Genomic DNA, 72,089 nt, shown 5'->3' on the forward strand with positions numbered 1-72,089 from the left:
GACAGCCACACATAGTCATTCACTCCTAGGTCCGGACCTGGCGACCGTCTCTTATCAGCCATGCATTTGTATTTACCTCCCATATTTTTCAAGTTAGCTTGCACCTTCTGCCATACTGAATGAAAGAGATGACGAAAACCGTTCCTCTTCGGGAACCCCAGAAGACCCCCCCTCTTTGAAAGTACAGAATTGGGGATGAAAACCATATGCACCAAGAAAAGGTGACTTGCCAGTGGATTCCTGACGGCGATTATTTATGGCAAACTCAGCTAACGGTAAATATGACGACCACAACTCTTGGTTTTCAGACACAAAACATCTTAGATATGTCTCCAGGTTTTGGTTGGTACGCTCAGTCTGTCCATTCGACTGAGGATGGAAAGCTGAGGAAAAGGACAAGTGAACCCCTAAACGGGAACAAAAAGCTTTCCAAAATTTAGAAATAAACTGGGTTCCCCGGTCCGAAACAACATCGGAGGGGACCCCGTGAAGCTTCACGATCTCACTGACGAATACCTGAGCAAGAGTTTTAGCATTAGGTAGTGCGGGTAACGCAATAAAGTGTGCCATTTTGCTAAACCTGTCCACTACTACCAAAATCACTGTTTTACCCGCAGACAAAGGTAAGTCAGTGATAAAATCCATAGACAGATGTGTCCATGGTCTATTGGGAATGACGAGTGGTAATAGAGACCCTGCAGGACGTGTATGTGAAACTTTTGCGCGCGCACAGGTAGAACAAGAAGACACAAAATCCAATACATCCTGACGCAACCTTGGCCACCAAAAACGACGAGACAATAGCTCTAAGGTTGCTTTACTACCCGGGTGCCCAGCAAGTGCCGAATTATGATGTTCCTTTAATAATTCGAGACGTAGGTTCAACGGTACAAACAACTTCTCTGAAGGGCAAGAGACCGGGGCGTCCCCCTGGGCCTCTAACACCTTCCCCTCCAAGGCAGAGTGTACCGCAGAGACAACTACTCCTCTTTGTAGAATGGGTACCGGATCACTCACATTACCCCCTCCAGGGAAACAACGAGATAGTGCATCAGCCTTGGTATTCTTTACCCCAGGACGATAGGTAATCACAAAGTTAAACCTGGTAAAAAATAGCGACCACCTAGCCTGTCTAGGGGTGAGACGCTTAGCTGATTCGAGGTACAGCAGATTTTTGTGGTCCGTAAACACAGTGACGGGGTGGACTGCCCCCTCTAAAAAGTGACGCCACTCCTCAAACGCAAGTTTAATAGCTAACAGTTCCCTATTGCCAATATCGTAGTTCTGTTCCGCTGCAGATAGTTTTTTAGAAAAGAAAGCACAAGGACGCCATTTGCCAGGAGACGGACCCTGAGACAGCACAGCCCCCACTCCCACCTCTGATGCATCGACTTCAACAATAAAAGGCTGAGAGACATCAGGTTGGACTAGTACAGGTGCTGAGGTAAACCTCTCTTTTAGAGAGGAAAAAGCAACTTTAGCGGCGTCAGACCATTTAGAAAAATCAGTCCCCTTCCTAGTCATGTCAGTAAGGGGTTTTACGATCACCGAATAATTTTTAATGAATTTCCTATAGAAATTCGCAAAGCCCAAGAACCGTTGTAGTGCTTTGAGGTTCTCAGGAAGATCCCAATCCAAAATTGCCTGGACCTTCCTAGGATCCATACGGAAACCTGACAGCAGATAAATAATAACCTAGGAATTGTATCTCCTGAACGGCAAAAACACATTTTTCAATTTTAGCATATAATTCATTCGTCCGTAGGACCTGTAGTACTTGTCTGACATGCTCCTCATGTGTTTTCAGATCAGACGAATAAATTAAGATATCATCTAGGTATATTACCACAAACCTGCCGATTAGATGACTAAAAATGTCATTAACGAAATGTTGAAAGACGGCAGGAGCATTGGTCAGGCCGAAAGGCATAACTAGATTTTCATAATGCCCCTCAGGGGTGTTAAAAGCTGTCTTCCACTCATCCCCCCTCCTTGATACGAATCAGATTGTAGGCCCCCCTAAGATCGAGTTTGGAGAACCACCTAGCACCCGCAATCTGGTTAAACAGGTCAGGAATGAGAGGAAGAGGGTATGGGTCTCGGATGGTTATCCGATTTAATTCACGAAAATCTAGGCAAGGACGCAGGCCCCCATCTTTCTTTTTAACAAAGAAAAACCCTGCAGCCACGGGTGAAGAAGAGGGTCTGATGTGTCCCTTAGCCAAACTCTCGGAGATATAATCCTTCATGGCTTGTCTCTCTGGACCTGAAAGATTATATAACCTGGTCTTGGGTAATTTTGCGCCGGGAATGAGGTTAACCGGGCAATCATAAGGACGATGAGGTGGTAACTTCTGACAACCCTTTTCAGAAAAAACGTCCTCAAAGTCCGAAACAAATGTAGGTAGGGTAGTTATGGAGGCGACTAAGCAATTGCTATTTAAGCAATTTTCTCTGCACGGCTCACTCCACTCCAATATCTCCCTGGCCTGCCAATCCACCACTGGATTGTGCGCTACCAACCAGGGTAGGCCCAGCACCACCGGAGTGGGAAGCCCCTCCAGAACATAACATGAAAGCATCTCGTTATGGTGGTCCCCTACCCGAAGGTGTAAATTATGAACGATGTGGGTGAGGTTTCTCTGAGACAGAGGAGCAGAATCTATAGCAAATATGGGAATAGGTCTCTGTAACGTACAGAGAGACAAACCCATAGTGCGGGCAAAATGGGCATCTATCAAATTTACCCCTGCTCCACTGTCTAGAAAGAAAGAAACAGTCTCTGTCTTATCACCAAAAACAATAACCGCTGGCAACAAAAATTGCGATGTACGTATGGAGGAAACGTATACCCCCCGGCTGACATCCTCCACACAGCCTGGGGTTAGTAGTTTTCCGACGGTTTTTTTGTTTCTGAGGAAAGAAGGACAGACGTTAATGAAATGACCCCTCTCCCCACAAAAAAAACAACCCCCACGCCTACGGCGAACCTCAGGAGGACGGACCTGACGAGTAGTTCCTCCTAGCTGCATAGGCTCGTCTATGTCCGTACAGACTAACTGCTGCTTGGGAGGGGTTATCAATGGCTCCGGTTTTTTCAACCTGTCCCTAAGGCGTCTATCTATACGGATAGAAAGGGACATAACTGCATCAAGGGAAAAGGGGGTCTCATACAATGCAAGCGCATCCTTAACCCTTTCGGATAACCCAGAGCAGAACTGACTCCTGAGAGCCGGGTCGTTCCATTGGGTATCCGTAGCCCACCTACGGAAGTCAGAGCAATACTCCTCTACCGGCCGCTCTCCTTGTAGGAGTCTCCGTAATTTTGATTCAGCCAGTGCGACTCGGTCAGGGTCGTCATATATGAGACCCAAGGCCCCGAAAAACTCATCCACTGACCGAAGAGCCTGGGAATCAGGTAAAGAGAACGCCCAGGACTGCGGGTCCCCCTGCAGCAGGGAAATAACAACACCCACCCGCTGTTCTTCATTACCAGAGGAGTAAGGACGCAGTTTAAAGTATAGTTTACAGGCCTCACGGAACGTCAAAAACTTGTCCCTTCCCCCAGAAAATCTGTCAGGGAGAGGGACCTTGGGTTCCGCAACAACCTGGTTACCAGTAGCAACCGCTGGGCTTGCGGTCTGTTGTAATTGCTGCTGTTGCTGGAGGACCGACGCCTTCAATCCTGCCACCTCCAAAGACAGGCCATGAAATTGTTCGGACAGAGCAGCAATTGGATCCATACTGGATTCTAAGTAGGTAAAAAAAAAAATTTTTTTTTTTTTACCTACACAAAAATAATGGCCAGATATAATGTAATGACCGGCAACACACACAGGGAGGAAAACAGGGAAAGCCCTGCACAAGGGAGAGGGAAAGGTGGTGACCCCTAACTCACCTTGCAGCTGGTACCTGCCTGCCCTGTCGTCCCTAGACGGGTTCCTCACCCGTGCGGCGATCACGTGCCTAAACCCTGGCTTTCCCTGAAATGAGCCCTAGATAATGAACGGGCCGGTGGGATCGCTAGTCCTCACCACTGCACTAAGAGGGAAACACCAGGGAGAGGACAGACAAACACAGACAAACACAAACACCCAGGTGGACGGCAACAATTGTCCACAAAGGTCCAACAGGGATCCGGAGGGTAGCGTTCTAAGGCAACACTCAGAGAACGCAGCAACACAGCTCCAGTGGGTCAGAATAGATGTCCAGGCAGGAAGCTCTATATCTGGCAACCAGAGAAGTGTGAGAGGGGAATATAAGGAGGATTGGGAGTGCTGGACAAGGAACAGCTGAGAGAAGGAGCTACGGATCCCTGAGTGAGCCAAAAGGGTTTGTAAAGCAAACCCAGAAAGCTACAATAAGGAAACTTCCCTATCTGACATAGAGCGTGCAGCCAACCGCTGCGACCTCCTGACCCCGGGTACAACGGAGTCAGGCGTGGCTCTTGACACCCTCGTGACACCGTCCATTCATTCCAAAGTCAAGAGGTGGACGTTCAGGCAAAATATTGGAGTCAACAAGTTGGCTCATTACAAGGTCTATCAGTTCTAGCGCAACAAACACGGCAGTAGAGGTGGCTTGTATGCTTCGTAATAGTGAGATCACAGATGTCCATGCAAGCAATGTGCATTACACAAGTCTGGAATGGTGGCTAGAAAAAAGGGAAGAACCTCAACTTCAATATCGTCATAAGTGTAGGCTTGAGTTTGCAAAAAAAAAAGTACGAACAGTGGATGGTAGAAGATTGGAAACGGGTGATTTAGAGCGATGAGATGAAAGTCAATAGACTGAGCTCTGATGGGTGCAAATGGTTCTGGAAGAGACCAGGGAAAAGGAGGCTAATGGATTGAGAAATTAAAGGAACTGTTCAGTGGAGGAAGCCAAAGGTGTTTGATACTTAACCAGCTATATGTCAGTATCCCACAAGACGAGTTACTTCGTACACTCGAGTACTATGGGTATAAAAAGTACGACATATTGTTCCAACAGGACAACGACCCAAAGCATACATCAAGATTGGCGAAGAAATGGGTCAATGACAATGAAGAAGAGGGGCTAGATTGGCTCCACAGTCCAGACCTCAACCCAATCGAAGACTTATGGGTAGAGTTGAAGAAAAATCTGTATTCGTACCCAAGTGAGTTGACCAGTATGCACCAACATTGGGAATGTGTAGAAGAGATCTGGGAACAGATTACGGTCGAGACATGCCCCGAAGGATTCAGGCAGTGTTGAAAGCCAGAAGTGGATTTACAAAATAATTTAAATTGAAGGGGTTTTCCCATCTCAGACAATGGGGGCATATCATTAGGATATGCCCCTATTATCTGATAGGTGTGGGTTCCACCTCTGGGACCCACACCTACATCGAGAACGGACCCCTGAAAGTTGTGGAGGGCGCACTGCGCATGCGCATCCGCATCCGCTCTCCATTCCTTTCTATTGGCCGAGCTATTTCTGTTGGCCCTATAGAAATGAATAGGAGCGGTGGCCGCACAAGCGCAGTGCGCTCCCACTCACTTCTATGGGGAGAGCGCTTGAAGTAGGCCCGACCCTGGAAAACCCGCTCAGTTCTCGGTGTAGGTGCGGATCCCAGAGGTGAGACCTGCACCTATCAGACAATGGGTCATATCCTAGCGAAATGCCCCCATTGTCTGAGATGGGTATACGCCTTTAAAATTTTAGGAGCGAAACAGTAACAATTCAGTTACATGACAAGAATCTGAAAAACTAAATCATATACTAAATAGTTGCAAGTCCAATGTATGTATGAGATAGCCAAGATGATTGTCTATAACATGATGGCGTCTCACGTTCGAATCTGTAGTGGATGGTGAGATATGGAGCCTGAAAGTCAAAAGTTTAAAACTTTGTTACCCTTTTGCTCATCAGTGTATGGCGCATATTTCTTTATTTTAATAAGAAAAATATTTTGTGTCCTTTCAAAGGCTATGGACAACTTCGGGGCAATTTTTTTATTTTACTCATTTTGGGCTGAAAAATTTAAGATTACACTCGCCGGTAATCACTTTTCCATAAGCCCATGACAGCACTCTTGAGAGACCGCCTCTATCCAGGACAGGAATTTTGGTGGAGAGCTCTTAAGGAGGAGCATGGCCCCTAGACCACCAGTTAATCGCAAGAACTTGTCCTAAAACACACACTTAGGCCCCTTTCACACGGGCGAGTTTTCCACGCTGGTGCAATGCGTGAAGTGAACGCATTGCACCCGCACTGAATCCGGACCCATTCATTTCTATGGGGCTGAGCACATGAGCGGAGATTTTCACACATCAATTGTGCGTTGCGTGAAAATCGCAGCAAGCTCTATTTTGTGTGTTTTTCACGCAACGCAGGCCCCATGGAAGTGAATAGGACTGCGTGAAAATCGAAAGCATCCGCAAGCAAGTGCGGATGCGGTGCGATTTTCACGCACGGTTGCTAGGAGACAATCGGGATGGAGACCCGATCATTATTATTTTCTCTTATAACATGGTTATAAGGGAAAATAATAGCATTCTGAATACAGAATGCATAGTACAATAGGGCTGGAGGGGTAAAAAATATATAATAATAATAATTTAACTCACCTTAATCCACTTGATCGCACAGCCTGGCTTCTCTTCTCTTCTTCTTTGCTGTGTACAGGAAAAGGACCTTTGATGATGTCACTGCGATCATCACATGGTCCGTCACATGATCCATCACCATGGTAAAAGATCATATGATTTACCATGTGATGAGCGCAGTGACGTCATCAAAGGTCCTATTCCTCAAAGAAGAAGACAGAAGAGATGCCGGCTGCGTGAACAAGTGGATTAAGGTGAGTTAAATTAATTTATTTATTTTTTACCCCTCCAGCCCTATTGTACTATGCATTCTGTATTCAGAATGCTATTAGTTTCCCTTATAACCATGTTATAAGGGGAAATAATACAATCTACACAACCTTGAACCCAAACCTGAACTTCTGTGAAGAAGTTCGGGTCTGGGTACCACATTCAGTTTTTTATCACGCTCGTGCAAAACGCATTGCAGTCAAAACTGACTGCAATTGGGTACCTACTGGCGCGGGTTTGCCGCAACGCATCCGGACCTTATCTGGACACGCTTGTGTAAAAGAGGCCTTGCAGAAAAGATATTCTCTATTATTATATATATATATACACAGGTCCTTCTCAAAAAATTAGCATATTGTGATAAAGTTCATTATTTTCTGTAATGTACTGATAAACATTAGACTTTCATATATTTTAGATTCATTACACACGAACTGAAGTAGTTCAAGCCTTTTATTGTTTTAATATTGATGATTTTGGCATACAGCTCATGAAAACCCAAAATTCCTATCTCAAAAAATTAGCATATTTCATCCGACCAATAAAAGAAAAGTGTTTTTAATACAAAAAAAGTCAACCTTCAAATAATTATGTTCAGTTATGCACTCAATACTTGGTCGGGAATCCTTTTGCAGAAATGACTGCTTCAATGCGGCGTGGCATGGAGGCAATCAGCCTGTGGCACTGCTGAGGTGTTATGGAGGCCCAGGATGCTTCGATAGCGGCCTTAAGCTCATCCAGAGTGTTGGGTCTTGCGTCTCTCAACTTTCTCTTCCCAATATCCCACAGATTCTCTATGGGGTTCAGGTCAGGAGAGTTGGCAGGCCAATTGAGCACAGTAATACCATGGTCAGTAAACCATTTACCAGTGGTTTTGGCACTGTGAGCAGGTGCCAGGTCGTGCTGAAAAATGAAATCTTCATCTCCATAAAGCTTTTCAGCAGATGGAAGCATGAAGTGCTCCAAAATCTCCTGATAGCTAGCTGCATTGACCCTGCCCTTGATAAAACACAGTGGACCAACACCAGCAGCTGACATGGCACCCCAGACCATCACTGACTGTGGGTACTTGACACTGGACTTCAGGCATTTTGGCATTTCCCTCTCCCCAGTCTTCCTCCAGACTCTGGCACCTTGATTTCCGAATGACATGCAAAATTTGCTTCGATCCGAAAAAAGTACTTTGGACCACTGAGCAACAGTCCAGTGCTGCTTCTCTGTAGCCCAGGTCAGGCGCTTCTGCCGCTGTTTCTGGTTCAAAAGTGGCTGTAGCCCATTTCCTGCACACACCTGTACACGGTGGCTCTGGATGTTTCTACTCCAGACTCAGTCCACTGCTTCCGCAGGTCCCCCAAGGTCTGGAATCAGTCCTTCTCCACAATCTTCCTCAGGGTCCAGTCACCTCTTCTCGTTGTGCAGCGTTTTCTGCCACACTTTTTCCTTCCCACAGACTTCCCACTGAGGTGCCTTGATACAGCACTCTGGGAACAGCCTATTCCTTCAGACATTTCTTTCTGTGTCTTACCCTCTTGCTTGAGGGTGTCAATGATGGCCTTCTGGACAGCAGTCAGGTCGGCAGTCTTACCCATGATTGCGGTTTTGAGTACTGAACCAGGCTGGGAGTTTTTAAAAGCCTCAGGAATCTTTTGCAGGTGTTTAGAGTTAATTAGTTGATTCAGATGATTAGGTTAATAGCTCGTTTAGAGAACCTTTTCATGATATGCTAATTTTTTGAGATAGGAATTTTGGGTTTTCATGAGCTGTATGCCAAAATCATCAATATTAAAACAATAAAAGGCTTGAACTACTTCAGTTGGTGTGTAATGAATCTAAAATATATGAAAGTCTAATGTTTATCAGTACATTACAGAAAATAATGAACTTTATCACAATATGCTAATTTTTTTGAGAAGGACCTGTATATATATATATATATATATATATATATATATATATATTTATTTTTAAATATATATATATATATATATATATATATATATATAAAATTCTTTTTTCTTTTTTTTGTGTATACACAAAGACAAATACATATTTCATCTATATAGGGTGGGAATAAATCCCAGGTGCTGTCATGGGCTTATGGAAAAGTGATTACCGGTGAGTGTAATCTTAAATTTCCCTTACGCCCATGACAGCACCCTTGAGAGACGACTAGAATAGTAATCCTTTTAGGGGGGGGGACTACTGCCTGGAGGACTTTCCTACTGAAAGCTAGCTGCTCTCTAGAGCCTAGGTCTAGTTTGTAATGACAAAAAAAGGTACACGGCGACTGCCATGTGGCTGCTCTACAAATCTGTTCTAAGGTAGCATCAGCCCTCTCTGCCCAAGAAGTGGAAACCGATCTGGTGGAATGAGCACCAAAACCTTTCGGGGGAGTTTTCCCGGCTGAAGAATAGGCCAAAGTAATGGCGCTCACAATCCATCTGGAAAGAGATTTAGGAGAGGCTGAGAGACCCTTGTTTTTTCCACTGAATTGAATGAAAATCTTAGAGGTTTTCCTCCATTGACTAGTTACGTCCAAGTAATGGGATAGACATCTTTTTACATCTAAGCAATGGAGTTTCTTCTCTTTTTCATTATTTGGATTTTGGCACAGAGAAGGAAGGACAATGTCCTGTGTTCTATGGAACATAGAAACTACCTTCGGTAGAAAGAAAGGGTCTGGCTTAATAAGTACCCTGTCATCCAAGATGTTAGTATAAGGTTGGGATGTTAAAAAGGCTGAAATTTCCCCGACCCTTCATGTCTGAGGTGATTGCCACCAGGAAGGCAGTTTTGAAGGAAAGGAGTCTTATAGATAAGTCCTGTACTGGTTCAAAGGGAGGCTCCATGGGGCTAGTGAGGACTAAGTTGAGGTCCCAGGGAGGAACTGAGGGTCCGAGTATCGGTCTAACTCTGCTGATGGCTTTAAAAAAATCTCCTAACCTAGGGATGGTTAACGATCGGGTAATCAAAAAAGGCACTTAGGGCAGACACCTGTACCTTGAGAGTGCTAGGCCTCAAATTCCTTTCATGACCGGCTTGTAAGAAATCTAAGATCTTACACATAGGAGGAGGGTTTAAAGGATTCACCGGATCCTTGGCAAACTTTTGGAAGGTCTTCCAAATTCTGAGGTAAATCGAGGAGGTAACCTCCTTTCTGCATGATAGCAAGGTGGAAACTACTTTCTTGGAGAGGCCTCTACCTTCTAGGATTTTCCCCTCAAGAGCCATGCTGTTAGATGTAACTGTCTTACATTCGGATGGATGACAGGGCCTTGAAACAAAAGATCTTGCCTCTCCGGGAGAATCCAAGGGTTTGCTAGGGAGAGTTTCCTCAACCAGGTGAGCCAGGTTCTTCGGGGGCCAAAATGGAGCAATTAGGACCACTCTCGTTCGTTCTTGTCTTAATTTTTGGAGAAACCTTGGAAGGAGTCTTAGCGGAGGAAACGCGTAGAGACACTGATTCGGCCAATGGAGGGAGAAGGCATCTATCCCCGTTGGTGAATCTCTTGCCCTGAGGGAAAAGAAAAGTTTGCATTTTCTGTTCTCCCTGGTTGCAGACCCCAGGAGAGTTATTTTTTTGAAGACTTTCTGATTTAGACACCATTCCCCCTGGTCTAGTGTGTTTCTACTTAACCACTTCAGCCCCCCCTAGCTTAAACACCCTTAATGACCAGGCCACTTTTTACAATTCTGCACTACACTACACTACTTTCACCGTTTATTGCTCGGTCATGCAACTTACCACCCAAATGAATTTGACCTCCTTTTCTTCTCACTAATAGAGCTTTCATTTGGTGGTATTTCATTGCTGTTGACATTTTAACTTTTTTTGTTATTAATCAAAATTTTACGAAATTTTTGCAAAACAATGACATTTTTCACTTTCAGTTGTAACATTTTTCTAAAAAAACGACATCTATATAAAAATGTATTGTTCTACATGTCTTTGATTAAAAAAAATGTTTGGGTAAAAAAATATGGTTTGGGTAAAAGTTATAGCGTTTACAAACTATGGTACAAAAATGTGAATTTCCGCTTTTTGAAGCAGCTCTGACTTTCTGAGCACCTGTCATGTTTCCTGAGGTTCTACAATGCCCAGACAGTAGAAAAACCCCACAAATGACCCCATTTCGGAAAGTAGACACCCTAAGGTATTCGCTGATGGGCATAGTGACTTCATAGAACTTTTTATTTTTTGACACAAGTTAGCGGAAAATGATGAATTTTTTTATTTTGTTTCTTACAAAGTCTCATATTCCACTAACTTGTGACAAAATAAAAAAATCTAGGAACTCGCCATGCCCCTCGCGAAATACCTTGGGGTGTCTTCTTTCCAAAATGGGGTCACTTGTGGGGTAGTTATACTGCCCTGGCATTTTAGGGGCCCAAATGCGTGAGAAGTTGTTTGAAATCAAAATCTGTAAAAAATGCCCTGTGAAATCCGAAAGGTGCTCTTTGGAATGTGGGCCCATTTACCCACCTAGGCTGCAAAAAAGTGTCACACATCTGGTATCGCCAGACTCAGAAGTAGGGCAATGTGTTTTGGGGTGTCTTTTTACATATACTCATGCTGGGTGAGAGAAATAGCTCGGCAAAAGACAACTTTTCCAAAAAATTTTTATACAAAGTTGGCATTTGACCAAGATATTTATCTCACCCAGCATGGGTATATGTAAAATGACACCAAAACACATTCCCCCAACTTCTCCCGAGTACGGCGCTACCACATGTGTGACACTTTTTTGTAGCCTAGATGCGCAAAGGGGCCCAAATTCCTTTTAGGAGGGCATTTTTAGACCTTTGGATCCCAGACTTCTTCTCACGCTTTAGGGCCCCTAAAAAGCCAGGGCAGTATAAATACCCCACGTGACCCAATTTTGGAAAGAAGACACCCCAAGGTATTCAATGAGGGGCATGGAGAGTTCATAGAATTATTTTTTTTTGGCACAAGTTAGCGGAAATTGATTTTTTCTTTTTTTTTTTTCTCACAAAGTCTCCCTTTCCGCTAACTTGGGACAACAATGTAAATCTTTCATGGACTCAATATGCCCCTCACGGAATACCTTGGGGTGTCTTCTTTCCGAAATGGGGTCACATGTGGGGTATTTATACTGCCCTGGCATTTTAGGGGCCCTAAAGCGTGAGAAGAAGTCAGGACTATATGTCTAAAGAATTTTACGCATTTGGATTCCGTGAGGGGTATGGTGAGTTCATGTGAGATTTTATTTTTTGACACAAGTTAGTGGAATATGAGACTTTGTAAGAAAAAGAAAAAGAAAAATTTCCGCTAACTTGTGCCAAAAAAATGTCTAAATGGAGCCTTACAGGGGGGTGATCAGGGAGTCTATATGGGGTGATCACCACCCTGTCATTGATCACCCCCCTGTAAGGCTCCATTCAGACGTCAGTATGTGTTTTGCGGATCCGATTCATGGATGCGTGGATCCGTAAAACACATACGGACGTCTGAATGGAGCCTTACAGGGGGGTGATCAATGACAGGGGGGTGATCAGGGAGTGTATATGGGGTGATCACCCCCCTGTCAGGCTCCATTCATACGTCCGTATGTGTTTTGCAGATCCATGGATCGGATCCGCAAAACACATACGGACGTCTGAATGGAGCCTTACAGGGGGGTGGTCAATGACAGGGGGGGTGATCAGGGAGTCTATATGGGGTGATCAGGGGTTAATAAGTGACGGGGGGGGGGGTGTAGTGCAGTGTAGTGGTGTTACTTTACAGCGCTACCTGTGTCCTCTGGTTGTTGATCCAAACAAAAGGGACCACCAGAGGACCAGATAGCAGGTATATTAGACGCTGTTATCAAAACAGCGTCTAATATACCTGTTAGGGGTTAAAAAAAAAAAAACGCATCTACAGCCTGCCAGCGAACGATCGCCGCTGGCAGGCTGTAGATCCAGTCTCTTACCTTCCGATCCTGTGAACGCGCCGGATGCGTCCAGGAGGAATGAATCGACCACCTCCAGGACGCATCCGTGCGTTAGGCGGTCCTGGGGTGGTTAAGAAATCTGCTACCTTGTTTTCCGTCCCATTTAGATGTACCGCCGTGATGGATAGAAAGCAAGGAATTACAAGAGAAAAAATGTCTGCGGCCAACAGCATAAGAGTTTCTGATTTGATTCCACCTTGTCTGTTCAAATAGAAAACGACTGTGGCGTTGTCCGAATGTCTTTTTATAGCTTTCCCCTGAATTAAAGAAAGAAATTCCTTTAAGGCAAGAAGAACTGCTCTCATTTCGCTCATGTTTTAAGAGTCTTGACTCTCCTCCTTTTTTCATACGCCTTGTCGTAGGTTTCCCTGACAATAGGCCCCCCAGCCTAAAGGACTTGCATTGGTGGTAAGGGTTACAAAATTCTGTTGGTTCCAAGGGAGACCTTGGGGACAGATTTACAGGATTCAGCCACCAGCGTAAAGATTGAATTACCTGAGGGGTGAGTGTGAGTGGTGCATCTAGTGGAAAAAGGGCGCCCCGCCATTCTTTCAGGATTTGCCACTGGAGGGGTCTGGAGTGAAGCTGGTGGTCTAGGGGTCATGCTCCTCCTTAAGAGCTCTCCACAAAAATTCCTGTTTCGTGTCCTGGATAGAGGCGGTCTCTCAAGGGTACTGTCATGGACGTTCAGTTGATCTTTATAAAAAATGTTCAGCCGTTTTAAAGATACAAGGGTTAAAAAAAAACCTGTCTATTTGCAGACTGTTATTCCATCACTGATGGCTCATGTGAAGCCCTATCTCTGACCTCCTAAACACTCATTATAGCCAAACTCTTATCAAACTGATAATAATAGGGCTTAAATGAATGGAGATCAGAGACAAGGCTGATGGAAATGACAAGTACTCTGCAAACTGACTCATTTTTTAACCCATGTATCTTAAAAACAGCTGAACACTTTTCATAAAGACACATTGAAAAAAAAAAAATTTGTAAAATGCAATCGTAAAAAAAAAAAAACTGCCTTAGGGCTCATGCCCATGACCGTGCTGCGGGACCCAATGCACGGTCACTAGATGTGTGAACTCCGTTTGTGGACCCACTGACTTGAATAGGTCCGCGATCTGCAACATGCAGCCAAAGATAGGACATGTTAGATGGGACATGTCCTATCTTTGGCTACATCTTGTGGATCGCACACTCATTGAAATCATTGGGTCTAAACTGCATGCGGCCAGCGCCCGTGTTTTGTAGATCTGCAGTTTGCGGCCTGCCAAACAGGCATGGCCATCACACGGTTGTGTGAATGTGGCCTTAGGCTGAACTCACACATGCTATTTGTGTTGCAGATTTTCAATCCAAATGCAAGAGATAAAACCAGACTAAGGCGGATCAGCCTTTCCATTATTTATTTTTTTCCTTTCTTTTAAAGTGAACACGGCTAAACAGCAATACCAAACGCAACCTGTGGTGCTGTTTTTGGAAGAAAGTTGCCATGTTTTCCTAAGGGCTCATGCACATGAACGTATTTTCCTTCCGTGGCCGTTTTTATTTTATTTTTTTGCGGACCGCAAAATACATACGTTCGTGTGCATAAGCCCTAATCCTGGACATTCCCTGTAAGTAAGTAAAAACATCGACACCTTGAGCCTTCTTGATTTATTAGGGATCTGACATTAACTTCCGACATGACAACAATCACTTCTTGCTTACATGTTATATTGCTTGCTTGGCGAATCCACAGAAAGGTATCAACCCTAAACTGCTTGCTTCCGGTATTTACATGTGTCCAATTTCTAAAGCATCTCCTTATATAATTCTCATTACATTACTACAGCATAAGAAGGTAGCAACACGCTGGAGGTTTGGTAGATGAAACAACCGAATGGATAAATATACGGAATCAATCCAAATGATGAGATCACTAAATAAAATGATCTGCAGTACCTACTGGAGTCAGGGGTTAAAGCCTAACTGATCAGTGCTGCTCCTCCACCAGTCTCAGTACTGGGGTCATGGGAACAGAACATACGTACCCTCAAGGAACAAGTCCATGGAGCTCCTGTACAACCTATAGAAAAATAAATATATAATGGACAAAGCCATTTTTAAACTAACTAAATATTTCCGATACCGTAATTCCCTCATATAACACTAACAAAATTCATCTGGAACTGGGAATGTTTTGACCAATTGGGGACGAACACGTGAGAAGAAATAAAATTTCCCACAGCAGCCCTTCAAGGATTTATCAAGTTCTCAGTGGTGAGAGGAATGGGGTTGTCGTGATCGTCGAACACAGCTCAGAACACAGTCACTAGGCTGCTGACGGGGACAGCAGCCAGAGGAATCTAGTCTTTGGTTAAAGGGGTTGTGGAGTGCAGTAATACTGGTGACTTATCCTCAGGGTAGGTCATCAATATCAGATCTGACCCCCCTGCCAATCAGCTGTTGGAAGGGGTCTGGCGCTGCTGCTTCCTCTTTAAACTTTACCTGAGCGTCGACTGCTTTGCAGTGGTGGAGCAGTGTAATTACAACTGCTCCGTTCCATTCATGGCCACTACAAAGGCGCGCAGGTAAACTTTGAAGAGGAAGTAGCACTCCCACAAGCGCCGTGACCCCAAACAGCTAGTCGGCAGGGGGTGCTGGGAGTCAGCCCCCTGCCGATCTGATATTGATGACCTAGGTCATAAATATTACCTCACTGCTCAACCAAAGGTCAACCTTCACTTTAGGTACCAGATTTGTGCCAGTAAGTTTCTACACAGAGGCTTTAAGACCCTAAAGTGGGTTTCTGGACAAAAAACACAGATCCTTGGTGCTCCTGTACCAGCGCTGCCTGGTTCTCCACCGCTCTCTGCTTCCTCGTCCAGCAATGACGTTCCAACAAAGAGGCATGTGACTGCTACAGCCAATCACCAGCTGTATCTGGTCACCAATGAACCAGTGACTGGCTGCAGCGGTCACATGCCTCTGTATCAAGATGTCATCAAAGGACCAGAAAGCAGAGAACCAGGTGGTTTTAATGTAGAAGCAATGGCAGATCGATAAGGCGAGCATTGTGTTTTATTTTTCTAAACAGCAATAGTTTCAAACTTGTTTAGGGGCACAGACAACCCACACAACACATACTGCATATAAAGGGACTGCCTCTTTAGCAGTCTCCATGTATTGCAGCTAGTAAAATGGCAGCGTGCACTGTTGCGATTGAGCATATTAAAGAAGGAAAGTTTTCTTTTTGTGACACCCCAGGTAAAAAGCCAAAAATCTGGCTTTTGCATGCAATGAAGGTGCCCTCTCCAACATGGCACCTACTGTCCAAGCAGAAGATTCCTGCATTCTGGCTATAAACTCAGGTCCCAAGCCGCCGTTGCCCTGTCCTTCTTGTGAACATGTATAGGAAATAACAGTTATCCCTGCATAAGCACAATGAGTTGTTTCCTATACATGTTCCCAGGCAGGTCATGACAACCACTGCATGGGACCTGGGCATACAAGGTGGCTGCAGGAGCGGTCTACAAAAAGAAACCCATGGATCTCACAATAGGAAAGGACCCTTTAGGTTACACTCAAGTTTAGGTGGATGTCTCTTCTCTGGGAAAGACATTGGGTATACACAGAATTAAATGCACAAGACTACCTAAGGTTAGTAGTCCGTATTACTAGTTATACCGAACACGTTCTCTGTAAAATAATAAGCACTGGAATGTTTAAAAAAAAAAATCTTTTCAATACTTTGAGTATTATGTCTACATCTGCCATGTGCAAATTTAGTCTAAAACCCCAAAATCCCTGCTCCTAAACAGCATATATCTTCAGCTTATAATTGTGTGGAGGAATAGCAAGAAAGAGGCTTTAAAGGGTCATTAACTTTTCAAAAAAACTTTTGATATGTCAGAGAGAGAAGTCAGAGTCTGAGCCCTGAGACCCCCAACAGTCCCCCAGTCCCTAGAATGGGTGAAGAGAAGAGTGCACATATTGCGCACTCTCGCCGCTGCATGAGACAAGCTCCATAGAATTCTATGGGCCCATCTCAACTCCGTCCTCAGCGATGAGGAGAGAGAGCACAATATGTGCACCCCCCCATTCTAGGGATCGGTGGGTGTCTCAGTGCTCAGGCACCATCTAAACTTCTGATATGTTTCTATGACATATCAAAAGCTTTTTAAAAAGTTAGTGACCGTTTAAAGGATCAGGATGACAGAATTATCTTAAAAGGTGCAAAGTATATATCGGATATGAATAATAATCTATAAAATACTATGATGCGGAGCTGAGCCCACTGCAATACGGATTTAGACGGGTGGAAAATGTATTTTACTTACTAAGTTTGACAAAAATTATACCTAGATTTTTATTCTCCTAGTGTAACCAGCGGCATAACCCCCATCAATGTTCTCCACGGGGGTACGCTGGTGTAATACCCAAGAGGTCAAAAAGTCCATGGTGGAACACTGTAAAATCAGGTGGGGAGGGTAGCAGAGATGGGGGCAGATGACAAAATAGCCTTTGGACAAGCAGCCACGAAAAGGCAAAATAATAACCTTGTTCCAAACATATGAAGGAGACGGCAGCAAGACTCTCAAGATGTTACCTCCAAAAAGGCAGAGAAGATACAGAGGACTGTTTAGGGTTTAAACGTCAATTTAGTGGTTGGTAGATCCGTCCTTGTGAAAAATACAAGAGACTCACGATTGCCCTGATGTCTCAAGATAATAAATAGATTACACTGAAAGTCTGAGTAAACCTTGGGCCAAAATATGAACTTCATTTCATAATCTTTGACCTTTCAAGTCCACAATAAGCTGACCCAGAGCTGCCCCATAAATCAAGGTAAAAAGAAGTTCAGTGAGTAATAATGATGATGATTATCCTGCATAGACCTGTGGCTGCAGTGGTGGGGGCAGACGGTCGTCCTCCACGTTCTCAGAATCAATAGAGGCCAGAGCCTGGCTGTTAGTCTTTATGTATAACGGGTATTTTTCCACAATATCCTGGACTTCACGGGTTACATCTTCCGTCCAATCAATCAAGTCCTTCTCTAACTTCTTGGCTTCTGTCACAATGCGTTCTTGCCTCTCTGACAGCTGGGAGAGCAGTTCTAGGTTCCTGTGCATCTGTTTCACTCCTGGGCACGTATCCGCATCCCAGATATCAGAGTCTTGTTTTTTCGGAGACGCCTGGCCAGACATGTACCTGCTGAACTCTTCCTCGCTGAGGTTAAGAGACTGGGCATCCAGCTTCTCAATGAAGGCTATAGCGCAGCACTGTGGAGGAGACATAGAACTGTCATGAGGAGTGTGTACAACAGTATTTTCATTTTAAACAGAATTACTTTATTTCAGGTACGTCCACCTGGGGTGGCTTTTCCTGCAGATTTGCAGCAGAGTTCACTGTGCATTGTAAAGGGTGAAATCCAAAGTGGAAATTCGCAGCATAAATTCTATGGGTTTAAAATCAGCACTGAATGTCAATTTTTGCTGTGGATTTTTTTGCACAGCATGCGGATAAAATTTCTTAAAATTTATCCACTTTGCTAGTACTGTAAAACGCTGCATAATCACCTTTACATTCCGTGTGAATGTACCTTTAAATAGCTAAATCTGAAATGGAAAATAGTCCATTCAAGAGCTCTTGCCTTACCAATACTCCATGTCCCCATTTTGTTTAAAACATATGTTGTGGTGGATACACCACTCGTGGCATGTGCATTAGGTGGTCTCACATGTGCAGTTCTCTGTCTCTCTCTCTTTGGACCTACAATGCTCTTTGCCTGCTCTCTCCAGTATGTGCGCCTTCTGCTTCCGGCTCCGTCCACTGTTGTGTTTTTGGTGGCCACCAGGTGTTGGACCCCTGACATTCTGATACTGATGTCCTATCCAGAGGAAAGGTCATCAATACTGAATAATCTCTTTAAGGTATATTAACACGCACAATTTGGGTCAGATTTTGTTCAGTACCAGGAGTGGATAAAAAAAGAGAAGTCCTATCTGTACTTTACACTTTCTCTTCTTTTAGGATCTACAACCTGGATTTAAAAATTGCATCAAAGATTCCGATCAAAACCTGCATATGTGAATATACCCTAACAATACTGCACCTACAAAATACAGACACTCTAGACCGGGAATCAGCAACCTCCAGCACTCTAGCTGTTCGTAGACTACAACTCCCAGAATCCTCTTTTCACTTCAATGGGAGTTACAAGAACAGCCCAGCAAATGTGCATGCTGGGAGTTGTAGTTTCGCAGCGGCTGGAGTGCCGAAGGTTGCCAATCCCTGCTCTAGATTATAGCATATTTATGTGTTCAAGCGTGTTTGGCTCACAGAATCGGAAGCATAAAGAGGATCATATGACAAACAAAGGAACGGAAAGGGAAAGAAGGGAGGAAGGAAAGAAAGAAATAACATATATACATATTCCAGTAACACAAACCAAGATGACCACTCACCAAGTTAGTGAAATAGTACCCATCCTCACCAGTCATCAGTCGGCTTGGATTACAGAATCTGGTGATGTACTGGATGTTAGACTGCAGACGTGGCGGATTTGCTTTAAGTACAATGTAGATCAGTGTGGGGAGGAAGTCATCTGCAGACGCAGGTTCATTTTTCGTGGTCCTAATCGCATTAAAGATTTGTTTACTGCACCCAGTGATACATGCAAGCTTATCACGAGGAATCCGCTTTGAGTCCATTTCTATGATATCTACATAATAAGGAGACATGGGTGACATTAATTCCCAGAGTTACACAATTTCTACAGGTTTGCACAGTCAGGCTGATATGTGAACATTCTTATCTCTTCGGGTGCAGCATAAAGTAGTTCCTGACTATGATTTCAGCATTGTATTACGTATGTGTTATGTAGAACTCAGGCCATTTGTTGCAGCGCGATGCCAGTGTTGTGCATGGCTTCCTCAAACACTGGATCGGTGGGGGTTCAGGGAGTCAGACCCTCGCTGATCTCATACTGATGACTTATCGTGAGGATAGGTCATCAGTATGTAAATCTCAGAAAGGCTAGTCAAGAGCAATGCGACTGAAAACAGATCTGCCGGTATAAATGGGCAAACTGCTGATACAGGGAATAATCTATATTACATGGGCATACTGCACACCATTGGGGGAGGTCAACACTAAACCTACATAGATTGTATACCACTTTAGGTTATCTATGCACAGTGCCAGGTCAGGTCCAATATGTTTCTACACCCCCTTTCTTCTAGGCCACATATTGGACACACCAGCCCATAGGATCAGATATTTCACTTTCCACATCTGACGTTCTACTTTGCCATGTGATGGTGATTATGCACTTCACCATGATTTAAGCTCAGTTTCCACATTCAGGTTTTTAGATGCAGTTCTTAAATCCAAAATCAGGGGTGGACTATAAAAGGAGAGAACATATAAAGGACAGATATTAGCACTCCTCTTTTTTCCAATCCACTCCTCCAAAAACTGCATCCAAAAGCCTGAATGTACCCAGCAGTGACCTTTTCTTTACTTCTTTTGAGGTAGAATAGGAAAAAAAAAAATCTCACTCTCTACCAAGTGATTTGTACTCTTTTACATACTGTGCGGCAGGCTCTATGAGGTTTTCCACTGGTATCTGCCCCTCTCGAAACCACAAAGCTCCACTGTCCCTGTCACCAGATCACCTCAAGTCTGACTTCGGAAACCTTTGGCAATCGGCTGTTACTGCAGTCTCTCCAGCCATACATTTCAGGAGAAAAGTAGTGTTACATGGCATCCACCCATGTCATTTGTGGATAGACAGGGTCTGGCTCATGGATGGGGGACTCCACCTGTATGACTTCCTTAAAGAGTAACAAAACTTTTAATGACGTTTTTTTTTTAAATGTCCTAAAAATATTTTATTTATTGATTTTGCATTTTTACTAGAGATATTCGTCTCTAAAGAGTAGATTTCCCTGTGCGCTTTAAATTCTGTATTTTCCACACCTCAGCGTTGTATGGAGTACGGACTGTACACTTTATGAATGGGGCCGCAGAGAACGGAGTACGGGCAGGAGCACACATTGCTGCTCCTGCCTGTGCCACCCGAGGCTTACTAAATGCTGGCATAGCATATGGGTACCTTGTAACCAAGTGCTATGCCAAAATTAGCTGAGTGGAGCGGCTCCTGCCCGTGCCTGCTTCGCTAAGCTAACATGCTGGACTCTTAGCTTAGGGAATATTTCTAGTAAAAAATGCTAAATCAATAAAATAAAAAAATTATATATATATATATATATATATATATATATATATGACAAATTATTATTAGGGCATTTAAAAAAAAAAACTTCATTAAAAGTTTAGTTACTCTTTAAAGGGAATCTGTCTCCTCCGGCAACCCCAAATAAGTATAGTATTAATGTATAGAAAACCTTCCGCTGATGCTGGATCAGTAATTAGTCTGTCGATATGCGCCCCCCATTCCCACTCTGTGCCATGGAATGCATTCAGAGGACTCTTGTGCATCCGCACATAGTGGAGAGGACTCCATAAGGCCTCTCGATGCATTCTTAGGCTGGTTTGTGCGCACAGAGCAAGAGAATGGGGGTCAGTATCCACATACAAATTACTGATCTGGAGTCAGCAGCAGATTTTCTATACATGTATACTTAATAGCGCTTTCCTGAGGTGACAGATTCCGTTTAATTGGGCATATTGAAAAGCTTTGTGTCTGTGAGAAAACCCCTTCAATAACAATTTGTCACACTGACCTGTTATTGCCTTTACCACCATATCTGAGACTTCTGGAATATCCTCATTTACAGGAACACAGAGCATCTGTAGTGTTACCCAATGTAGAGCCCTAAGGAACAAACAAGGATAGGACATGTACAGGTTACAAGATGAACACATTTAATGAGAGCATGTGCGATATCGGGCCTGAAAGAGAGCAAAAGAAAAAAAAAACTAAGTACAAAGGCCCTTACTGAAGGGACATTATCCTCACCGGATTCTCTTTTGCACAGTTAGGTCTTTCTTCTCATCATCAGTAGTCTCGGGACAAAATACATGCTTGTAGAGGCGAGTCATGATGAACTTCTCTATCTGATCCATGGCTTCCTCCACTTTAATAGGGGGCACTAATTTTTAAAAGACGACACAACGGTGTTACAAAATGATAGTGAAACTGCATCTGACCAATTTTTTATTTTATGCCGCCTATCCACTGGTGGCTCATGATCTGCGTGTGCCAAGAGTGTCCTTTTGGCATTTGCCAAGCCAGCATGTGTTGCTATACTTTTTTTTTTCACTGTATGTATTAGGGTCGCAGGCTATGCTTTTCCATACAGATGCATACAGTAAAAAAAACATACCACTGAATTATTATTTTTTTTTACATAGAGGTCCTATGGATGACATACGCCACTGCACTGTGGAATACTCGGACCCTTTGTTTGGAGGTATGTGACAAGAAATGCTCTCGGGGTATACCTCACAGAAAAAGCATTGCGGCCATGTTTCATAATTACTTAACCTCACATCAAAAAAATAACAGGAATGCAGCAAACAGAAAGGAAACAAATCACGAAGCACTTCTGCTCTCCAAGAACAAAGCTCTACTGAATTGTGGTTGCTCTCTCCAATTTGCAGGTCCTATGAATGACATTACCTTTCCAATACATCTGCAGCTTGTCCGCTGTGTTCTGGTAAAAGTCCTGAGTGAACTCTGACAACTCATCAATGTTTGACTCCTGGATAACGAGAGAAAAGAAACAGAACAATGTAGGTGCATGCATGAGACATAAATTACATTTCTGACTAGAAGACATGTGGCTGTACACTACTCCATAGCATATGTAAGTGACTAAGGGTCCATTCACACGTCTGTAAGCGTTTTGCAGATCCACAAAATATGGACACCGGCAATGTGCGTTCCGCATTTTGCGGACCGCACATCGCCGGCACTATAATAGAAAATGCCTAATCTTGTCCGCAATTGCGGACAAGAATAGGACATGTTCTATTTTTTTTGGGAACGGAATTGCGGACCCGGAAGTGCGGGTTCGCAATTCTGGATCCAGGCAGCACATAGTGCAGCCCCATAGAAATGAATGGGTCCGCAATTCTGTTCAGCAAAATGCAGAACAGAATTGCAGACGTGTGAATGGAGCCTAACTTGTGCCATACAGGGTAGCAGTGTGGGCACGCAAAAGGTTATTCAGGTACAAAAAAATATTCTTCCCATGACCATAAAGGTGCCTTATATAGTACATGTAGGATATGAGCCTGGGAAAGACTGATGCACTGAGGAAAAGCAGGGGAATTATACTACTCCACCTATCCTCCAGGATAGCACCCACAGAACTCTCTCACTTGAGTTTAACAGGTCAGAAAGATTTTTTCCCAAATAGCTTCCATGTAAATGTTGGTATCCAAGTGAAATTACCTACAAAGTGTGCCCCTCAGGTGCCAAGAGTTTAATCACTAGGTCAGATGATACTTACATATCAGAAGCTCTACTCTGTATGCAGGATCTATGTGACAAATTCAATTTGGACTGTAGCTGCTGGTAAGTGATAAAGGGCATCTGTCAGGATATTTGTATTCATGAAACTGGCTGACCCGTTACATGTGCACTTAACAGCTAAAGGCATCTGTGTTGGTCCCATGTTCATATGTGCACGCATTACTGAGAAAAATGATGTTTTAATAATTGCAAATTAACATCTAGGAGTAACGGGGGCGTTACCATTACACCTAGAGGCACTGCTCTCTTTGCAACTGCTGAGTCCTCTGCACTTTGATTGACTGGGCCAGGTGTGATCACGTTTATACTGCCTGCCCCTGCCAATCAAAGTGGAGAAGACGCGGAAGTCCGGAACACCCCAGTTGCTCCTAGAGGCTCATTTGAATATATATATGTTAAAACATCCCTTTTCTCAGTAAGTCGGGCACATATAAACATGGGACCAACACAGATGCCTTCAGCTGCCAAGCGCACATGTAACAGGTCAGACATTTTCATAGGTAAAAATCTGCTGACAGATGCCCTTTGAAGACAATCCCCCAAAACCCTATTTTAAAAAGGCACCAATTTAAAGGGTGCACTGTATGTAAATGTATGTGCCTGTTGGCCAATCCGTCTATGGCTCACACTTTTGGGGTCGTAGTAGCCACTGGTTTACTCTCTAGACAGCATCTAATAGGATCTGTCCTAGTGACTGTCAAGTTATGGTGGCCTAATGGCTGCCCAACTGATGATGTGATATAAAAATGAAATAACTACATTGCAACTGTATGCAATATTCTATGCACCTTTCTGCCATTTAGTGAAAGAGCCTTGTTTTTTAAGGCAAAACTCTTGAAATTGCATTGCAGGAAAACATAATATTGTATAATGGGTGACGTTCCAACGGGACAACCCCTGTCCATGTGACCTGTTGAGGGACCCCCTGATCAGTACTCCTCCCAAGCTCAAAGAGCCGCTATCAAGCAGCGTCTCTCTCTGGTAAATTAGGACTGCCATGTATTAAAAGGACAACCATTTAATTAATCAGTTTATGGCAATTCGCCCCAACTAAATCAGCAGATTCCTTGGGGTGTCAGCAGCTGGACCTGTGGTGATCATATTACAGCAGTTGTAAGAGATGGAAAGAAAATCTATTGGGAAAAAATATCATTCTTTCTGCACAAATCACAAAAACATTCACATGTTTGCAACCCAATAAAATACGTTACACACAATATGCCAGGGTGATCTAATTTGTATGCATAAATTCCATGAGATTTATCAGGAGGATTGAGCTGTAATGCGCAGATAAGGGTACTTTCACACTAGCGGCAGGACGGATCCGACAGGCTGTTCACCCTGTCGGATCCGTCCTGCCGCTATTTCGCTGTGCCGCCGCTCTGTCCCTATTGACTATAATGGGGACAGGGGCGGAGCTCCGGCGTAGCATGGCAGTTCGCGGTGAGAGGCCGCCGGACTAAAAAGTCAGACATGCAATACTTTTAGTCCGACGGCCTTTCGCCGTGCTGCGCCGGAGCTCTGCCCCGTCCCAATTATAGTCAATGGGGACGGAGCAGCGGTCCGGCGAAATATCGGCAGGACGGATCCGACAGGGTGAACATCCTGTCGGATCCGTCCTGCCGCTAGCCTGCCGCTAGTGTGAAAATAGCCTAATGTATAAATGTCACTAGCTGAAATACACAGAATGAATATGTCAAAGAAAAAGATCCAGATACCTTCTTGTGGTGTACGGCTTCCAAGAAGACTTTGCACTGTTTGTAGACATCATGTCCTGCTTTATGATACGTCTTTAAAAACTCTATAAAATCTTTAGACACCCGATCAGTCTCCAGGCTGAACTGGCGCGTAAGAGAAGGGCTGGGGGCTTTGGCTTCTTTCATATCTGTTTCCAAAAAATGAATATTAAAAAACACATTACTTTGGATAAACTTTACACCAAAATGTTCTGATCTGAGGCCCAAAACAGTTTTATGATTTATAAAGGTCACCCCTGAGACATTTTACAATCCCTTTATCTTTTCCTTCTGCGTTCACTTAGCTGTAATGGAATTTCATGTCATATTACACAATTTACAACACTTACAATATGGTCTGGCCGTTACAGCACAGTCACTATGCTTTCCAAGAAATATCATTCCGCAGGGCTTCCAACCTTATAAGTAAAGGGGTATTACAGCTCTTACTTATAAAGGATATCCTTTATATAAATACTACTTTCTGTATAATTTTCCTGCAGCTTCAAAATCTCTGCTTGCAGCCACTCCATAGGAACCTTCAATGGAGTAAAAATCCTGATTATGGCTCAATAGTTACAGTAAATGGATCTCGCTGCACATCTTTAGTGAATCCCCCCAGAAATATGCATGTATTACATGTGGATTTTGCTGCAGATTCACTGCAGTTTTCACCCCTCCTACATTAAAGTGGTTCTCCAAAATAATGACTTACCTGTCAACAGTACTCCGCTTCCATCACTGGGCTCCCTTCTCCTCTGTTTCCAGTCCCCACTGGTCTGGAAGTGTCATGTGCCATCTACACGGACGTCACTGCTGCCGGCAGTGGTTAGGTGCCGTTCCTGCACACGTCACTGATGAGGCCTGTGATTGGCAGGCAGCAGTGACTTAGACATATCACACTTTTGGTCAGCGGGAACAGAAGCAGAGGAGAACCAGAGTGACAGTGACAGGGGAGTCTTAACCCTGCACCCTGCCTCCTGGGTCTCTGCTATAACGGAACTGCTATAAAACTGCTGAAATCAGTCATGAAAATCAGCAAATTTTAAAGTCTAATCCTCTTCCCTCTGCAATACTCCGCTGTGCACATTTGCAGGTGCGCAAATCCACCATGTGTGAATGCACCCTTATGGTACAGTTATCAGAGATGTGTCTTATAACGAGCCATGCACATGTGTCCATCCCATGACCAAGACAGATGTCTATACACAAGGCTTCTACTGAATGACTGCAAGCAGAGATCTTGAAACTCCACGGTAGGGATACAGAAAGTATATTGTCACTATATAGTATATATATTTTATTTGTGGAGGCCGTATTACCCCTTTAAATACAGTAGGATTTTAAAAGGAACATTTTATAAGCACATTTCACGGTAATGTCTGATTATTTTCAGGTCTCTACCTAGAAACCAGAATAATGCTAAGTGAATGATTTTTTGCGGAACGATTTACTTAGCCAGACACTCAGTAAAGGTTCAGTCGCTTCATTTATCCAGTCTAAGGATAGGCAGTTGTCTACCAACCCTATGACCAGAAGAAGACCTGCCAACAGGAAACAGGCAGCACTTAGAACTACACGTGCCGAGGACTGAAGAGGTCCATACGCCTTCACTAGCTGTCTGCTGAATGTTCGGTCAGCAGACAGCTTTCTGTCCCAACTACCCCGTACACATGCATCCTCGGCTTGTCTGAGCATGTATGCGCTGTTAGTGGGGAGACAAGAAAAACCTCCGGAGTCTGGTAGCGGTTTCTGTTGCCAGAGTATAAAAAAATTAATAAAATAAAAATAAAAAAATCGAGTGTCGAAATTCAATGCGCCCCAGCATCATCCATCAGTGGAGAGTCAGGAGCTCCTCATACACATTAGGCCTCATGCAAACAACCATATTTGTTCTGCAGTCCACAAACTGAAAATCCGCAAAACACTGATCCCGACTGTGTGCATGACACCATTTTCTTTTTCCCTTCTATAGAAATGTCCTATCCTTGTCCGCAAAACAGACAAGTATAGAACATGTTCTATTTGTGGGACGGACATGCAGACATATGGATGCGGATATCACATGGTGTTCTGTCCACGTTTTCTTTTCAGCCCCCACTGAAATGAATGGGTCCGCATCCAATTTACAAACAAATGTGGATCGGATGCAGAACAAAAATACGGTTGTTTGCACAAAGCCTTAGATTGTCAGCTGAACCCACTGAAAACAGCAGGTTTGGCTGACAGTGGTCAAATACTTCTGGGGACCTTGACTTTCATGGAATGCACATACAAATCATTATGTTTACTACTGCTGCAATGCCCACAGAGCATACAGTGCCAGCACCGATATCATGTACTCATCATTACTCTTTAAGGGGCCGTGTAACAGAAAAACACTGCTGCTTTTTTTTCTCCCCAGAAGAGCGCCACTGTTGTCAACTGGGCCGCACGTGGTATTGCAGCTTGGCTTCATTTAATTGAATAGGGCTGAGCTGAAATACCAAACACTATGGGTTTGTTTCTACTATTATACAGCCCAATGAAGAATACATTTAGATGTGTTTCAAAAGTGTCCAACTATAAGGCCTGGTACTATTAAACTGAGAATCCAATTGACACAACTTCTTAATGGTTGTGCACATCACTTTAGAGACGCAAGTTTGGCGTATACACCCTATGTAATCCGACGGCTCTATTCACCCTATACAGTGGAATACGTTGGAGGCTTTCATCAGAAGTACACGTGGGGGATTCTCTAACGAATACCTCTAATATAGCCAAAAGGAGGTGTGAACAGAGCCTTATCCACCCTTCAATCAGCTGTGAGACGGAAGTCCGATGATGATGGTCACACAGATTCAATCTCTCGCCAGGAGAAGCAGGATTTCCGTCACACAAAAGATGAGACCACAGATACATGTGAACACACTCCAAGTACAGTGATAACACAGACACGTATGTTCTTATGCACCCACCTCTGAGCTTGTCATAGAGCACTTGGGTATATCGATGGAGGGGTAATGAAGTAAAACAGGACAGCGACACATTAAAACACAGAGCGGTTAATACAAATGATAAATGAACAAAGGAATGGAAGAACTGAAAGACAGCGAGCAATAAAATGTCAGGAAAAGCACACGCACTGCAAATTACTGCTAAATCTACTAGCAAAAAAAATTGCATTCAGCCATTGCTTATGTATATCTGCTTCTGGGAAAGCTGGATGCAAAAATCAACCAACATCTCCACTGCTGTAGCTCACCAGAGGATTTCCCAGCCTCCTGAATGCAGTGATACCGGGAGGGAGAGCTTTCACTAAAATTATTAAATTTACCACTATGGAAAAATCTGCTCGAACTGAAAAAAGACAGCCATACTGTTTTTCACCCAGCTTTCCCAGAAGCAGATATAGCTATAAGTACTGGTTAGAATCCGAGCACTCAAGGAGGGAAAACATGTTCTCTTAGGCCCCATGCACACGGCCGTTGTTCACAGCCGTGTGCGGGCCGTGGAACCGTGGCCTGGATCCCTCCTGAGAGCAGGAGCGCACGGCGTCACTGGTTGCTATGACGCCGTGCGCTCCCTGCTGCCGGCACAGTACAGTAATACACTGGTATAGATCATACCAGTGTATTACTGTATTGCGGCGGCAGCAGGGAGCGCACGGCGTCATAGCAACCAGTGACGCCGTGCGCTCCTGCTCTCAGGAGGGATCCAGGCCGCGGTTCCACGGCCCGCACACGGCTGTGAACAACGGCCGTGTGCATGGGGCCTTATAGTATATTTCTGGAAGAAAACAACTGACATTCAGATATCATAAAAAAAAGGAAAAAGTTCTTATGTAAAGAGGTTGCTCCATCGAGACAATTGCTGTCCACTGGACATTAGATTAGGGAGGGGGTCCGACCTCGGACCAGCCTTTGTCGGCTAGAGCTCGGGCCAAGGCTTTTACTTTTCAGGACATTGGGAAAGATGAGCGTAAGTCTGCAGCGAATTACGGTACAACACATGACGTGAAAAGGGTTTTGAAAAGGCATGAAAAAACACGCAGGTTGTGGACTGCGAAAACAGCAGCTTGTCCATTAGGCCTCATGGACACGGCCGTTATTTTGGTCCGCATCCGAGCCGCAGTTTTGGCAGCTCGGATGCGGACCTATTAGCTTCAATGGGGCCGAAAAAGATGCGGACAGCACTCCGTGTGCTGTCCGCATCCGTTGCTACGTTCTGTGGCCCCGCAAAAAACAAACAAAAAAAAAACATGTCCTATTCTTGTCTGCGCTTTGCGGACAAGAATATGCAGTTATATTAAAGGCTGTCCGTGCCGTTCCGCAAATTGCGGAACACGCACGGACGCCATCCCTGTTTTGCGAATCAGCGATTTGCGGAGCGCAAAACACACCACGGTCGTGTGCATGTAGCCTTATAGTGTGGATAGGTCGCGGATGTATAGAGGTGAAATTTACGGTGAATCTGCAGCAAAATCAATAGGGGGATGTGTGTCAAGATCAGCGGCAGCAGAAACGTTCCCCAAGCAAACAGCTCATCGATGGGAAAGCTGCATTTGCACATTTAGTGTACATGCACACGATGCGTATTATATGCGGATTTTCATGTGGAAAATCAGCGTAATACGGTACTGGCTATGTAGATGAGCTTTTCAAAATCTCTAATTTTACGTGTGGAAATTGAGCTGTGATGTGGATTTCGAAATCCGCAACACGTCAATTCTTTGTGCAGATTTTCGGTGCAGATTTCACCCTTTGCAATGCACAAACTGCACAAAATACAGTAGCTGTATATATACCCTAAATTAGGCTGTCCTAAACGGACAAACCTCTTTTGCAACGCCCCTTACCTACCAAAATAAAGTCAGGATATGTATGTACTGATGTTTCATTATATTGCTTTAAACATAAAAAGCCACCAATGCAGCATGCCTCCAAATACAGCATCAAATGCATGAATGGGAGGTAAAAGGTCTGTATCTGCAGTCATCCTGCACGTAGGGCTCCACCATGCACAAGGGGATTTACACCTGCTTTACAGGGTTGTCTCACAATGACTGGTCAGTGGCAGGAATATTGGTGGAATTGTAACGAGTCTCCAGTCCTTACACACTGCAATGCACAGACATACTGTAGAGTATACTAACACACCAGAGGCTTCAGAGCAATCACATTTTCCTTACTAAAAGCTTTTCTAAACCTAAGCAAAGCTGCTATAAAGTGAAGCTCTACCTTTACATTTGACCCATTTAAGGGAACCTGTCACTCCCATTATGCTGCCCTCTGAGTAGTGGCAGGCACTACGGTGGACTTCCATTTTTCTGTTAAAAGGGTTGTTACACTTTTTTTTCTACGTTTTAAAAAGGCAGGAAAGATGTTAAATCCATGAAAAATATATTTTTACCAGTTCTAACCCCCTTCACTCCCGCATTGTCGCTCTGGTCCTCCCAGCCACTCAAAGCTATGATGTCATACTCTTGACTTCAGTAATAGCTTGCCTGTATACCAACATGTGGCCTCAGTGATCTTGAGCTGTATACTGCTGAGACCAGTGACTGGCTGCAGCCAGCATACACAGGACGTCCTCGTTGCAGGCAACATATGTCATGGCTCCAGCAGCGGACAGTATCGGAATGGCAGCAATGGAATGGAGGGGGGGTTTGGTCTGGTGGGTATAACTTCTTTTATTATCCTAATACCTTCTAAATAATTTTACGGAGACAACCCCTATAATATGTTGACGTTTTTGAGAACTTACATCTTAGGCTACTTTCACACTAGCGTTCGGGTGTCCGCTTGTGAGCTTAGTTTGAAGGGGCTCACAAGCGGCCCCGAACGCATCCGTTCTGCCCTAATGCATTCTGAGTGGATGCGGATCCGCTCAGAATGCATCAGTCTGGCAGCGTTCAGCCTCCGCTCCGTTCAGCAGGCGGACACCTGAACGCTGCTTGCAGCGTTCGGGTGTCCGCCTGGCCGTGCGGAGGCAAGCGGATCCGTCCAGACTTACAATGTAAGTCAATGGGGACGGATCCGTTTGAATATGACACACTATGGCTCAATTTTCAAACGGATCCGTCCCCCATTGACTTTCAATGTAAAGTCTGGACGGATCCGTCTGAGGCTACTTTGACACTTAGAAATTTTTTAACCATATAATGCAGACGGATCCGTTCTGAACGGAGCCACCGTCTGCATTATATGAGCGGATCCGTCTTAGACGGATCCGCTCTGAACGCAAGTGTGAAAGTAGCCTTAATCGTAGCAGTGCACGACCAGCGAGAAGACCCTCCAGTCCCCGACTGACATCTTTCTCCTATGTCCAGTAATATAGTGGTTGGAGAGCAGAGGAGTCTGCACATCATGCACGTTCTCAAAAGATACTGAACATAGTCATATAAGCCTGTCTGTCACTACTTTATGCTGCACTCAAAGAGGGGGTTACAACAGGGGGGTCACAGGTTCCCATGAATCAGAGTAAAATAAATCTATCCAGGGTGGTTATAGACATCCATACCCTGCAATGTTGTTTTTGAACTTTTTAACAGCAACCTCACCCCATTCATTGCTGCAGAACATTCAGAAAACCCACTAGATATATAGGGTGCCTGATGGAGGCCTCCGGTTTGGATTGAAATGCGTTGTTCCTACTAATAGAATAAACTTTTATGGAAGCACCCTTAATACTCTATAAGCGGAGTGCATGAAGAGTAATAGGAGCAACTTTCCAATATTGAGGTTTTATCCTAATTCATCGTCCTCCCCTAGCTTAGATCTTGTGTGAGCGCCGGTCACTGCTGGGTCCACGCATGCGCACTGTTCTGCCCACTAATGGAAGGAGCACTGATCTTAACAGTGTGCATGCATGGGCCCGGTGGTGACCAACGCTCGCACAAGATCTAAGCCAGAGGTGGAGGATAAATTAGGAGAGGAGGGCAGGCCAGAGGACTCCAAGAGGAGCGGTTATGGTGGCACATGAAAGAGGGACCTGGGCACTTGCGGGACCTAATCTGCATATCTTTACAAAGTGTTTTTTTCAGCTTGTGGACGTGGCAAAGACAGAATAAAAAGACTGTTTTTATGTTGGGCAACTGTGCTATAATGTGATATAAGCGGTCTAAAACGCTCAAAGTAGGTGATAGACTCCCTTTAAGCACACAACCTGGTCTGGTTAATGGTTCCATCTTTCGATCCTGGAAGAGTATACATTGATATTAGATGATATATACCCCCAGAGAGTGCCCCCTTTTACTGTTTTTCTCATTTTGTGACTGGAATAGTGTCAGCACACACTCTGGAGGCTCCGCTATGTAATGGGTCTGGTTTGTGAATATACTTCAGTAATGAAGAGGGTGGACATGTTGGAAGGTACAGACAACTTCACAGCTAGTACAGAACCACATTCTACATTGATTATACCGAAATGATGACAAGATGGAGCTACACTTTTCATACAGACACACTGCACTCCCATCTACAACAGGAACAAGACACTAATAAGCAAGTAGCACTGTCTGAGCTGTGTTACCTTCAGCAGGAGAGGCCAGCTCCCAGGGAGGGAGAAAGAGACCCTTCAGGTCCCTGAGAATATCAGCACTGCGCTCCCTGCCGTCTGCCTGCACCGGCTTACCAAACTTTTCTTCAGTGTCTGGATAATTTCAGGAGCAAATCAGATAGCCAAAAAGGTTACATGACAGGAAAAGGGGAGAAATCAGGAGGAGGAAAAATAAATGCAGAAATGAAATTAATTATGATAAATGGATGAAACAAAAAGTGCTAAATAAAGAAACAAAGTAGCAAGCAGTAGTCATCAGTAAGGATGGATCTGGGTTCCTACTGACTCAGGTTTGTGCTCCTCTAACTAGATTATTAGATTATCATTGGTACTGGCATGGTTTGGGCACAACGAGCAATACACCACCCAGGCATACGTTCCTCTATCTCTTGATTTTTCTGACATAAGAATCTGCTACGTGATAATGTGAACATACCCTTTAAGGGGTTCTCCAGGTTCGTCCCCCTCCCCACCATCCCTGGAACTGAGGAGGGAAGTACACTTACCTGTCTCCTTGCCATCCGGCCCACTGCTGGGGTCGCCCTCTAATATATACTGAGAACCCACACAAATATGTATATACCTTTATCAAAACCCCATAAAGGAACTGCTTGCACAACAATTCCTTAAATGGGTTTTCTCATGAAAACATTCCCTGTCCATGAGCATATTAGGGCATATTCACCTAAATTACTGCCATGTAAAATACCTGGCTGGCTGCAGATACTCTGGTAGAATCTGCTGTTTTCCGGATGTGTGGATATGCTCATCGTCCACATTCTGAAAGTAGATATCTCTGATGAGACCACCCCTTTAATTGCTTCCCCGAGGGTAACATTTCTTTAGTGGTGGCTGCTCCGACTGTAATGAGGTCAGAGATGATAGCTGCTGACATAGGCCTAAGTAATTCTGACCTGACCTATGCAGACCAGCAACGACTAAGCTGCCAGGGATGTCTGCTGGCCAGGACTCTTATATCTTACTTTTCTCGCCCCATGCCGCTGGAGATGCCGGTATATTGATCTAACGTACTGCAGCACATTTTCCCATATGTCCGTCATGAGGACAAGCTGGTGTTGTGGGTGAAGGGCTTATATCTACTGCACAATTCTGTACAAAATGGGATGTAGTAAAGTGTTACAAGGCATGTCCAGGAGGCAATGCTTCATTTTCACTTATTTGTATTTAGATATTAAAGGGTCTCTGAGTTTTCAAAAAACTTTTGATTTGCCATAGAGACAAATCAAAAGTTCTGATTGGTGAGGGTGTGAATGCTGAGACCCCCGATGATCACTAGAACTAGGAGACAGAAGCGCTCACATAGTTCATAGCGCAAAGGGGCGAAATGTGCAAGAAATCCACAACAGATAGAACATGCTGCAGATTTGCAGAATACTCTCAAATCTGTGCAGATTCTTTCTGCAGTGGGTGAATGGGATTTTTGGAAGACCCTTTAGTCCATTAATATGTTTGTTACTATGAATGCTAATGGTGATTCCTGGCTGCATTTAACTTGATTGTTAGGGATTTCAAAGACTTGAACATTTAAGTGTTCGGCTGCATTCCCACAGCTAACGTAAAATAAGGGAGAGAAAACTAAGCTGGTATTGGCTCATCATCCATGCCAGGCACGTCAAAATCCAATGAGCCCAATTTTTTCTATCCTCCTCCCCACGGGGGAGAGTCATCATGCCCCCATTCACATTAGATGGTCAGCCTCCCACTGAAATCAGCGGGTTTGGTAAACATTCATACCATGTATGGGTAGCTTAAAGGGATTATCCTATTACAAACACTTATCCCCTATCCACAGCACAGGGGATGATTGTCTGATTGGCAGCCCCCGCTGATCACGAAAACTGGGACCCTGTGTTTTTCCCACTTGAATAGAGTGGCGACAGTCACACATGAACGCTGCAGCGTCATGGGACTACCGGAGAGAGAAGAGCGCTTGTTCTCAGCTGTCTCCGGCAGTTTCAGAGTAGAATGGACAGCCTCTTCGTTCAAATGGGGGAACATAAGGCCACCATGCTTGGGATCAGCGGGAAACTCTGCAGTTGGACCCCCGCTGATTAGACACTTACGCCTATTCTGAATGGGACAACCTGATTAAAGCGAATGTCAGAGCTTTAACAACAATATACATAACCTATTTCACACCCTTAAGTCGGTCTCCGAAGTGTGTGTAAGGTCTGTTGCAGTCCTCAAGTTGGGAATCCGCAAAACACGGATACCGGCTGTGTGTGTGTTCCACATTTTGGGGACCGCACATGGCCGGCCCTATGATAGAACTGCCTATTCTTGTCCGGACAAGAATAGGACATGCTCTATATTTTTTGCGGGGCAGCGGAATGGAACTATACTTTTGCAGCCTATTCTGCAGAATGATTGCAGACCCATTCATACGGTTGTGTGAATGAGCCCTGAGTTTGGGAAATGCTGCTGTCACATGGAACGCTCTCGACTGTGTGATACCAGCCTAAGGAACATACTCAAAATTTCCGGAATTCTCTGCCCAAACTGGGATTGTCACATGACAGATTTACAAGATGCCACTTATGTGTAAGAAGTACCTTATTTTGGCAGCCGTGTCTTACCAATAACAGGGATATGGAAGATTGAACAGGAGTCAGGAGCAATACATTACAACAGGAAGATACCGTGCACTGCTGTGTATTGCTTATAAGTGTGGTTACCTTTCTTCTGTACACTTTTGGATGAGGCTGTAAAGAATTTCTTCACCGTTGTCACTTTTCTTGTCTTTTCATTGGATTTCTTTTCTTCAAATTTGGTAAAGCCAAGAGATGTTTGACCTCCCTGCGCTCCTTGGCTGCTGGCGTAAGCTTCCTCTTCTTCCCTCTGCAAGCTGTAATGGCAAATGTCTACAGGTCATGCCTAGACCTCCATGTGAAATGTTAGGTTAATTTGCTTGTGGGGATTACCCAGTATATTATGTGGTTACAAGAACTTGTGCCGGAATAGGTCAAGACATTGGTGAGAGTGGAGCTTGTCCTTACTGTTGTGGATAAGCATATGTCATCACTGGAGTATTGGGCTCAGGGATCTCCAGCATTAGGAAGTCAGAGTTCTTCAGGAGCTTTGTTATCGGAGTCTCATTTAATCCACAGTACCTCACCCATCTAATCTCAAACACATAGTGGTGCTACACTTCCATTAGGCACTATCTTTCTCTCAGATGGTCACCCGCACAGCTACTGCATCTTCAAGATGTCATCAGGATGACACAATTCTTTCTCTAAAGATCGCTGCGCCGGAGATCAGATGATGCCTGCTGGTCCAGCTTTTAAACTACATTAAATTTGCGGCCAGCAATACATTTTCTCTTGCATCAGTCAAAGGGAAAATGTAGAATTTCATGGTGGCCAATCGAATAATTACATAGACTGAGCATATCCAACAAATACTGTCTCATCCTCATGAGGGGACAGTCAGCACGATATGTGCAAAATGACATGGATTATCTTGGTAAAGAGGACCTGCCACCCCTCCTGACATGTCTGTGTTATACTTGTATTACCCATAAAATAACAATACTGGAACTTCTGTTTTTTAAAGAGGTGTTTCAGTTTCATGATATTGATGAACCAACCTTAGGAACGTCATCAATTTCAGATTGGTGGAGGTCCGATTCACTCTCCGATCAGACGTTTGACTGGGCCGTGGTTCTTGTGTAAGTGCTGCAGCATCTTCAATGTCTACCTGCACATCACCTACATTGTAGTGGCAATGCAGTGCGACTACAGCTTCGTCTCCCATTCACTTGAATGGGACACAGCGGCGATTACACTGCACCACCAGTACAATGTAGATGGCTTTCAGATAAACACTGAAGAGGATGCAATGTTCACCTGAGTGCCACAGTCTCTAATGGGCGGGGGTGCCAAAAGTCAGAAACCTATCCTGAGGATAGATCATCAATTTAATGAAACCGGAAAAACACCTTTAAGAACTCTTCCTTGTGGCGTTCCTGTTATTCTGGAGGAATAACAAGAAGAACTGCACAATGCGGAGTTTAAAAAAAACACAATAATACAAGTATTTAATAAAGCAGACTTGTCCGGAGAGCCAACAGCTTCTCTTTAAGTGATCTTGACACTTTAATTGGGTTAATAATCCTTAATTTTAACTCCCATTTAAAGCAGGTGTTCAGGATTTTGATACCGATGGGCTATCCTAAGGACACACCGCCAATCACCGGATTCGTTTTAGGCTACTTGAGGCAGGAAGGATCCAACAGGCTGTTCACCCTGTCGGATCCATCCTTCCTCTGTTTCGTCGTGCCGCCGCTCAGTCCCCATTGACTATAATGGGGACGGGGCGGCGCAGTACGGCAGTTTGAGGTCAGAGGCCGCCGGACTAAAAAGTCGGACATGCAGGACTTTTAGTCCAGCGGCCTTTCACCGTGCACTGCCGTACTGCGCCGAAGCGCCGCCCCCATTATAGTCAATAGAGACGGAGCGGCGGTCCGGCGAAACAGAAGAAGGACGGATCCGACAGGGTGAACAGCCTGTCGGATCCTTCCTGCCGCAAGTGTGAAAGTACCCTTAGCTCTGCAACTACACCGCTCAATCTGTTGTGTAGTGGACAGAGCTGGTAACTGCAGCACTGTTCCCACTGAAGTGAATGGGAGCCGTACTGAGGCTGCCAGCTCCGTCCACTACACAAGGGTCTGAGCGGCGTAGTTACGGATCACATGGAGATGATTTGCCTGGTCACATGACCCTCCATCAGCGGCCATCTTATGGACAGGACCTCTGTGTGGACAGCACAACAGACTTTGTAAACAAGGGGGCATATCTTATCAAATATAGAAAACGGGGCAGCATTTTAACAAAGACTATATTAATAAGTGCTATATAATTATCTCACAAACAAATTAGTGAACAGTAACCAGAAGGTGGCCAACCCCTTTAAGGATAGACCAACAATATCAAACTCCTGGACAACCCATTTAATAGCAGCATGCCGTAACTGTATGTAAACAGGTCATGCTTCCGTAGACGAGTACAAGTATACCGTTCTGCAAGCTCCCAGTCCTCCTGGATTTGTTTCTGTCGTGCCTTCTGGTACTCCTCCCGCCAGCACTTTGAGCAGAACCCTTGCCAGGCTGGGTTTCCATAGTAGCCACATCCTTTTTTACAGAGTAATTCTGACTGGTCCACGTGGATGGCTCGGCGCTCCGATTTCTGACTCATCTTCCTGAGGAAGACAAAATGTCACATTTATTAGGTCTAAATCATTAAAACGAAGAGAGTAAAAAGGCCCCTTAAAATATTGGTGTAAATCACAAGAAGAAATTTGTGGCATCATACTGGACCTGCAGAAGTTGTTGATGGCATGCAGAATGGCAAAAGATGAACTGTTTACCGTTTGAGAGAGAAAGGAATAAAGATGGCGGCACTTTATAAAATACACCCTTGTTCAGATTCTTTAACAGAATGGGTGAAGCTGCAATAAATGCTGCCGTACCCGCCCTGACATCTCATCCATTTATATCCTTCTGTGCCCCTCAGACCTCTTGGGTTCATCACATTCATGGACTGGACATCTATAATTGCTACAACAATTTACTGCTACAACTGTTTTCTCCTCCACTCATATTGACGGGCTTTACATCACTTGTCTCATCTACCTCACCATTAGGGCTCATTCAGACGGCTGTATGCTGTCCGCAAAAATGCGGATCCGTTTTTTGTGGATTAGATGCTGTCCTATTCACTTCTATGGGGCCCTTTTCTTCCATTGCACGGTTCAGCAAAACAAATGAAACATGTCCTATACTTGTCAGTGAAAATCAGGACATGGCCCCACTGAAGTTTATGGGTCAGCAAAAAAACATAATGCAATCTGTTTTTTGTGGACATGCTGAACTGTACGCAAAAAAAACAAAAAACAGATCAGCATTTTTGTGGATAGCATATGGCCGTCTGAATGAGCCCTTACTACGTACTTTGGTGTATAAATATGTGACGCTTCAGACACTGTATTAGGCTACTTTCACACTTGCAGGAGCCTTTTCCAGCAGGCTGTTCCGGCAGGGGAACAGCCTGCCGGATCCGTGCTACCGCAAGTCCACCGTGCCGCCGCAAGTCTGCTCCGGCCCCATTCACTATAATGCAGCACGGCAAACATGCCGAGTGGCGGACGGACAAAAAAACGCAGCATACTGTAGTTTTTGTCCGGCCGCCTCTTGGCATGTTTGCCATGCTGTGGCCGGACCTCTGACCCGTTCCCATTATAGTGAATGGGGCCGGAGTGGACTTCCGGCAGCACGGATACGGCAGGCTATTAATCCGCCGGAACAACCTGTCAGAAAAGGTAATCGCAAGTGTGAAAGTAGCCTTAAAAGATGGAAAGAGGCAAGAAAAGCTCACAATTGTGTCATCATCTTTTCAGTAAGCCATTAAAAAGGTATCAACCACTGAGGAATCAAAATTTAAATTTTTTCTTATCTTCCGGATCAAGTGAAGATTATGTCCCCCTGGATTATTTTTTTTAATTCATTTCACAATGTAAAACAAGAAATAAACTATGTGCATCAATCATTAGTCACTTATTATCACTAAAAATATTGGCAGGTGTTAGGAAAGTTAGTGAAATAAATTAAAATAATCCGGAAACCGTGATCTTCACTTGATCCAATTTTCTTGCTTAGCTCCTAGCTGTAAATCCTATGAATGCCTCACGGAGCCCACCATGGAAAATATATTCCAGTGGTGGGCAGAGGTCACAATAATGCCTGTACAAGCGTCATAGATGCCTGTTCAGGCCATTTTACTCTCCGAAAAAGGTCTAAGGCATAACAATACGCCGTAGACTTCACTCCACTATTCATGAGCGCAGGGAGCGCTGTGAACGGCATGGGCACAGCCCAGACTCCAGTGCAGAACAAGGTGACAGCGCAGCCCGTCATGTATCAATGTATGTATGTATGTATGTATGTATGTATGTAGTGTGTGATCATCACAAGCATCTATACATGACACACTGCTGTGCATACATCACATCCATCTATACATGACACACTGCTGTACATACAGTACAGACCAAAAGTTTGGACACACCTTCTCATTCAAAGAGTTTTCTTTATTTTCATGACTATGAAAATTGTAGATTCACACTGAAGGCATCAAAACTATGAATTAACACATGTGGAATTATATACATAACAAAAAAGTGTGAAACAACTGAAAATATGTCATATTCTAGGTTCTTCAAAGTAGCCACCTTTTGCTTTGATTACTGCTTTGCACACTCTTGGCATTCTCTTGATGAGCTTCAAGAGGTAGTCACCTGAAATGGTCTTCCAACAGTCTTGAAGGAGTTCCCAGAGATGCTTAGCACTTGTTGGCCCTTTTGCCTTCACGCTGCGGTCCAGCTCACCCCAAACCACCTCGATTGGGTTCAGGTCGGGTGACTGTGGAGGCCAGGTCATCTGGCGCAGCACTCCATCACTCTCCTTCATGGTCAAATAGCCCTAAGGGTACTTTCACACTTGCGGCAGGACGGATCCGACAGGCTGTTCACCATGACTATAATGGGGACAGGGGCGGAGCTCTGGCGCAGCACGGAGAAAGGCCGCCGGACTAAAATTACTGCATGTCAGGCTTTTTAGTCCGGCGGCTTTCTCCGTGCACCGCCGTGCTGCGCCGGAGCTCCGCTCCGTCCCCATTATAGTCAGTGAGGACCGAGCTGCGGTCCGCGGGCACGGCAAAATAGCCGCAGGACGGATCCGACATGGTGAACAGCCTGTCGGATCCGTCCTGCCGCAAGTGTGAAACTAGCTTTACACAGCCTGGAGGTGTGTTTGGGGTCATTATCCTGTTGAAAAATAAATGATGGTCCAACTAAACGCAAACCGGATGGAATAGCATGCCGCTGCAAGATGCTGTGGTAGCCATGCTGGTTCAGTATGCCTTCAATTTTTAATAAATCCCCAACAGTGTCACCAGCAAAGCACCCCCACACCATCACACCTCCTCCTCCATGCTTCACGGTGGGAACCAGGCATGTAGAGTCCATCCGTTCACCTTTTCTGCGTCGCAAAGACACGGTGGTTGGAACCAAAGATCTCAAATTTGGACTCAGACCAAAGCACAGATTTCCACTGGTCTAATGTCCATTCCTTGTGTTCTTTAGCCCAAACAAGTCTCTTCCGCTTGTTGCCTGTCCTTAGCAGTGGTTTCCTAGCAGATATTCTACCATGAAGGCCTGATTCACACAGTCTCCTCTTAACAGTTGTTCTAGAGATGTGTCTGCTGCTAGAACTCTGTGTGGCATTGACCTGGTCTCTAATCAGAGCTGCTGTTAACCTGCGATTTCTGAGGCTGGTGACTCGGATGAACTTATCCTCCGCAGCAGAGGTGACTCTTGGTCTTCCTTTCCTGGGGCGGTCCGCATGTGAGGCAGTTTCTTTGTAGCGCTTGATGGTTTTTGTGACTGCACTTGGGGACACTTTCAAAGTTTTCCCAATTTTTCGGACTGACTGACCTTCATTTATTAAAGTAATGATGGCCACTCGTTTTTCTTTACTTAGCTGCTTTCTTCTTGCCATAATACAAATTCTAACAGTCTATTCAGTAGGACTATCAGCTGTGTATCCACCTGACTTCTCCACAAGGCAACTGATGGTTCCAATCCCATTTATAAGGCAAGAAATCCCACTTATTAAACCTGACAGGGCACACCTGTGAAGTGAAAACCATTTCAGGTGACTACCTCTTGAAGCTCATCAAGAAAATGCCAAGAGTGTGCAAAGCAGTAATCAAAGCAAAAGGTGGCTACTTTGAAGAACCTAGAATATGACATATTTTCAGTTGTTTCACACTTTTATGTTATGTATATAATTCCACATGTGTTAATTCATAGTTTTGATGCCTTCAGTGTGAATCTACAATTTTCATAGTCATGAAAATAAAGAAAACTCTTTGAATGAGAAGGTGTGTCCAAACTTTTGGTCTGTACTGTACACCACATCACACACATCTATACATCACACACTGCTGTACATACGTCACATACATCTATACATCACACTGCTGTACATACGTCACACACATCTATACATCACACACTGCTGTACATACGTCACATACATCTATACATCACACACTGCTGTACATACGTCACACACATCTATACATGACACACTGCTGTACATACGTCACACACATCTATACATGACACACTGCTGTACATACGTCACACACATCTATACATCCATCACATACAACTATACATCCATCACATACAACTATACATCCATCACAGTGCTGCCCATAATTATTCATACCCCTGGCAAATTTTGACTTAAAGTAATTCAACCAGCAAGTAATTTTTTGACGGGAAATAAAATAGGTGTCTCCCAAACGATAATAAGACGATGTACAAGAGGTATTATTGTGGGGAAAAAAAAACATTTCTCAGCTTTTTTTTACATTTGAGCAAAAAATACAAGATGTTCTGCACTGTGGAAAATCTCAGAGGACGTGGTCGCAAGCCAAAAGTGACACCTGTGCTGCCGGGAGGATAGTTAGAGAGGTGAAAAAGAATCCAAGGATCACCACCAAGGCCATCCTGGTGAATCTGGGCTCTGCTGGTGGAAATGTCTCAAGGCAGACAATCCAACAGACACTGCACACTGCAGACCAAGGAGGACGCCACTTCTCCAGATAAGGCACACAAAAGCTCGCTTGGCCTTTGCAAAAGCTCATCTGGACAAAGAAGACGACTTCTGGTCTTCTGTGTTATAGTCAGATGAAACTAAAATTTAATTGTTTGGTCACAATGATGGTTCCTTCATTTGGTGTAAAAAAGGAGAAGCCTTCAACCCAAAGAACACCATCCCCACTGTCAAACATGGTGGTGGAAACCTAATCACAGTAAACGGCACCATGAAAAAAGAGCGATACATGAGGACTCTCAACAACAACATCAGGCAGTCTGCAGAGAAACTTGGCCTTGGGCACCAGTGGACATTTCAGCATGACAATGACCCAAAACACACAGCAAAAGTGGTGAAGAAATGGTTAGCAGACAACAACATCAATGTTTTGGAGTGGCCCAGACAGAGTCCAGACTTGAAACCAATTGAGAATCTGTGGAGGGAGCTAAAGATGAGGGTGATGGCAAGAAGACCCTCCAACCTGAAAGATTTGGAGCTCATTGCTAAAGATGAATGGGCAAAAATACCTGTGGAGACATGGTGAGGGCCTTTGGAGAAAAAGCTGGTCTGCAATTATAGGAAGCGTTTGATTGCTGTAATAGCCAATAAAGGCTTTTCTATTGATTATCGAGAAGGGTATGAATGTGGACTGGACACTTTTTGCTCAAATGTAAATAAAAGCTGAGAAAAGTTTTTTCCCCACAATAATGCCTCTTGTACATCGTCTTATTATCTTTTGGGAGACGCCTATGTCATTTCCCGTCGAAAAATTACTTGCTGGTTGAATAAAAGTAACTTTAAAGAGGACCTTTCACCAGAAAAAAAAAACGTATAAACTAACTATACAGGCATGTAGAGCGGCGCCCAGGGACCCCCCTGCACTTACTGTTATACCTGGGCGCCGCTCCGTTCTCCCGGTATAGCCTCCGGTATCTTCATAGTTAGGCTCCACCCAGGGGAACCTGCCGTCCGCTCATTCTCCCATGCTGCAGCGCTGGCCAATCGCAGCGCTCAGCTCATAGCCTGAGAGAGAAAAAAGCCTCTCAGGCTATGAGCTGAGCGCTGTGATTGGCCAGCGCTGCAGCATGGGAGAAGGAGGCGCCGGCAGGTTCCCCTGGGTGGAGCCTAACTATGAAGATACCGGAGGCTATACCGGGAGAACGGAGCGGCGCCCAGGTATAACAGTAAGTGCAGGAGGGTCCCTGGGCGCCGCTCTACATGCCTGTATAGTTAGTTTAGAAGTTTTTTTCTGGTGAAAGGTCAAAATTTGCCAGGGGTATGAATAATTATGGGCAGCACTGTACATCTATACATCACACACTGCTGTACATACATCACATACATGTATACATCACACACTGCTGTACATACATCACATACATGTATACATCACACGCTGCGCCACATACATCACACACATTAATACATCACACACTGCTGTACATACGTCACACACATCTATGGTATGGCATCTATCTGAGGCATCTATTAACATATATGTTTTTTTGTGTCCGTTAAATGTGATGTGAGCCCAGCCTAACTGACAGGGAAGAAGCTGAACAGACTCCGCCGACTATGATGGAGTCTGTTCAGTTTCCGTTCGGGATCCTGTCTTTTTACCAGACAAAAAAAATGCTGCATGTAAGACTTTTTTGTCCGGTCTTATTGACAGAATCTGCAACAGAGGCTCCAAACACAAATGTGACCAAGTGTAGGCCTACCTGGCATGTATCTGAATTACTGCAACGTTCATCCTCCTGGGCTATAAATACTCCTCAAAAATTATAAGAGGAGTATTTTTACTCTTCCAGAAAAAATGGAGTGCGACCTCATGTGGCAGGTAATAAACAAACACACGCATACTGCTGGTTAGAAGACTTATGTACGGATTTCACCCTATGCATTACAAAAAACTATTTAGCTGTTTTTGTAATGTTAGGGAAATGCAGATGATAAACATCGGAACAAATAGGAACTATGTAATGGTTATGGATTCCTCTGACATGCAAAAAATGAAGTTTCCATCTGCGACCTTCATGCCTTCCTAAACACAGGTACAGTACGTAAAAAGAAAGCCGATGTGATCTCCGCCAAAAGGCAACCGACATGTAAATGTTGAATGGTCTAAAGACAAACACTGGCGCACAGTATGAGACATTATGTTTGCATCTGCCATTTGTTTCCATGAACACTAAGACCGGTGATAACAGAGGTCAGGGAAACCAGAAGGCCACGAATGCCAAGAAGAGGAAACACCAGAGGCAGGAATCGGCTGCTAATGTGGTGAGACATTGTGTCACGAATCAGCAGTCATCAGCAGGTTTCTGACGTTCACGAGGCAGAATAACCCTATCACCACAGACCGGTTCCACTGGCTAAAATAACTGCACTAAAGTGACAGTGATTCACATATAATACTAAAGGGCATCAGAAGCTGAGGCGGAATAATAAATAAAAAAAATCAAATTTAAGGCCTTATTTCAGTTTTGTGATCCGCATAGTGCGGATCTACAAGATACGGATAGCGTTTTTGTGTGTCCCACACTGTCCCTATTATAGAAATACCTATTCTTATCAGCAAGACCATAGTAACATGACATCACACTCCATAGACCAGTGGTCTCCACCCGATACAAAACTAAGGCCAGACACAGACGAGCGAGTTCAATGTGAGAAACTTGCTGGGTGTGTCAGTGTGAGGTCCCATTGTGAACCTTGAATCTACTGAATGCTGTGAATGCTGTGTGACCCAGAATCTACTGAAGTACACTGACGGCACTATGTCAGTGTAATTCTAAATATTCCAGGTCTCACAGGGACACTTATAAATAGGGATGAGCGAATCAACTTCGGATGAAACATCCGAAGTCGATTCGCTGTATTAGAATGTATTGGCTCCGATGAGCCGAAGTTACTGCTTCGCGAGACTTCGCGTAATAACTTCATAAATTGATTTGTACTGTAAAAAACCATTTCCCGAACTCGGGTTCAGTTCCAAAGTACCACTTGGAACCAAACCCAAGTTCGGGAAATGTTTGCTCGCTCCGAACAGTATTTGAACAATGTTTTTTGCGAATTCGCTCATCCCTAATTAGAACGCTGTGTAATCCTGTCAGAGGAGCAGAGGTCAGAATAGGAACCTACTCCGACAGAACTTGCTAGGAGTTATAGTTTCAAAACAGCTGGAGTGCTAAAGGTTTGAGATCACTGCCATCACCAACAGTGAGTTACAATGTGCGCCCCAATATATTCTCTGCAAAATCCATAGCTGATCAACATCAGGGCAATCACTATGAACCAGTGCTGGGCGGTGAGGTCGGCTGGGTACATTGTGGCACCACAATCTGCAGCCTTCCATAGTGATATAATGTGATGGATCCAATAAACCCCAATGCAAAGTCCACTGTAATCTCATAGAACTCCATGTAAACAGGGTGAGCAGGACAATCCGTCTTATTGGAACACCGCGTGCCCCTCTTATGTCAGGCACTGTATGGTATGGACGGGCCCCTCTTATGCCAGGCACTGTATGGTATGGACGGGCCCCTCTTATGCCAGGCACTGTATGGTATGGACGTGCCCCTCTTATGTCAGGCACTGTATGGTATGGACGTGCCCCTCTTATGCCAGGCACTGTATGGTAAGGATGGGCCCCTCTTATGTCAGGCACTGTATGGTATGGACGTGCCCCTCTTATGTCAGGCACTGTATGGTAAGGACGGGCCCCTCTTATGTCAGGCACTGTATGGTAAGGACGGGCCCCTCTTATGCCAGGCACTGTATGGTATGGACGTGCCCCTCTTATGTCAGGCACTGTATGGTATGGACGTGCCCCTCTTATGCCAGGCACTGTATGGTATGGACGGGCCCCTCTTATGTCAGGCACTGTATGGTATGGACGTGCCCCTCTTATGTCAGGCACTGTATGGTATGGACGTGCCCCCCTTATGTCAGGCACTGTATGGTATGGACGTGCCCCTCTTATGTCAGGCACTGTATGGTATGGACGGGCCCTCTTATGTCAGGCATTATAGGGTGGCCACCAGCCCAGGTGAGTAGATCATGTGGCCTAAGCACCTCAACCATACATGAGGTTGGGGTACACCCGGATATTTTGAATACCCAAGACTTCCCCGGGCGGGTCTATCGGGGACTCCGCGGATGAGACACATTACACAGGGCGTGGCTGTGGACTGCCCCCTCCCCTCTTTCCCGCGCTCACACTGTCCGTCAGTGACCCCACACCGAGTATTAGAGCAGCCGCTCACCTGCCCCGCTCAAGCTCTCCCAGTTCCTATACGTCTCTCCACTCAGCCCGTAGCGGTACACAAGCCAGGCCTCTTATGTCAGGCACTGTATGGTATGGACGGGCCCCTCTTATGCCAGGCACTGTATGGTATGGACGTGCCCCTCTTATGCCAGGCACTGTATGGTATGGACGGGCCCCTCTTATGTCAGGCACTGTAAGGTATGGACGGGCCCCTCTTATGTCAGGCACTGTATGGTATGGACGTGCCCCTCTTATGCCAGGCACTGTATGGTATGGACAGGCCCTCTTATGCCAGGCACTGTATGGTATGGATGGCCCCTCTTATGTCAGGCACTGTATGGTATGGACGTGCCCCTCTTATGTCAGGCACTGTATGGTATGGACGTGCCCCTCTTATGTCAGGCACTGTATGGTATGGACGTGCCCCTCTTATGCCAGGCACTGTATGGTATGGACGTGCCCCTCTTATGCCAGGCACTGTATGGTATGCACGTGCCCCTCTTATGTCAGGCACTGTATGGTATGGACGTGCCCCTCTTATGCCAGGCACTGTATGGTATGCACGTGCCCCTCTTATGTCAGGCACTGTATGGTATGGACGGCCCCTCTTATGTCAGGCACTGTATGGTATGGACGTGCCCCTCTTATGTCAGGCACTGTATGGTATGGACGGGCCCCTCTTATGTCAGGCACTGTATGGTATGGACGGGCCCCTCTTATGCCAGGCACTGTATGGTATGGACGGGCCCCTCTTATGCCAGGCACTGTATGGTATGGACGTGCCCCTCTTATGCCAGGCACTGTATGGTATGGACGGGCCCCTCTTATGTCAGGCACTGTATGGTATGGACGGGCCCCTCTTATGCCAGGCACTGTATGGTATGGACGGGCCCCTCTTATGCCAGGCACTGTATGGTATGGACGGGCCCCTCTTATGCCAGGCACTGTATGATATGGACGGGCCCCTCTTATGCCAGGCACTGTATGGTATGGACGGGCCCCTCTTATGTCAGGCACTGTATGGTATGGACAGGCCCTCTTATGCCAGGCACTGTATGGTATGGACGGGCCCCTCTTATGCCAGGCACTGTATGGTATGGACGGGCCCCTCTTATGCCAGGCACTGTATGGTATGGACGGGCCCCTCTTATGCCAGGCACTGTATGGTATGGACAGGCCCCTCTTATGTCAGGCACTGTATGGTATGGACAGGCCCCTCTTATGTCAGGCACTGTATGGTATGGACGGGCCCCTCTTATGTCAGGCACTGTATGGTATGGACGTGCCCCTCTTATGTCAGGCACTGTATGGTATGGACGTGCCCCTCTTATGTCAGGCACTGTATGGTATGGACGTGCCCCTCTTATGCCAGGCACTGTATGGTAAGGATGGGCCCCTCTTATGTCAGGCACTGTATGGTATGGACGTGCCCCTCTTATGTCAGGCACTGTATGGTAAGGACGGGCCCCTCTTATGTCAGGCACTGTATGGTAAGGACGGGCCCCTCTTATGCCAGGCACTGTATGGTATGGACGTGCCCCTCTTATGCCAGGCACTGTATGGTATGGACGGGCCCCTCTTATGTCAGGCACTGTATGGTATGGACGTGCCCCTCTTATGCCAGGCACTGTATGGTATGGACGTGCCCCTCTTATGCCAGGCACTGTATGGTATGGACGGGCCCCTCTTATGTCAGGCACTGTATGGTATGGACGTGCCCCTCTTATGTCAGGCACTGTATGGTATGGACGTGCCCCCCTTATGTCAGGCACTGTATGGTATGGACGTGCCCCTCTTATGTCAGGCACTGTATGGTATGGACGTGCCCCTCTTATGTCAGGCACTGTATGGTATGGACGTGCCCCTCTTATGTCAGGCACTGTATGGTATGGACGGGCCCTCTTATGTCAGGCATTATAGGGTGGCCACCAGCCCAGGTGAGTAGATCATGTGGCCTAAGCACCTCAACCATACATGAGGTTGGGGTACACCCGGATATTTTGAATACCCAAGACTTCCCCGGGCGGGTCTATCGGGGACTCCGCGGATGAGACACATTACACAGGGCGTGGCTGTGGACTGCCCCCTCCCCTCTTTCCTGCGCTCACACTGTCCGTCAGTGACCCCACACCGAGTATTAGAGCAGCCGCTCACCTGCCCCGCTCAAGCTCTTCCAGTTCCTATACGTCTCTCCACTCAGCCCGTAGCGGTACACAAGCCAGGCCTCTTATGTCAGGCACTGTATGGTATGGACGGGCCCCTCTTATGCCAGGCACTGTATGGTATGGACGGGCCCCTCTTATGTCAGGCACTGTAAGGTATGGACGGGCCCCTCTTATGTCAGGCACTGTATGGTATGGACGTGCCCCTCTTATGCCAGGCACTGTATGGTATGGACAGGCCCTCTTATGCCAGGCACTGTATGGTATGGATGGCCCCTCTTATGTCAGGCACTGTATGGTATGGACGTGCCCCTCTTATGTCAGGCACTGTATGGTATGGACGTGCCCCTCTTATGTCAGGCACTGTATGGTATGGACGTGCCCCTCTTATGTCAGGCACTGTATGGTATGGACGTGCCCCTCTTATGCCAGGCACTGTATGGTATGCACGTGCCCCTCTTATGTCAGGCACTGTATGGTATGGACGTGCCCCTCTTATGCCAGGCACTGTATGGTATGCACGTGCCCCTCTTATGTCAGGCACTGTATGGTATGGACGGCCCCTCTTATGTCAGGCACTGTATGGTATGGACGTGCCCCTCTTATGTCAGGCACTGTATGGTATGGACGTGCCCCTCTTATGTCAGGCACTGTATGGTATGGACGGGCCCCTCTTATGTCAGGCACTGTATGGTATGGACGGGCCCCTCGTATGTCAGGCACTGTATGGTATTGACGGGCCCCTCTTATGCCAGGCACTGTATGGTATGGACGTGCCCCTTTTATGCCAGGCACTGTATGGTATGGACGGGCCCCTCTTATGTCAGGCACTGTATGGTATGGACGGGCCCCTCTTATGCCAGGCACTGTATGGTATGGACGGGCCCCTCTTATGCCAGGCACTGTATGGTATGGACGGGCCCCTCTTATGCCAGGCACTGTATGATATGGACGGGCCCCTCTTATGCCAGGCACTGTATGGTATGGACGGGCCCCTCTTATGTCAGGCACTGTATGGTATGGACGGGCCCTCTTATGCCAGGCACTGTATGGTATGGACGGGCCCCTCTTATGCCAGGCACTGTATGGTATGGACGGGCCCCTCTTATGCCAGGCACTGTATGGTATGGACGGGCCCCTCTTATGCCAGGCACTGTATGGTATGGACGGGCCCCTCTTATGCCAGGCACTGTATGGTATGGACAGGCCCCTCTTATGTCAGGCACTGTATGGTATGGACAGGCCCCTCTTATGTCAGGCACTGTATGGTATGGACAGGCCCTCTTATGTCAGGCACTGTATGGTATGGACGGCCCCTCTTATGTCAGGCACTTTATGGTATGGACGTGCCCCTCTTATGTCAGGCACTGTATGGTATGGACGGGCCCCTCTTATGTCAGGCACTGTATGGTATGGACGGGCCCCTCTTATGTCAGGCACTGTATGGTATGGACGGGCCCCTCTTATGTCAGGCACTGTATGGTATGGACGGGCCCCTCTTATGTCAGGCACTGTATGGTATGGACGTGCCCCTCTTATGCCAGGCATTATAGGGTGGCCACCAGCCCAGGTGAGTAGATCATGTGACCTAAGCACCTCAACCATACATGAGGTTGGGGTACACCCGGATATTTTGAATACCCAAGACTTCCCCGGGCGGGTCTATCGGGGACTCCGCGGATGAGACACATTACACAGGGCGTGGCTGTGGACTGCCCCCTCCCCTCTTTCCCGCGCTCACACTGTCCGTCAGTGACCCCACACCGAGTATTAGAGCAGCCGCTCACCTGCCCCGCTCAAGCTCTCCCAGTTCCTATACGTCTCTCCACTCAGCCCGTAGCGGTACACAAGCCAGGCCTGGCGTGCTGACGTCACACGGTGATGCGCCTCAAGCCTCGCACCGGGTTGGACTTCCGGTTTTGCGCAGTTCTTCACACAGATAGAGTTGAGGTGGCTGATGGATGTGTGATAGTCGGTCTCCAGTCTGTCAGAATTTAACAACTCAACCGGTGTAAAAAAAATAAAAAAATCTGTGGCTATTTTAAGTGGCTTTTGCCGCGGACCTGCAGTGTGATTTACCCTTAGGCTAATTTCACACAGGCGTGTTTATCCCGCGAAACGCCTGCCGTCCGGGTGATGCTGCATTTCCCAGACACAACACTGCTCCTCTGACCGAACTAACAGCATGATGGTGAACTATGGTGCTATGAGTTCCTACCTGTACTCGTGGCATTATGGACAGAAGACCCACGGTCAGGCGAGAACCTGTGAGGTGAGAGGAGCAGTGCTCATTCCAGGAGGTGTAAACCAAAAGGAGGAAAAAGCCACCGACTAATAATCACTAAATACACACCACAAATACCAATAAGATTACTGCAGTTGCTATAAAAGCTATTTCAAGATTAAAAGTAATTTCAATGGTAAAATAAATAAAAACAATTGACTCCCTTCACTGAGGAGGAGGTCAAAGGGATAGCGCTCAAGACACCCATTGCCTCCCCCGCCAGGATCGCTTGTAGTATGTTAGGAATAAACACGGCGGTACCCAAGGGTTACTTCTGGTGGTTTCCTTTTATTTTCATCACAGGAGGGCTCAGTGCATTAAGGGGGTTCTTAAATCCTCCCTTTTTCAGGAGCAGTCAGAATAAAAAATATATATATATACATATATACAGCCATAAAAGGTATCTTTACCAGTAGGGCTTATGTACTGTACCTTTAGTTTGTGCCATGTGGTGGGGAGGGGGGAAGGGACGTCACTTCCAGTTTGCGGACCGGAATTGTGCGTTACACTGTGGAACGCATATTCAAATTATATATTGTTAAAATATAATTGGTGGTTCAGTGTCCTCCGTTCTATAGTTGGATCCCTGATGTTTGAGAATGACACCAGGGATCTCTGTAGGGGAAGGAGAGGCATACAGATAATGAAGCGAGCGGGACAGGAGGGAACTTCTAAGCATTGGGTTGTACTTCAGAAGGACCCCATCCTGAGAAAAGACCTACCACGTACCCCAATAATCACTTACAGAGGAGCTCAGACCTTAAAAAAGTAATTCTCTCAAGTAATTCTGCCTTCTGTGAGACCTGTTTGCTGAAAAGTACCCTTTCCACTACTTAAAATGTTCGTACGGGTGCTCTTTCCGAAATGGGGTCACTTCTTGGGGGTTTTCATTTCTGGGGAACTCATGAAATTTTTTTAAATGCGACATGGCACCTAAAATTCATGTCTGTTTATTCAGGCCTGCAAAATCCATATTTTTGTAGTTTGCCTCTAGAGCCCTTTTGTGCGCCAATACAGCAGGTTCCAAGCACATATGGGGTGTAGTGTCATCCATAGCCACTATACCCCCACAAAAAAAACAGGTACGTGGTTAGACCCCTTGGTACCTTTCGTTGTGGCACTTGTATAGCTTGTCCCTTTATACATCAAACTGAAAAGCTTCAAAAGTAACACAACTAACAAGACATATACAAGTAGGGACCTGTATCTGGTTAATTGCACCTGCGGACTACAGTACGTAGGAAAAACAAAAAGAGAGTTTAGAAGAAGGATTGGGGATCATTTGGGCGACATAAGGAACAAAAGAGATACAATAATCGCTAGACATGTTCAACTCTTCCATGATGGTAATGCTAAGGCAATCAACTTTTGTGTGGTAGAGGTGGTACGTCCTTCACCCAGAGGTGGGGACCTGAATAGGAGGATTCTACAGATTAAAAACTGCCAGCCCACTGGGCCTCAATGAGATCCTCTCTTTTGGATGTTTCATTTGACTTCTTTGTTCGTCAGTGCCTTTTAAGGCGTATACTGAGAGACCTCTGTGTATATAATATAAATTGATCCGTCAGAATAATGAGTTGTATCTGACCGTAAAAGGTCTAATAATTTTGATTTATGCGGTGATCTAGGTTATCAATGGACTGACTGATGGAACTTAAACATCCGTCCGTCTCCCTGTTATCACCAATCCCCATCTATATGTATTTAGATTAGGGCATCCCATGATTTTTGAATACGCCAAAATAACCTCCGGTCATAATATTTACAAAATACATATATATGATGAACTGTCTACCGCAATAAGGCACTAATTATTTATCAATATGCAACTTTCCATTCCCTATAATCGGGCATAAATGTAAGATGTGTATCCGGCATTGCGGTTCATATGCGTTCCATTTGTTCTGGACGTGCTTCCACTTCCTGCCGACGTACTCCGCATGTGATCACCGCCCGGACGTGCGTTCCAGATGCGGTTCACGCACAGGATGTCTCAGTCTAACTAGACGTACTTCCGGGACGCATCGTAATGATGTCACGTGCGTTCCACCACTCGTTCTTTCGGCCGAAGATGGCTTTCATCTGGAACGCACGCCATTATAATCACACCGGTACGGATTTATCAATTATCCTCTTGGGGTATTTATTAGCAGCAGTGCCAGACATCGTTCTGGACTGCATCTTATTCATCTGGGAGGACCAGCATTAGACTACCTAGTTTTTTGGCCATTAGGCCATTATCCCCAGATGATTCTGCCACAGAATTTGTGACAGAGGAAACGCGTTGGGATTGTGTGTATTTTTTGGGGGAGTAAAAAGTTTTTAGGGTCAGCTACCGATAAGTGGGGTCGCTCTAATAGGGGGTGATACTTCTGCATTTAGGTGGTTTTTTTCCACTTTTAGGCAGGGCCTTTATAGTATCATAGGGCCAGTTCTCCCCCTTTCTCTCATATTTCATCCTGAACCCTCTGGAATATTTTCTGCAGTGGAAGGACTATGGCTAGGTCTACACGACGACATTTGTCGCGCGACATTTTGTTGCACCAATCTTTCCGAAATGGGGTCACTTTTTGGGGTTTTTCATTTCTGGGGAACTCAGGAAATTTTGTAAATGCTACAAGGCACCTAAAATTAATGTCCGTTTATTCAGGCCTGCAAAATCCATATTTTTGTAGTTTGCCTTTAGAGCCCTGCTGTGCGCCAATACAGCAGGTTACAAGCACATATGGGGTGTTTCCTGAATAGGGAGAAAATGGGGAACATATACTGGGGTGCATTTTCTCCTTTAACCCCTTGTGAAAGTGAAAAATTGGGGTCTTCATAGTAATTTTTCATTTTTACAAATGTGTGCTTTGAAATGCTTCTCTCAAGTAGCTCTGCCCTCTGTGAGACACCTGTTTGCTAAAAAGTACCCTTTCCATGACTTAAAATGTTCGTATGGGGGTGCTCTTTCCGAAATGAGGTCACTTCTTGGGGTTCTTTATTTCTGGGGACCTCAAGACATTTTTTTAAATGCGAAATGGCACCTAAAAAATTCATGTCTATTTATTCAGGACTGCAAAATCCATATTTTTGTAGTTTGCCTCTAGAGCCCTGTTGTGCGCCCATACAGCAGGTTACAAGCACATATGGGGTGTTCGCAAAATGTGGAGAAAATAGGGAAAATATACTAGGGTACATTTTCTCCTTCAACCCCTTGTGAAAGTGAAAAATTGGGGTCTACTAGTATTTTTTCATTTTTACAAATGTGTGCTTTGAAATGCTTCTCTCAAGAAATTCTGCCTTCTGTGAGACACCTGTTTGCTAAGGCCTCATGCACACGACCGTTGTTGTGTTCCGTTCCGCAAAATAGGGTTCCGTTGTTCCGTGATCCGTTTCTGTTTTTGTTTCCATGTGTCTTCCTTTATTTTTGGAGGATCACCAGACATGAAGGAAAGTAAAAAAAAGTCTAAGTCAAGTTTGCCATGCAAATGATAGAAAAAAAAGGATGCAGACGACAATCTTGTGTGCCTCCGCGTTTTTTCACGGACCCATTGACTTGAATGGGTCCGCAAACCGTTTTCCGTGAAAAAAATAGGACAGGTTATATTTTTTTGACGGACTGGAACCATGGACGCGGATGACAAACGGTGCATTAGCCGAGTTTTCAACGGACCCATTAAAAGTCAATGGGTCCGCAGAAAATCACAAAAAACGGAACAACGGACACGGAATGAAACAACGGTCGTGCCTAAAAAGTACCTTTTTCACCACTTTAAATGTTCGTATGGAGGTGCTCTTTCCAAAATGGGGGGTCACTTCTTAGGGTTTTACATTTCTGGGGTCTGGAAGTTTTTTAAATGCGACATGGCAGCTAAAATCCATGTCTGCCAATTCAGGCCTGCAAAAACCATATTTTGCACTTTGCCTCTATAGGCCTGCTGTGCGCTACGAGCACATATGGGGGGGGGAAATAGGGAACATATTGTGGGGTTCATTTTCTCCTTTAACTCATTGTGAAAGTGAAAAATTGGGGTCTTATAGTAATTTTTCATTTTTACAAATGTGTGCTTTGAAATGCTTCACTCAAGTTTTTCTGCCTTCTGTGAGACACCTGTTTGCTAAAAAGTACCCTTTCCACCACTTAAAATGTTCGCATGTGGGTGCTCTTGCCAAATGGGTTCACTTCTTGGGGTTTTTCATTTCTGGTGACCTCAGGAAATTTTTTAAATGCGACATGGCAGCTAAAATCCATGTCTGCCAATTCAGGCCTGCAAAAACCATATTTTGCACTTTGCCTCTAGAGGCCTGCTGTGTGCCAATACAGCAGGCTACAAGCACATATGGGGTGTTTGCAAAATGGGGAGAAAATAGGAAACATATACTGGGGTGCATTTTCTCCTTTAACCCCTTGTGAAAGTGAAAAATTGGGGTCTACTAGTAATTTTTCATTTTTACAAATGTGTGCTTTGAAATGCTTCTCTCAAGTAATTCTGCCCTCTGTGAGACACCTGTTTACTAAATAGTAACCTTTTCACCACTTAAAATGTTTGTACGGGGTGCTCTTTCCAAAATGGGGTCACTTCTTGGGGTTTTTCATTTCTGGGGACCTCAGGAATTTATTTAAAGCGACATGGCACCTAAAATCCATGTCTGACAATTCAGGTCAGCAAAATCCATATTTAGCTGTTTGTATCTAGAGCCCTGCCATTTGCCTATACATAATTTTTTGAGCACATATGGGGTGTTTGCGTATTCGGGGGCAAATGGAGAACAAAATGTGGGGTGCATTTTGACCTGTTACCCTTTGTGAAAGTTAAAAATGTGGGTGTAAAGCAACTTTTTCTGGAAAAAATTTGTCATTTTTTATTTTCACAGCCAAGCGTTTCCTAATTCTGTAAAACGCCTGATGGGTTTAAGTGCTCACTATACACCTTGAAATATTCCTTGAGGGGTGTAGTTTCCGGAATGGGGTAACTTTTTTTGGTTTTCCACTCTAGGGCCACCTCAGGGTGGCTTCATATGCGACATAGCTCCCAATTACCATTCCAGCTAAATCCTCTTTTTCCTAACCGCCATATGGTGCTCCTTCCACTCTGAAGCCTGCCGTGCGGCCATACATAATTTTTTGAGCACATTTGGGGTGTGTGGCGTATTTGGGGGAAAATGAGGAACAAATTGTGGGTGCCTTTTGTCTTGTTTTCCCTTGTGAAAGTGTAAAATGTTGGTGTAAAGAAACTTTTTCTGAATTTTTTTTTTTTTTTTTTCATTTTTCACAGCCAATCGTTTCCTAATGTGAAACGCCTAATGGGTCAAAGTGCTCACTACACACCTTGAAATATTCATTGAGGGGTGTAGTTTCCGGAATGGGGTGACTTTTTGGGGGTTTTCACTCTAGGGCCACCTCAGGGTGTGTTCAATTTCAAGATGGCGCCTGTCAATTTTTCCGAAGAAATCTGCCTTCCAGAAGCCATTTGGTGCTCCTTTCCTTCTGACCCTTGTGGTACGCCCATATGGGGTATTGCTGTAATCAGGAGAAAATGGGCAATAAATTAGGGGGTGCATTTTCTCCAGTTCCCCCTTGTGAAAGTGAAAAATTTGGGCCTAAAGTCCATTTTTCTGGAAAAAATTAAAAAAATTTATTTTCACAGCCAATTCCATGAATCACCTTTGAGGACAAAGTTCTCACTACACATTTTGAAATGTTCCTTGCAGGGTGTAGTTTCCAGAATGGGGTCACTTTTGGGGGGTTTCCACTCTAGGGGTACCTCAGGGTGTCTTCATATGCGACATAGCTCGTAAAAGCCAATCCTGCAAAATCCTCCAAAAGCACTATGGCGCTACTTCCATTTTGAACCTTGCCATGCATCCATACATCATTTTTTGAGCACATATGGGGTGTTGGCACATTCGGGGGGGGGGGGGGAAATGGGGAACAAAATGTGGGGTGCATTTTGTCCTATTTTCCCTTGTGAAAGTGTAAAATGTGGGTGTAAATAAACTTTTTCTGCCAAAAATTTTAATTCTTCATTTTCACAGCCAAGCGTTTCCTAATTCTGCGAAACGCCTGATCGGTGAAAGTGCTCACTACACACCTTAAAATATTCCTTGAGTGGTGTAGTTTCCGTAATGGGGTCACTTTTGGGGGTTTCCACCTCTGGTTGTCTTCATATGCGACATAGCTCACAATTACCATTCCAGCTAAATCCGCTCTCCAAAAGCCAAATGGTGCTCCTTCCACTCTGAAGCCTGCTGCCATACATCAGTTTTTGAGCACACATGGGCTGTTTCTGCAAAATCCAGATTTAGGGTAATACATTTTGAGCTTTGTTTGGCTGTTAACCCTTGATGTGTTGCAGAAAAAATAGATAAAAATTTAAAATCTGCAAAAAAAAAGTGAAATTCTGAAATTTCATTTCGCTTTTTATTAAAATCTCGTGGGGCACCTAAAGGTTTAACTAAGTTTGTAAAATCAGTTTTGAATAGCTTGAGGGGTGTAGTTTTTAAAATGGGGTGATTTATGGGTGGTTTCTAATATGTAAGCCCCAGAAAGTGACTTTATAACTGAACTGGTCCAGAAAAAAATTGGGGTTTGGAAATGTTCTTAAAGGGATTCTGTCATCATATTTGTGCCCTATAAGCTAAACATATGGCCATGTCGGTGCTAATAACATGAATACTAAACTGCCCTTATTAAACCTGCTTGTGGCTCTATTAGCCCAAAAAACAGGTTTTAATAAGCTGTCACTCACCTACCTAAGGTGCCCAAGGGGTTTTACGTTAATCCAGGGTGCCCGCCTGCACCCCTCGCCGTCTGGTGCCCAGCGCCGCCTTCCTCACCTCAGCGCCGCCTCCTCAATCCACCCGTCCCTCTGACAGATCCGGCGCCTGCGCACTAGGCTCATCCTGATGCACCGCGGACTCCTGGCAGCGGCTTCGTTGAGCGAAGTGCGCATGCGCATCAGGCCGGCGCATGCGCACTTAGAAATAGAAATTTGGAAATTTGGTAATTTTTCCATTATTTTGGTAAATTTTGTATTTTTTATAAATAAAAATGAATTTTTTTTACTCCATTTTACCAACTGTCTTGAAGTACAATATGTGAGGAGAAAAGAATCTCAGAATGGCCTGGATGTGTAAAAGCGTTAAAGTTATTACCACATAAAGTGACACATGTCAGATTTGCTAAAAAATGGCCTGGGCAAAAAGGTGAAAAATGGCAGGGTCCTTAAGGGGTTAAGGGAGGTGGGAGGCATCCAAGTGTCACATCCATTCAAAACTGTTTACATCAGCGTGGTCTGTGTGCTATACGACCTGCAACGCTGGACGAGGGACCAGTGGGCCTCAGTGCTGTTCACTGATGAAAGTCGATTCCCGCTGAGCAAAAATAATGTCTTCCAATGATGTTGGAGACGTCAAGGAGAGCGCTATGCATCAGCCACTGTTGTCACCAAATGAGCCTTTTGTGGTGGTGGTGTTACAGTGCGGGCAGTTGTGTCTAGTCAATACAGGACTGCCCTACACTTTGCGAATGGTACAGTGACAAGCCCATACTACTTGAACAATATCACAGGCCTAATTTCATCTTCATGGACTTGTGAACAGTATGAGACGTCGTTGTGAACCTGTAATTGATGCTCAAGGCCACATGATAAGTTTCGGAGACATTGACATTTTTGTGTGGTTATACCCACCACTGATGTTGGCTTTTGTTTCAATAAATTGAGATGAGGAAATCACCGTTGTATGCTTCTTCTTAAATGCCCTATGTTCATGATATGATATCACTGTAGTGGGAACTTTTTACGTTTTCCATAAATTTCACCCGAAAGCCAAATATTCCTAACTTTTTGTGAGTAGTGTGTATACAAAGAGCAGAGACATGGGGGAGATTTCTCAAGACCAGCGCTTCCTTTGCCCGTCTTGATAGCCCCTGCACTGCCAGATGAAAGTGCCTTATTTATGATGAGACGCATCCTCCGGCAGTCAGTGCGCCTAAACAGAAATAATCTTTGACAGCTTAAGAGATGGCGTTGATTTCTTGCTTCATTTGCTCCAGAGAACGGGCATAAATAAAGATAAATTTGTCGGGGCAGCTGGCCACGCCCCTTTAGGAATGGTGATGTGAAATAGATGCGACAATATTTTTCTAAGTCGCACCTGTGACTTTTTAACGTCACTTTTCATATGCAAGGGAAATGATAAATCTCCCCCATGGTGTAAGACATTGATTGACATTGAGAATGAGCCCTTAAAGGGGTATTCCAGTGTCATGAAATTATTGACCTACCCTCCTCAATTTCAGATTAGTGGCGGTCCAACTCTCAACACCCCTGCCAATCAGCTGTTTGAAGGGGCTGCGGCGCTAATTCAAGAGCTTTATTCTCTGAACGCCCTCTACATTATAGTGGAGGTGCAAGGTAATTACAGTTTCCTCTCCCACAACGAACAGCTGTTAAAACATCGGGGACTGGAGCAGCATCAGAACGTATTCTATGTGCACTGCTAGGCTGAAAAAAGGGATTTACAGAGCTTCTACCATAGGTGAGTGGAAAAACAAGAGAAGCATGCATTACTTTAGCCTGTATTGTGGACCAAACACCCATTAAAACCTATGGGTCTGTGAAAAGCACTGACAGAGCCCTCATGTTTTGTCAGTGGTTTTCATCAACCATTGGTAGGAGATGCTCTTGAAATCCCTTTTTCAGCCTTGCAGTGCATGTGGAATACAGATAAGTATTGGACCAACAAGACTCCCATAGCAGTGAATGGAGAGCGCACTGCACATCTTCTGCCACTTCTCTATTCACCTCTATGGGAGTTCCGGAAGTAGCTGAGCCGGCACTCGGCTATTTTCGGCACTAGTCTCCAATAGAAGTAAATGGAGGGTGGCTGGTCTTCCGCAGTGTGCCCTCCTTCTAGAGGGACCTGTACCTATCAGATATTGGGGAAATATCCTACCGATATGCGGCTGCTCCTATCCTAGCACTTCCCTGCCCCTCTGACTGGTTCTTTTGGGCAACCCTGACTTTTTCTGGCCTACAATGGTGTCTTGCTCTGTTGACTTATTCTCTATTCCGGAATTTCACAATAAAGAGAGAATACTCCATTGCAAATGAATGAAACTCCTGTAAGCCATGTATTTCTGAAAATAGCATAAATGCCACTAGATGGCGCAGGTCACAGACCAGAAATGTTCCTTGACCGTTCAGTAGAAAGAATTTCTGAAAAGTTGTCGGAAACCACAACTTTGTTCTGGAAAGATATGCTTATTAACATTTCAAGAGAGAGCTGAACTTAGCCTGGAGAGGACTGGGAAAGGAATATAGTGTAAGTGTACAGCACAAGTCAAATCCACACTTTACATAGTGGATGTTAAACGGCCAGTGTATATGATGTGCATCCTGGCACATACCTATCTGCAGCACTTAGAAACCTCAGCCCAGAAGGTCATGACCATGTGCATCATGGCTGCTAATACAGGACACAATACAGAACCATATTGGTGGCTGTATTGCAGAGGAGTAGCTAAGCTTTACTTTACCCAGGGCAGTGACTGAGCTGGTACCCCCTACTATGCACCAGACCAAGTGGCTATAGCGCCAGCTGCTTTTTTCCTTAAAGGGAACCTGACAGCTCATATAATCACTACCTGTGAGGACGTTAAAAATAAAACAAAAAAACATTTATTGATATAAAGATACAAAATTAAAATATGGAGGAGGCTGAAACCCAGGTGGCCAGGTACGGTATCTCAGGCAGAATAGTCTACTGACTGGGGAATAAGTTAGGATATAGTGATTGCACGAGACGGTCAATAATTCAGTGACGTCCGTGCGTATATACCCAACCTATATGTATATATCTCCAGTTGTAATCAATGAAAAAGACGGTGTTTCTATCACAATAGACCCCACGTGTCCAAACCGGACAGAATCAATGCCGGTAGCTCGTGATATGATATCCGATTGCAATGCTATGTGGACCACCTGTGTCCACTGTGGCACAAACCCTCTATGGTATGAGCAAATTAGGGCAAATTGTCAGCTAGTTCCTGGCCACACAAGTGCTGTTAACCCAAATGATGATACATGTTCCAGGGCTGATGGCCCTACCCTCACCCCGCTGTGCCCTTTTCATAAAATAGCAAGGGTGGAGTAGAAAAGCCATTTACACCTAGATTTAGGCCCAATGGCAGAAAACTAGCATGGGGGATGATAAATACCCCCAAGTGTCTGCAAGTACAGTAGACAGCTGCTAGCAGGAGAGTCTAATAAAGTTGCTAATTTGACTCATCTTCTCGAGTCCACTTCCAACTATCCTGCATCAAAATTAAGTAGATGTTTCAGTCAATGAATGTGGCTCCACTATGCTAACCAACTGTTTCACTTTGGGCTAGTTCTGGGAGCTTTATCCTGATGGTCCCCTGGTTTTTACCCTTAAACCCGTATACAGGGATCTGGCCTTTGCTGCAGGGAAGCCACCAGGCCTTGTGGAACAGTCCTGATGTCATTGGCTGCTGACTCACAGGGGTCAGAGGCACCGGTGCCAAGGACCAAGAGATCAGGCAGCACAAGTAGTCAGAGCAGGTAGAGTACAGGCGAATCTGTCAAACAGTTCAGAGGTTGAGACAGAAGGCTCAGGGTCAGTAGAGTTAACAGGCACAGGTCGGGTGAGGTGGCAGTTGATGTTTTTATTAGTACCATTTTTGGGGTACATATGACTTATTGATCGCTTTTTGTTAGGCAAGATAACCAAAAATGGCTGTTCTGGCACAGTTTTTTTTTTTGTATTTTACAGTGTTCTTCTAACAGGTTAGATTATGTGCTATTTATATAGAGCAGGTTGTTACAGATGCGATGATATCAAATATGTCTGCTTTCTTTGTTTTTGTGTCTCCATTTTCAGAAAAATTTTCTGCCGATTGTCTTGTGCAGGGGCTCATTTGTTGCGAGAAGAGTTGACATTTTCATTGGTCCCAATTTTTGGTACATAATATTTTTTGATCATTCAATATTACACTTTATTGGGTAAATAGACCAATAAAATTTGTTGTTTTGGCACACTTTTTATTTTATTTTTTACGGCATTTACCTTTTGGCAGAAGAGTGTGTAATATTTTTAAATAGCCGTTACAAAGTCTTTACAGACGCAGCAATACCTAATTTGTAATATTATTTTTTTTTCATTTTAGCTTTGCACAATAAAAGCATTTTAGAAAAAAATAAATTTTACTTTTTTTTAACTTTTTTTCCCCACTTTATTTTTACCCAGAGCCACTTGGTTCTTGAAGATCCAGTGGGTCTGATGGTTTACAATACACTGCAGTACACTGTATAGTGTACTGAAGGGCATTGTCACTCAGAGTAAGCCTGATCAGGCTCCTGCCATGGTAACCATCGGGATGCTGCCACAGCAGCGCAGCGCACCCGATGGGGGAGGGAGCTCCCTCCCTCCCTCTGTTAACCCATCAAGCATCGGGCCGCTGCCACAGCACAGCAGCAGGCCGATGAGGGAGGGAGATCCCTCTATCTCTTAACCCCTTTCCATACAGCGGTCCCTATGGACCGCAGCATGGAAGAGGTTAAACGGCCGACATCGGTGCCAACACGATGTCGGACGTTTCAAGCAGAGTGTGAGCTGTATATTATAGCTGACACTCTACTAACCGCTTGGCCATTCTGAAACAGATAGAGGAGGGGGGGGGGGGGGGCAGTGATTATTATATATACACACATTTTAGAAGGTTCTGTCACGGACTGTGAGGATCAGAACCTTTCAACCGTCATTAGGATCGTGTGATTGACTAGTCTGTACAGACTAGCCAATCAGAGCGATTGCTAGGGGCAGATTGGGCATGTGCTGCTCTTAGGCAGATTAGGAAAAGAAACGCATGTGCAGTTACAATAAAGGCATGGACGAGCTTTCTACATGTTGCGTGCAGCCATGGACGAACTGGCTGCACGGCAGAGCGGGGCTCAGCGGGCGTGGCTTACTATAAAAAGATTACCAGACATATTTTTTAAATAAAGTATATGTGGAATCTCTTTTTTACCCTGCCTCCAACAATGTTGTGTAAAGTACTGATATAGTGGCCAACCCCTTTAATATCATCATTTCTAATAAATGGATTTTTATCATTTATCATATTTTATTATGTAGTATTATTATATTATTATTGTTGACATATGTAATCAGCAGCTGCTCAGATCATTGGTATCATGCGGTGACCAGGCCGCAGGGTCAACACCTGAGGTGACAGTGGGCCGATGGGGTTTACTCACAGTTAGCAGAGCCTCCCTGGGCCGGCATGCAGTGATGGGAAGTGACGCCAGCACCGTGAGGTGCAAATAATGGTAGTTGAAAGGATGAGGAATCAGTTGTAGTAAAACAGTTAATTATCCGGTTGTGTCCAGGTACTGAATATAATCATTTCTTACTGGTCAGTAGCTATCTATAGGGCGGCTCCCTAATGCCAGGCATCAGTCTTCTGCTCCATTCTATGTCCATAGAGGTATGTGGTAAAGGATAATTTTGCACATTAACCACTTCAGCCCCGCTAGCTGAAACCCCCTTCATGACCAGAGCACTTTTTACACTTCGGCACTACACTACTTTCACTGTTTATCGCTCGGTCATGCAACTTACCACCCAAATGAATTTTACCTCCTTTTCTTCTCACTAATGGAGCTTTCATTTGGTGGTATTTTATTGCTGCTGACATTTTTACTTTTTTTGTTATTAATCGAAATGTAACGATTTTTTTGCAAAAAAATGACATTTTTCACTTTCAGCTGTAAAATTTTGCAAAAAAAACGACATCCATATATAAATTTTTCGCTAAATTTATAGTTCTACATGTCTTTGATTAAAAAAAAATGTTTGGGCAAAAAAAAATGGTTTGGGTAAAAGTTATAGCGTTTACAAACTATGGTACAAAAATGTGAATTTCCGCTTTTTGAAATAGCTCTGATTTTCTGAGCACCTGTCATGTTTCCTGAGGTTCTACAATGCCCAGACAGTAGAAAAAACCCACAAATGACCCCATTTCGGAAAGTAGACACCCTAAGGTATTCGCTCATGGGCATAGTGAGTTCATAGAACTTTTTATTTTTTGTCACAAGTTAGCGGAAAATGATGATGATTTTTTTTTCTTTTTTTTTTCTTACAAAGTCTCATATTGCACTAACTTGCGACAAAAAATAAAAAATTCTAGGAACTCACCATGCCCCTCACAGAATACCTTGGGGTGTCTTCTTTCCAAAATGGGGTCACTTGTGGGGTAGTTATACTGCCCTGGCAATTTAGGGGCCCAAATGTGTGAGAAGAACTTTGCAATCAAAATGTGTAAAAAATGACCGGTGAAATCCGAAAGGTGCAGAGAAATATGTTGGCAAAAGACAACTTTTCCCATTTTTTTATACAAAGTTGGCATTTGACCAAGATATTTTTCTCACCCAGCATGGGTATATGTAAAATGACACCCCAAAACACATTCCCCAACTTCTCCTGAGTACGGCGATACCAGATGTGTGACACTTTATTGCAGCCTAGGTGGGCAAAGGGGCACATATTCCAAAGTGCACCTTTCGGGTTTCGCCGGTCATTTTTTACACATTTTGATTGCAAGGTACTTCTCACACATTTGGGCCCCTAAATTGCCAGGGCAGTATAACTACGCCACAAGTGACCCCATTTTGGAAAGAAGACACCCCAAGGTATTCCGTGAGGGGCACTGCGAGTTCCTAGAATTTTATTTTTTTTGTCACAAGTTAGCGGAAAATGATGATTTTTTTTTTTCCTCTTTTTTCCTTACAAAGTCTCATATTCCACTAACTTGCGACAAAAAATTTAAAATTCTAGGAACTCGCCATGCCCCTCACGGAATACCTTGGGGTGTCTTCTTTCCAAAATGGGGTCACTTGTGGCGTAGTTATACTGCCCTGGCAATTTAGGGGCCCATATGTGTGAGAAGTACTTTGCAATCAAAATCTGTAAAAAATGACCGGTGAAATCCGAAAGGTGCACTTTGGAATATGCGCCCCTTTGCCCACCTTGGCATCAAAAAAGTGTCACACATCTGGTATCGCCGTACTCAGGAGAAGTTGGGGAATGTGTTTTGGGGTGTCATTTTACATATACCCATGCTGGGTGAGAGAAATATCTTGGCAAACGACAACTTTTCCCATTTTTTTATACAAAGTTGGCATTTGACCAAGATATTTTTCTCACCCAGCATGGGTATATGTAAAATGACACCCCAAAACACATTCCCCAACTTCTCCTGAGTACGGCGATACCAGATGTGTCACACTTTTTTGCTGCCAAGGTGGGCAAAGGGGCACATATTCCAAAGTGCACCTTTCGGGTTTCGCAGGCCATTTTTTACACATTTTGATTGCAAGGTACTTCTAACACATTTGGGCCCCTAAATTGCCAGGGCAGTATAACTACGCCACAAGTGACCCCATTTTGGAAAGAAGACACCCCAAGGTATTCCGTGAGGGGCACTGCGAGTTCCTAGAATTTATTTTATTTTGTCACAAGTTAGCGGAAAATGATGATGATTTTAATTTTTTATTTTTTTCTTACAAAGTCTTATATTGCACTAACTTGCGACAAAAAATAAAAAATTCTAGGAACTCACCATGCCCCTCACAGAATACCTTGGGGTGTCTTCTTTCCAAAATGGGGTCACTTGTGGCGTAGTTATACTGCCCTGGCAATTTAGGGGCCCATATGTGTGAGAAGTACTTTGCAATCAAAATGTGTAAAAAATGGCCTGCAAAATCCGAAAGGTGCACTTTGGAATATGTGCCCCTTTGCCCACCTTGGCATCAAAAAAGTGTCACACATCTGGTATTACCGTACTCAGGAGAAGTTGGGGAATGTGTTTTGGGGTGCCATTTTACATATACCCATGCTGGGTGAGAGAAATATGTTGGCAAAAGACAACTTTTCCCATTTTTTTATACAAAGTTGGCATTTGACCAAGATATTTATCTCACCCAGCATGGGTATATGTAAAATGACACCCCAAAACACATTCCCCAACTTCTTCTGAGTACGGCGATACCAGATGTGTCACACTTTTTTGCAGCCTAGATGCGCAAAGGTGCCCAAATTCCTTTTAGGAGGGTATTTTTAGACATTTGGATCCCAGACTTCTTCTCACGCTTTAGGGCCCCTAAAAAGCCAGGGCAGTATAAATACCACACATGTGACCCCACTTTGGAAAGAAGACCCCCCAAGGTATCCAATGAGGGGCCTGGCAAGTTCATAGAATTTTTTTTTTTCGCATAAGTTAGCGGAAATTGATTTTTTTTTGTTTTTTCTCACAAAGTCTCACTTTCCGCTAACTTAGGACAAAAATTTAAATCTTTCATGGACTCAATATGCCCCTCAGCAAATACCTTGGGGTGTCTTCTTTCCAAAATGGGGTCAGTTGTGGGGTGTTTGTACTGCCCTGGCATTTGAGGGTCTCCGCAATCATTAAATGTGTGGCCAGCATTAGGAGTTTCTGCTATTCTCCTTATATTGAGCATACAGGTAATGAGATTTTTTTTTTTCCGTTCAGCCTCTGGGCTGAAAGAAAAAAATGAACGGCACAGATTTCTTCATTCGCATCGATCAATGTGGATGAAAAAATCTCTGCCAAAAAAAAAAAATGGAGGGGAAAGGCGTCTGCCAGGACATAGGAGCTCCGCCCTACATCCATACCCACTTAGCTCGTATGCCCTGGCAAACCAGATTTCTCCATTCGCATCAATCGATGTGGATGAATAAATCATTGCCGGGATTTTATTTATTTTTTATATATATATATATATACAAAGTGTTTGCCAAAGCATAGGAACGCCGCCTCCTCCTCAGCTCATATGCCTTGGCAAACGTATCTGTCACTGCAGAGGAGAAAATCCCGTCTTGCAGCGCCGCATACACCGACTTGCGTGTAATCTGACAGCAGCGCAATGCTTCTGTCAGAATGCACATCGGTGCTGCAGCTAGTAGATCGGTTGGTCCACCTGGAAGGTAAAAAAAGAAAAAAAAAAAAAAAGAAAAAACCAGGCCACAACGCAATAATTTTATTAACTTTGGAACAGAACATGTAAACTTTAACTTTTTGAACTAAACATTAACGTGTTTGCTTACTGGTGTTTTTTTTGTTTTTTGTTTTGTTTTTTACCTTTATAGAACAAACCTCTCCTTCCCCATGGGTCAATGTGCAAAGCGCAAATCGCCCAAAGATGTGGCGAAGTGCGTTATGCACTTTGTCCCATGTGAAAGGAGACGTTTGCAGCAGCTGTGAGTGAATGGGCCCTAATAGCCCTGTGTGCCTATCCTGGTGAGATGATCCCTATGCTAGGTGTACCTGTGTGTGGTACTTTCGGAAACACTCCCCTAAGCATAGGGCAGGGTGGTCAGGACAGTCAGGACAGAAATAGCGGGTGTCATGCCTTATTCCACTCCTGCTACAGACACGACATTTTTTTCGGGGTGGCGGTCGGTTTGAGGTACCAGCAACGACACTGGGGAAATGTCGCTCGTGTAGACGGCTAACTACACTGGTGGATGGGGCCACGGAACCTCCTGGATACAGGAGGTTCGCGATGATCTCTTCCTGAAATTTGAGGAAGGATCCAGTTCTCCCAGCCTTACTGTAGAGAACAAAACTATTGTACAGAGCCAATTGAATCAAATATACAGACACCTTCTTATACCAGCGTCTGGTTCTGCGGGAAACTAAATACGGAGACAACATCTGGTCATTGAAGTCCACCCCTCCCATGTGAAGGTTATAGTCGTGGACTGAGAGGGGCTTTTCAGTGACACGGGTTGCTCGCTCAATTTGTATTGTCGTGTCTGCGTGAATGGAGGAGAGCATGTAAACGTCACGCTTGTCTCTCCATTTCACCGCGAGCAGTTCTTCGTTACACAGTGCGGCCCTCTGCCCCCTTGCAAGACGGGTGCTAACGAGCCGTTGGGGGAAGCCCGCGCTACTAGTTCGCGCGGTACCACAGGCGCCAATCCGTTCTAGAAACAAATGCCTAAAGAGGGCCACACTTGTGTAGAAATTGTCCACATAAAGATGGTACCCCTTGCCGAATAAGGGTGACACCAAGTCCCAAACTGTCTTCCCACTGCTCCCCAGGTAGTCAGGGCAACCGACCGGCTCCAGGGATCTGATCTTTTCCCTCATAGATCCCGAAATTTGTGGGTATAGCCTGTGGCCCTTTCACAGAGCTTATACAATTTGACCCCATACCGGGCGCGCTTGCTTGGGATGTATTGTTTGAAGCCAGGCCGTAAATGTATCAGGGACTCGTCTATGCAGATGTTTTGCTCTGGGGTATAAATATCTGCAAATTTCTGGTTGAAATGGTCTATGAGGGGCCGAATTTTGTGGAGCCGGTCAAAAGCAGGGTGGCCTCTGGGACGGGAGGCGGTGTTGTCACTAAAGTGCAGGAACCGCAGGATGGCCTCAAATCGTGTCCCTGGACATAGCAGCAGAGAACATGGGCATGTGATGAATCGGGTTCGTGGACCAATATGACCGCAATTCATGCTTTTTTGTCAGGCCCATGTTGAGGAGGAGGCCCAGAAAAGTTTTAAGTTCGGAAACTTGGACTGGTTTCCACCGGAAAGGCTGGGCATAAAAGCTTCCCGGGTTAGCGGTGATAAATTGTGTGGCATACCGGTTTGTCTCTGCCACAACTAAGTCTAAGAGCTCCGCAGTCAAGAACAGCTCAAAAAATCCCAGGGCCGAATCGATCTGAGCTGTCTCAACCCGAACTCCAGACTGGGCAGTGAAAGGGAAAACTACAGGTGCGGCTGAAGTTGGGGACTGCCAATCAGGGTTTGCCAGCACCTCAGGGACTTCTAGGGGCTCTACGGGCACGTCTTTGCGGTGGCTGCGACGGGGTCACTACTGCACGTGCCACCGTACCAGCTTCAACTGCCCTTCTGGTGCTCGCTACTTCACCAGGTTGTACGGCAGTGCTGGTACTAGGTCCAGGAAGGGCTGGGCTGCTGGTGTATGCCTCACCACGTAATCCGACAGCACCAGCCCCACTCTGCTGCTCTTGAAGCGGATCCTGCGCAACCTGCGGTCTAGCGACACGGGGCCGGGTACGCCTGCTGCTATCAGGGACCTCAGCCTCCTCGTCCGAACTTTGGGTCAGAGAGCCACTGCTTTCTACAGGTTCGTATTCTGACCCGCTGGATTCATCAGATGAGGGTTCCCACTCCTCATCCGACTGGGTCAGAAGCCTGTAGGCCTCTTCAGAGGAATACCCCCTGTTAGACATGTGGGCAACTAAATTTAGGGGTATTCCCTGAGACTACCCAAGAAAAAAAAAAGCAAGCCTGTCTTACAAAGGGGAGCCTAGCGAAGTACCGGAGGCTGCTGCGGTTGATAAAAAATATCAAAACTGATTTTTTTATCGCCGCAGTGCGTGTAAAGTGAATGTGCAGCTGATCAAAAAAAATATTTTTTTTTGTCACTGCGGTGGGGCGGGCGTGGGCGAACGCACGTGTGGGCGACAGATCAGGCCTGATCGGGCAAACACTGCGTTTTGGGTGGAGGGAGAACTAAAGTGACACTAGTACTATTATAGATCTGACCGTGATCAGTTTTGATCACTTCAGATACAATAAAAGTACAAATGCTGATTAGCGATACGCTAATCAGCGAATAACGGACTGCGGTGCGGTGGGCTGGGCGCTAACCGATCCCTAAACTACCTAACCAAGGGGCCTAAACTATACTGAAACCTAACGGTCAATACCATTGAAAAAAAAAAGTGACAGTTTGCACTGATCACTTTTTTCCTTTCACTAGTGATTGACAGGGGCGATCAAAGGGGTGATCAAAGGGTTAATTGGGGTGATCTGGGGGCTACGTGTGGTGTAGTGGGTACTCACAGTGATGTGTGCTCCTCTGCTCCTCTGCTGGAACCAACCGACCAAAAGAAGGAGCAGAGGAGCACAGCAGCCATATAACCCCATCATATTTACTAATATGTGGGGTTAAATGGCTGCTGATTGGATTTTTTAAAAATCAGCAACCTGCCAGCCAATGATCGTGGCCGGCAGGCTGCTGACGAAATACTCTGCTGCGAAATGCCGGCCCGCGATGCGCATGCGCGGGCCGGCTGTGACGTAATCTCGCGTCTCGCGAGATGACACGCCGATGCGTCCAGGAGGAATAAATCAACCACCTCCAGGACGCATCGGTGCGTACAGCGGTCGGGAGGTGGTTAATCATCCAGTTGTTTCCAGGTACATTGAAGTTCCTCCTGGTCACTGGTGCTTGTGAAGTCCATTGGCTAGTTTAGCCTCAATCTCCACTAGACTTTCTCTATATTAAAATATAGACTTACTGGTCTGTGCTGCTGTAATACTGTACTCGGTCCTCCCTTAGCTTGATCAGGGCTAAGGGGGTGAAATGGCAGCTACATGGTGAATTAGGCCTGTTCTAGGTACTGTGAGATTTCCCCAGAGCACAGTGCTGGCAGACAGATGCGAGCAATGCCGGGCCCCGTCAATCAGGACTTGGAGGGAGGCGACAAAGGTGGGAGAACAGAGCCTCTAGGAGCAGGAACAACGCCCCCCTGCTCCTAGAGGCTAATTAGCATATTATACCAGTTTGATTTCTGGCATAACGGGGGCATAGATAAAAGTAGGAATAGGCTAGTTAGGTTTAGCTGACATTAGCACATCGCTAATGTCAGCTAGCTTAATAGGGTTAAATCTGGTAACAGAAACCCTTTAAGTTACTTTAAGAAACATGTAGTAAATGCAAAAAGCAAAACCATTTTTCTAGAGTATGCAGGCAGAAAGCAAATGCCAGAATACATATGGCTGCACAGATCAAGAGCAGCAGCTCAGAAGAATCAGTAATCACTATTATTCATCAAATAGGAGCAGTAAGCAGTCCAGGATCACAGTGGTTTGTACCACTAGAACTCAGCATTGACAGAGAAGCAGGGGAAAGGTTACACTGTCAGTTAGACTGTGGGGCCACCTGCAACCTTATGACATACAAAGACTATTACAAAATTGTTAAAGAAGGAAAGCCAACATTACAGAAGAGTAATGTCAAATTAAAATGGTACAATGATACCTATATGATACCTATGGGCCAGTGTAATCTAAATTGTACATATAAAGATAAAACATATACACTGCAATTCCAAGTTGTCCAAGGTAAACACAAACCACTTCTCTCAGCAGAAACATGTCAGAAAATGGGCCTCCTTACACTGAATGTAGAACATAATGTATTATTACATGATGACCAGCAAACAACTACAACTTCACCCTTTTCTTATGAAATGATCACAACTGAATATAGAGACATTTTCAAAGGACTAGGGTGTCTACCTGGAGAGTATCACCTAGAAATAGATGAAGCAATACCTCCTGTTCAACACCAACCACGTAGAATGCCGGCTCCACTTAAAGCAGACTTAAAGGCTAAAATAGAGAGATTAGAGACAATGAGAGTGATAAAAAAGGTCATAGAACCTACGACATGGATAAGTAGTATGGTTGCTTTTAAGAAACCAGGCAAGCTGCGAATATGCATTGATCCCAAAGACTTAAATAAAGCACTAAAACGCTCACATTATCCAATGCCCACTATAGAGGAAATCCTGCCAAGTTTAACAAATGCAAAAGTATTTTCTGTCTTGGATGCTAAGGATGGCTTCTGGCAAGTAAAACTGGACACTAAAAGCAGTTATCTCACTACATTCTGGACTCCCTTTGGGCGTTACCGATGGCTACGCATGCCTTTTGGGATTGCTACTGCACCAGAAGAATATCAACGTAGACAACATGAAGCAGTAGAAGACCTGCCCAGAGTGGAAGTTATTGCAGATGATATATTGGTGTATGGCTGTGGTGACACTACAGAGGAGGCCACAAAGGATCATGACAAGAATTTGATTGGACTCTTAGAGAGAGCACGAAAGCTGAACCTAAAATTCAATAAAAAGAAGCTGAGATTGAGGCTATCTTCGGTACCATACATGGGACATTTACTCACAGCAGAAGGCCTGCGTCCTGATCCAGAAAAAGTTAGAGCAATTTTAGAGGTACCAAAGCCTGACAATGTACAAGCAGTTCAGAGACTACTA

General features: G+C 44.9%; 1 protein-coding gene across 3 annotated transcripts; it reads right to left on the minus strand.

Moving 5' to 3' along the window:
* Positions 1-14,440: 14,440 nt before the first annotated feature.
* On the minus strand, positions 14,441-50,599 carry RABGEF1 (RAB guanine nucleotide exchange factor 1). 3 transcript variants are annotated; one of them, XM_044283818.1, is made up of 10 exons: positions 50,471-50,599; positions 37,604-37,786; positions 35,263-35,432; positions 32,540-32,659; positions 25,007-25,173; positions 22,431-22,512; positions 21,768-21,900; positions 21,532-21,623; positions 19,249-19,505; positions 14,441-18,063 (listed from the first exon to the last, which is right to left on the minus strand). In XM_044283818.1, the coding sequence occupies exons 2-10, from the start codon at positions 37,780-37,782 to the stop codon at positions 17,665-17,667; spliced, it is 1,599 nt and encodes a 532-aa protein (XP_044139753.1). In that variant the 5' UTR covers positions 37,783-37,786; positions 50,471-50,599; the 3' UTR covers positions 14,441-17,664. The 3 variants fall into 3 exon arrangements, with proteins under 3 accessions (XP_044139753.1, XP_044139752.1, XP_044139754.1); XM_044283817.1 differs by lacking the exon at positions 50,471-50,599 and adding an exon at positions 46,520-46,588; XM_044283819.1 differs by lacking the exons at positions 32,540-32,659; positions 50,471-50,599 and adding an exon at positions 46,520-46,588.
* Between the last annotated feature and the right edge of the window lie 21,490 nt (positions 50,600-72,089).

The sequence above is a fragment of the Bufo gargarizans genome, chromosome 3, assembly GCF_014858855.1.
Source record: "Bufo gargarizans isolate SCDJY-AF-19 chromosome 3, ASM1485885v1, whole genome shotgun sequence".
NCBI classification, from domain to species: Eukaryota; Metazoa; Chordata; class Amphibia; order Anura; family Bufonidae; genus Bufo; species Bufo gargarizans.

Bases quoted from the DNA above. Each gene is read 5' to 3' on its own strand.
- RABGEF1 (XM_044283818.1), bottom strand. From the start codon at position 37,782: ATGAGTCAGAAATCGGAGCGCCGAGCCATCCACGTGGACCAGTCAGAA. The intron at 32,660-35,262 runs GTAACCACACTT...GAAATTATCCAG, and splicing joins CAAAAGTGTACAGAAGAAAG to ACACTGAAGAAAAGTTTGGT. The intron at 25,174-32,539 runs GTAACACAGCTC...TTTTGGAAACAG, and splicing joins GCTGGCCTCTCCTGCTGAAG to ATATGAAAGAAGCCAAAGCC.